This window comes from Podarcis erhardii (genome assembly GCF_964252035.2).
Source record: "Podarcis erhardii genome assembly, chromosome: 5".
Classification (NCBI taxonomy): Eukaryota; Metazoa; Chordata; class Lepidosauria; order Squamata; family Lacertidae; genus Podarcis; species Podarcis erhardii.
Genome location: NC_138509.1, coordinates 75,234,061 through 75,292,804, shown reverse-complemented (window position 1 = coordinate 75,292,804; position 58,744 = coordinate 75,234,061). Strand labels below are relative to the sequence as shown.

Genomic DNA, 58,744 nt, shown 5'->3' with positions numbered 1-58,744 from the left:
GGAGGCCCTGTGGTTTCTATAGTTATCCCTGCAGTACAGGGACGCGGGTGGTGCTGTGGGTTAAACCACAGAGCCTAGGACTTGCCGATCAGAAAGTCGGCGGTTTGAATCCCCGCGATGGGGTGAGCTCCCGTTGCTCGGTCCCTGCTCCTGCCAACCTAGCAGTTCGAAAGCACGTCAAAGTACAAGTAGATAAATAGGTACCACTCCAGCGGGAAGGTAAACGGCATTTCCGTGCACTGCTCTGGTTCGCCAGAAGCGGCTTAGTCATGCTGGCCACATGACGAGGAAGCTGTACACCGGCTCCCTCGGCCAATAAAGCGAGATGAGCGCCGCAACCCCAGATTTGGCCATGACTGGACCTAATGGTCAGGGGTCCCTTTTTACCTTACAGAAAAAAGTGTTTGAGCTGACCGGCCGGGGCTGGTTCGTAAAGGGAAATAAATGTCCAGTTGACCTGCTCACTGAGTATTCATCCTAATTTGTTTTCAGGGAGATTAGATCGTTTGGACTGTTTCATGCACATCCACTTTGAGAAGAGGGGAGTTAGATGACGTATCAAAGCATGTGTCACCCCACAATTTCCAGTCATCCCCCCCCCCCGTTACTTCCATTACCATGCAAAGCTCAGTCTTTTGGAAGGAAGTGGGTCTGCTGCACAAGGTCTCCCAATTCACTATAAATGTGGGACCTGAATTTGCTGGTATCTGACTGAACCCCACTCGAAAATGGTAAACAGTCTGGAACTGCCCAAGGCTGTGTTACAAAACATATCTAGGCTGCAATCCTAGGCATTCACTTACCTGGGAGTATGCATCATTTATCTCACTGGGTTATTTACCAACTGAGTAGACATGTGTAGTGGCCTTGGAGTAGACTGTAAGTGGCCTTGAATGAAAGCTTTGAAGTGCCAAATGAATGTAAAACATGAGAAATAGCTTAAAGGCACCACGAGGTGGCAGTGCGAGAGTATTAAACAGGAATACTTCCACACATTTCCAACAAACTGTGGATACCAGATCCACCCAGCAGTTGAAAACAGGATGGGGTGGGCTGTCATTGGGCTGGAAGATTTACATAATTTGTTGTGTATATTCTTGAAGTTTGAATAGGCTGTGGAAAAGACACAGTGTTTTAGCTCATTCTCCTGCTTCGCACCGAGCTTAAAATATAATGTTAAATTTAAGGAAACTCCCCCCCCCATAACTTTTCATACCTTTGCCTTCTATTCAAAAGGACCTTCACAGTGCTACTTTCGAGCCTCCTCGTTCATTTCCCCCCCAAAAAATATAGTCCGGCCCCCCACAAGGTCTGAGGGACAGTGGACTCGGCCCACAGCTGAAAAAAATTGCTGGCCCTGCTGCAAACAATTCTTTCTGCATATTTGTTTACTGAGGATGCGTCTCATGAAGCCAATTCCCATTATTGCAGTGTCCTCTAGGATTGCCAGATTAAAACTTGGAAAGGGGACTTATTATATACCCAGTAGTGGGTGGTATTATTTAAAGGAGGGAGCGCAACATAGATTTTATTGGACACCACTTCCTCTCACCCCAGGCAATGGTCTAGGATGACAGGAGTTGTAATCCAGCAACCTATGGGGAACCACATGTTTTTTTTCCCCCCATGCTCTAAGGGGAAGTGGTTTGTAGTGCAAACAGATGACTAATCATGGGAGCAAAGTCCCATGACTGGGGAGGGGGGGGAGAGAGAGACAGAGAAAAGAAGGGGAAACCCCCATCATCAGGTTAATAGCCAGTAAATGTGTGCTGATCCCGGGGGAAGGTACCGTGGGTGTAAGTAGAGTCCACACGAAGAGGGGCGAGGTCCAAGACGGGGAGCCGGGCGGGGAACAGGTACGCTGGAACAGGAGGCCGAGCTGGGAACTGGAACACCGGATAGTCAGGAACAGGAGGCCAAGCAGGGATCAGGAACACAGGAAGGTCCAAAGCCAACAACGACGTTGCTCCCGCAACCTGGGGCCAGGCTGACTGGGCTTTTATCCTCTTCTAAGGCCGGGGGCGGTCCCGGCCCCCAGGAGCCCCGCCTCCTCTGGCCTTAAGGCGAGCACTCCTCCTGGGGGCAACCAGTTCCCTTCGCCTCTCTGCCCTAAGCCTCTGCAGATCAGGAGAGGCCGAAGGGTTACTGGGCCCTGGAGGAGGCTCACCTGTGGCCACTGAGTCGTCAAGCCCCTCTGGGGCCAGAAGGGCTTCACCTGGGGCCAGCTCCTGATGCTCTGTCACAGGTGCAGGCTCTTCAGCATCTAGGCCTTGCCCCAGTTCAGCCGGCCCTGGAGGCGGGGACTCCTGTGCAGGCTGGGATTCCTCTGGTTCATCCTCTGAATCGGAATCCCAGGCCATCACAAAATGGAAGAACCTCTCCACTGGGAATGGCAGGGGCATGGCTCCAAAAATTTCCACCAGAGAAGCAGTTGAAATGCTATATGAGTGCATTTTGCAAGTTTTGTTTGCTTCCAACTGTAGCCACTCTCCATTCCTCCTTCCTATGTGTGCACTTTCCAGTCATTCCTTTCTTCATCTCTTCCCTTTCTAGTTCTCCTTTTCCTTCCCCGTCTCTCTCCCTCCCTCCTTCTCATTCCTCATACTCTCCCTGGAGTGAACCACCCAGCCTGGGTTGTGCTGGAGTCTTTCCTTGCAAGTGGGGCTCCTCTGCTGCTCAAATCCCACCCCCAAAAAGGTGTTTTGGGCAGTCATGGAGCATTTTGCAAAAGACTCTAGAGAAGACATAACTTTTGCCTTCTGTTTCATTGCTCTTTGTCAGAAGTGGCACGGGGGTGGGGGGGTGGGCAAATTTTAGTCTAGAGCAGGCATAGGCAAATTCCGGCCCTACAGATGTTTCAAACTACAGTTCCCATCATCCCTAGGTAACAGGACCAGTGGTCGGGGATGATGGGAACTGTAGTCCCAAACATCTGGAGGGCAGGAGTTTGCCTGTGCCTGGTCTAGAGGGCACTCTGTTTTTCTGTAATGGTTGTTTTTATTATAATACTGATACCGATGATAATTGATAGTTGATCCTTTTGGAATCTGCTGGTAATTTTCTTGGAACTTCCACTAGTTGCCGTGTACATGCTGTTTTTCTAACCTGATTTGCAGCATAAAGAACAGAAATAGGGCAGGTGGGGAAATTTATAGTCTGTGTACCTTTGCTGGCTTTGGATCCTGGCATTTTAATAGATGGGTCTCTGGCAAAGCCGAGTTGGCTATCTCTTCCCAGTCAGGCTTCCATGTGTGGTGGTGTGCTCCTGTCTCACCCTTAATCTGCCCAGCAGGGCATAAACTTCCCAGGCTAAAAAAAGGTGTGGACTAAACAATTGAACGGCAGGAAGTTGTACAACCTCTGCACAGGCAAATCCAGATGGATGCTCTTGGTTGTATCACATCCCCACAAACAGATCAGAATAAAGGCTCACTAAAGAATGGGGACCATACAGCTTTCACATAGGCTGTGGGCAAGCGAATCTGGATAAATGCTCAGATAAACATGTTGAATGGCTGTTACGGCTTGGTCTCTCCCACAAATGCGAGATGGCTCTGGCTGTTAATTATTTCAGATTTATTGCTAAAACAACAAACTAAGACGGAGCTTCTCAACTCATCGTCTCTGCCACTTTTGAAATCCTACAGGATTTGGCAGAGTGTATTTCCTGCATTCCAACATCTTGCCCACTAGTTCTCAACATCTGTCTGTCCCCTTCAACAGAGCTCAGATTACAGCTGCTCTCCCCCTCCTCTCTGCTTTCTGCTGTTAACTGTTCTCTCTCTGTGCTTGCTTCTTCTCCTCCTGTCAACATCTGAGCTTCACTGACAATGGCATAGGAGATAGAATAGACCTTTGTAGGACCCAACAACTTAAAAGCCACAGGGCCCAGCAACAATCTACTACTTTTTGATGACAACCCTCCCATTAGGAGTGGAACCACTGTAATAACATGCCTCCAGCTCCCATCCCTCTTGAGTTATTCCAGACATGATCAAGGGGGTCAAAAGCTTCTGAGAGACTGAGGATAATCTACTGGATCACACATCCTGTCTCTCTCCCAACAACCAGGGCTGTATATGATTCCCCCCACCTCTTTCTTTTTTCCTGTAAGTCCTGTTCTCTCTTTATAATTTAAAATTCAATAAAAACTATCTGGGTGAGAACCCCTCAAATGTCTGATTTTTGCAGGGGAAGTAGGTTTCTTGCACAAGAGCAGCAAGTCAACTTTAATTGTGCAGCCTGAATTTGCTGGTAAATAATTATTCATTAAAGGTATCCCACCCCAAACAGCGTTGGTCTGGAAGTGATGGCCGTCAGAGACCCAGCCATCTTTTGATTTCATTTTATGAGTTTTGGATTTGATATCCCGCTTTATCACTACCCGAAGGAGTCTCAAAGCGGCTAACAATCTCCTTTCCCTTCCTCCCCCACAACAAACACTCTGTGAGGTGAGTGGGGCTGAGAGACTCCAAAGAAGTCTGACTAGCCCAAGGTCACCCAGCAGCTGCATGTGGAGGAGCGGGGAATTGAACCCAGTTCACCAGATTACAAGTCCACTGCTCTTAACCACTACACCACATTGGCTCTCCTGGCAGGTCTTCTGTGATATTTCCCTCTGGTTTGCTGCACAAGTAATGGCCACTGTCCTTGGTCCCCATGGGACGGACAGTTTCCCTCCCACACACGGTTAAGAACTTTGAGGAAGAAAAGAATTTCATTGGTTTGGGCCTTCAAGAACCTGACTTCCCCTTGTGACTAAATGTTCTTTTATCAGTACACACCTACATGGAAGAGATTGTAAAGTTGTATAATGAGCTGTACTGGCTCGGACCAAAGGTCCATCTCAGGCCTGGTGCCAGCATGCAGTATACTAGGGCAACAGCTGAGCTGACTGCCACTGCCATAGGGCCCAACAACATCACTGTCCCTGCAGCTGGCCACCTCTAGAGGCTAGGACATGAAGTTACAAGAACAGAGATGCCGACTAAACACCAGGAAGAACTTTCTGACAGTAAGAGCTGTTCAACAGCGGAACAGACTCCCATGAGACTCTCCTTCCTTGGAGGTTTTTAAGAAGAGGTTGGATGGCCATCTGTCATGTATGATCTAATTGAGATCCCTGCATGGCAGGGGGGCTTGGACTAGATTCCTCTGGGTCGCTTCCAACTTTACAATTCTATGATTCTATGAAACATGAGTTGTGGTAGAAGAATAAATAATGCTCATTATGACTCAGAGTTGCATCAAGGTCACATTACTCTTAATAGGTTGATAGCCACTATAAAAGCTCAACGTGATGCTGCTGACGTTGCATTTCCCTCTCAGTTCTTTGCGTGTTTTTGTTCTACCTTGTAAGATAAGGGAGCTGTATGTTCCAGGGACAGCTGCAGGTGTGGTTCCATGCTGGAGCCCTTGAGCACAACTGATAAGCTGCTTTTCTGCAGCCAGGTTGAAATGGAAGAGGCCCATGCTGTCCTTGTCCACTCCAGATAGGGTGCATGGATGTCTGCACCCGATGTGCATTGCCTGCTTGGTTTCTGCAAGCCTGCAACTCCCCAAACTCCTATTCATGAAGCTGTTGTCTACACATTCACTATCTGCACACGTGCAATGGCTTTCTTAAATGTACATACCTCAGCTTAACTGCAAAGTGAATGTGGCTTACAATTTCAAATCAGATAGAAGCTGATTTGAGGGAACATGCATCAAACAGCAGTATTTCTCAAAAACCTACAGGATCCATATGGATTGTGGCTAACATCATGTGTACACAGCTGCAAACACGAGCAGTGGGAGCACACTAGAGCCACAGTAAATGGCAATGTGTACACAACCACAGACCCCCAGAGAGCTGAAGGCCCTTTGAAAGAAGCGTTGTTGCTTGCGGGTTGCATGTTCACCTCTCTTTGGCCTCTTGTGGTCTAGATAGGCTGTGGTCTAAACCACTGAGCCTAGGGCTTGCCAATCAGAAGATCGGCAGTTCGAATCCCCACAACGGGGTGAGCTCCCATTGCTCAGTCCCAGCTCCTGCCAACCTAGCTGTTCGAAAGCACATCAAAGTGCAAGTAGATAAATAGGTACCACTCCAGCAGGAAGGTAAACGGCGTTTCCGTGCACTGCTCTGGTTTCACCAGAAGCAGCATAGTCAGGCTGGTCACATGACCCCAAAAAATTGTCTGCAGACAAACGTTGGCTCCCTCGGCCAGTAAAGCGAGATAAGCACCGCAACCCCAGAGTTGTTCGTGACTGGACTTAACTGTCAGGGGTCCTTTACCTTTAATATGGTCTTACAGTCTCATTTCTATTGCTCACAAAGCTTGAGAAACTTGCTTGAATGGGGCAATGGTGGGAGCTGAACAAATAAGGTTCTCTTTATACTGACTGCAGAAAGGAAGTGAGACCTATGAAAGCAAGGTCAGAGGCGGTAATGCTTCTGAACAGCCGTGTCTGGAAACTACAGGAGGGGTGGCTTTGTGGTTTTGTGCTTGGGTTTCCCAAAGGCATCAGGTTGGCCTCTGTGAGAACAGGATACTGGAGGAGATGATCAGGGATGGTGGTAGGAGTTGGACTAATAAGGTACTGTGCACTGCAGAAGGAAAGTGAAACAGACTGAACACAATCCTTCTATAACAAGGCAGGTATAAATCTAGTTGTTGTTGTTGTTGTTTAGTCGTTTAGTCGTGTCCGACTCTTCGTGACCCCATGGACCAGAGCACGCCAGGCACTCCTGTCTTCCACTGCCTCCCGCAGTTTGGTCAGACTCATGTTTGTGGCTTCGATGACACTGTCCAACCATCTTGTCCTCTGTCGTCCCCTTCTCCTTGTGCCCTCTATCTTTCTCAACATCAGGGTCTTTTCCAGGGAGTCTTCTCTTCTCATGAGGTGGCCAAAGTATTGGAGCCTCAGCTTCAGGATCTGTCCTTCCAGTGACCACTCAGGGCTAATTTCCTCAAGAATGGATGCGTTTGATCTTCTTGCAGTCCATGGAACTCTCAAGAGTCTCCTCCAGCACCATAATTCAAAAGCATAAATTCTTCGGCGATCAGCCTTCTTTATGGTCCAGCTCTCACTTCCATACATCACTACTGGGAAAACCATGGCTTTAACTATATGGACCTTTGTTGGTAAGGTGATGTCTCTGCTTTTTAAGATGCTGTCTAGGTTTGCCATCACCTTTCTCCCAAGGAGCAGGCGTCTTTTAATTTCGTGACTGCTGTCACCATCTGCAGTGATCATGGAGCCCAAGAAAGTAAAATCTCTCACTGCCTCCATTTCTATAGCTCAGCCCTAAGTGCTGTTACTTGAATGCATGTCTCACCAAGTTGAAGAGCACATTTCCTGGTAAGAATGCAAACATGGCATTGCCTCACAGTGTCAAGGACACAGCTTTATCACTGCTGTCACATAATTTGTTGCTTCATTCTGGAGAGGCAAGCAGATTACAGAAGTGCATGAAAGAGGAAACTGTGACAAAAATGGAAAATACCAAAGCATATGAGTAATTATGCCTGTTCATTATTTGGGTTTACTCTGTATCTTCCCCTCACTAAAGGCCCAGTTTTGTTTCTGTGGTCTACTGTGCTTGTACTTAGAATGATCCTTTTCAGTTTGGAATTTACCTTCTGTGAGGTAATGGAATGTTGTCATTTTGGCTGGTCGAAAAGAAGAACCAATGTGAAATCAGAACAAAACCACATAGAGGGCTTAGAAAGGGAACACTGTGTACTATTCACAGGAATGATGCAGGCAGAGAAAGAGTGAAAACCAAGGTTGAAAGGGTTAGGTCTAATGCAGCTGCCTTCCCCAACCTGGTGCCCTCCATATTTGGCTAACATGGCCAAATATATATTTCTTGTCCATGAATTTTCCTAAAATCCATTGTTTAAGCCATCAGTACTTCTTGGGATAATGATTTCTACAGTTGAAAAAAAAGTGGCTTTAGAGGAGACAAGTCTGCTGGAAAACAGCAGCACAATGATTTAAATTTCATTTGATGAAGCACTTCAGTTCTGTCTAGGCATCTGAAACCATGGAGAATCACGAACTTCTCCCTTTGGCTTCTTCCAGTCTAGTTCATCATGACCCACTTCTGTGGCAAGGCACTCTCTAGCTTCCTGCAGTGTGTTCTCCTCCCCATCTTTTTAATAAAGCTGCTACCTATTCTTTTTCTTTCAAGAGTCTACCTGCCTTTAGTACTGCTTAATATATCAGGTGGTGTTTCTCCTACCCAAAGCCTGAATGAAAAACACCTATATGCATAATAGCTACACTGATTCAATGTCAGCCTTTCTTTTTTTAAAAAAAAAGACACAGAATACCTAGAGTGACTTTGGTAAGTTTTCAATTGCTCAATTTTAGCAATATCCTGTTTTTTATGAGGTTCTTGACTTCCAGTCACAACGATGCAAGTTAAGTTTCTTCTTTTATCTTCCTCCTTCTACAGGTGTGGGTATTTAACTAAGCACAAATGGGCACACTGCCATTACATCCTGTGAGTCAGCTTTATGGCATAACTAAGCATTTGTCCTTAGACGTAAGCCCCACAGCATTCAATGGGACTTACCCTCTAGTAGTTGTGATTAGGGATGCAGATTTAATGGACTAACTTGGATTTAAGAATGAATTCTTTACTAGATCTGGAGCTAAGGTGGCTGGGTGAAAGAGAGGACAGGGTTCCTGAATTTGTAGTGGTTGTGTAGTAGAAGTGGGAACTGTAGCAGGTTTCATTCACATGAAATGAACTGTTAACCAGTGCAGATCTCTTTGAACTTGAGAGACAATATCAAAATAGCATAGACTTATCAAAACTCTGGCCGCTGCTGTATCCTGTGTCTTATTTGAATGAGAATGTCCCTCTTTAGATGCTGCTGGATAGACAAGTTGCTAGAAATTGCAGGGAGGGAGAATCCTGTTGCACTAAGGTCTTTGCAGGATTCCCATGGGCACCTAGTTGTCCCTTGTGAGAACAGGATGGACTGATCCAGCAGGGCTATGCTTATGGTCTTATGATGTTAATGTGCGTTACTTCACTTCCTTCAAAATGTGGTAAGCCAAACTTGCTGCATTTTCAGGCCCTCTTACACATTCTGCTGAGTGGGGCTCTGGATCTCTGCCCTAAAATTCTGCCCTATTTCTGTATGGGGGGTGGTGTCTTCAGCGATCACTCGTAGCTGAGTAAGATTGCCTTCCATAATGACCGCTCCCCGCTTCAAACGGGGGGCACCCTTTGCGTGGACGCGTGCAGCCCTGGATCTGGAGTGGCCCCATCAGCATAGGCTTTGCCTTCCCTCAGGTGGGATACCTGGAGGTCCCCGCCTACCCCAGTGAGTTGTCCAATCCCACCTGGGGGAAGCGTTGCCAGGGAAACCAGGCCAGGTAGGGGGAGGGATTACCTGCCCACACAATAGAGGGTGGGTCTTACCTGGTAATCCTCACTTGGCTCCAGAGCTTCTCCCACCCTACCCACCCTCAGTTAATGTCTTCTTTTGCAGGTTAACTTTTCTTCATAGGTTTTGCAGGTTAACCTTTCTCCACAGGTATGCAGGCGCTGCTACGATAAGGTCGCTGTTAAAGGGCCGGAAAGGAATTTCCCTGCATTGGCAGGTTTCGCCTTTCCCGTAGCAAAACGTCACAACTTTGGCGGTATCAGGCCTTGGGCGGAATCCTTTAGTCCATCTTCCTCTTTGCGGCAGCGATACCAGGGTTCCCCGTTAAAAGGGTTTCTGAAGGGAGGCTTTGACCGTACGCCGAAAGGTCGTCATTGCTCTCCCCTGCGGCGGCGGCGTAACGGGGGAGGCTATCTCTGCTTGAACATATGTTCTCCAGAGCCAGCCCTTCCCCCCCACACACACACTGGATAACCCTGTAGCTCCCTAGGTCCCCGGCTGGGGACTGGGGAGGGAGAACGCCCAATGCCTGAGCCAAGGTCTACCCACATTTGAAATTTAATAAAGTTGTGGCCAATTTAATCCCATAGCACGTTGTCTAGAGTCGTTATTCCACATGACGGGGGGGGACCACTCGGGATCTGGGGACTCCGCCTGTCCACGCAAACACGGTTTTCACAGTTAGTCTGTAAGTGACTGTGGAGGCCAATTCCACATATCCATCCGCAGTGGGGACATTGGTTTCCAGGAGGGAGTTGATCACGGTGTGGATTTGCCAAGCTTGCCTTCCTCTTAGCATGTTTCTCCCTTGCGTCCTGAGTTCGAGTGTCTTCAAAGCCCATGACACCTTTGGTAAAGGCTGTTCTCCAATTGGAGCGCTCGCAGGCCAGTGTTTCCCAGTTGTCAGTGTTTATACTACATTTTTAAAGATTTGCCTTGAGACAGTCTTTAAACCTCTTTTGTTGACCACCAGCATTACGCTTTCCATTTTTAAGTTCGGAATAGAGTAGTTGCTTTGGAAGACGATCATTGGGCATCCGCACAACATGACCAGTCCAACGAAGTTGATGTTGAAGAATCATTGCTTCAATACTGGTGATCTTTGCTTCTTCCAGTACACTGATATTAGTTCGCCTGTCTTCCCAAGTGATGTGTAAAAATTTTCGGAAACACCATTGATGGAATCTTTCGAGAAGCTGGAGATGGCGTTTATAAGTGGTCCATGTTTCACAAGCATATAGTAAGGTTGTCAGTACAATAGCTTTGTAAGCAAGCATTTTGGTTTCCCTGCGAATGTCCTCAAACACTTTCCACTTCAATTGGGAGAAAGCCGCACTCGCAGAGCTCAGGCAGTGCTGGATTTTGGCATCAATGTTGGCCCTTGTGGAAAGTTAACTGCCTAGGTAGGAGAAGTGATCAACATTTTCCAACGTTACACCATTGAGTACACCATTACCTTGTGCAGCAGTTACCACCCTGACCTGAGTATCTAATGTAAGACCCCAATCTAACCACTCTTTAAGGGAGAATACAACCCAGTCTAGAGCAGGGTGTTGTTTACTGTCGCTGTTCTATTGAAACAGCTTTCAATAGCACTCCTGTTTGAATGTTAGTTTCTTCACCTTTACCCAGCTTCCTGGCACCTGTTCAGCACTTCCACTGCCGCACCTGGTTCAGACGTCAAGGTGAAACAGAGCTGAGTGTCAGCAGGTGCAATGCAAACAGGTGAAAACTTGATGAAAAGAAAGGGGGAGGATTCACTTTCTGAGAATATTGTTGTTGTGGTCCTGTTTTACAGGGACACTGATGCAAACAGAAGTTGGCAATAGCCTTGTGTTTTTCAGCCCAAGAGTTTGATCCAGCAACCAACATGAACAAAAATGGGGAAGGCGGGAGAGGGAAATGGCAGCTGACAGCAGAAATACAGACAGGTGGAACGTGCAGCAAAATGTTACCATGTGAAGTTCAGGAATCCAGCAACATTGTTTCATTCTCTCTTCCCAATTTGCAATTTTCCATGTCCAACCCCACACCACCACCCAGCAGATAGTATTCTTGCACCAAAGAACACACACAGTCTTTATTAGGCTATTTTTGGGGGTACTCGTGGGCTTTTAATGGTGGACTTCCTTCCCTCCCCCAAGCCCTGTTGATACCTCCCTCTTGTCTGTGAGTGGCTCTAGTGACAACAACCAATCGGAAGAACTGAGATAGCCATTTGAATATGAAAGTACTATTTGTTCAGGATTCCAGTGCTCCATTCCATTCACCATCTCCACCAACCACATGCACCACACAACAGCATTCTGTCCTCATCCACCTATTTTTGTCTTGTTTTGTTTTTACTTTTGAGTTTTGGGGAATGGGAAGGGGGATAAACTTGGGCTCAGCCACAGCTACATTAAATGCTTCAATGTCTCCAGTGATGTATATGGGCAGCTGTCTCTTCCATCTCTGAGTATACTGAAAGATACATACTCTGTAGCTCTTCAAACATGGATGCAAGTACAAGCTATCTCTACACAACTACAAGTGTTGGTGAAAAAGAATGTGGCACATGTTCATCTGTACAACTATTGTGCACAGATGCACACTTGTTGAACTTTACGTGTGAATAACTGTATGAATATACAGGTATATGGATGCACAGACTGTTAAATGCTATGTGTGAACACTCGTGTTGTGAAACCAGGAAGTGACCTATGGAGGCAATGAGATGCCTATTTCTCCACCTTTATAAGCATTTAGCTGTTGCTCTGCTACAACAAATATGTTCAATTCCTCTTTCCTACTGAGCTGTCAATATTCTTTCTCCTCTCCAGTACTCTTCAGGCATTCAATATTTGTGTGAACATAGCATGGGTGTGTGGAGGGGTGAGTCAGCTGTGTCCGTCATATCTATTCCGTCCGCCATCCAAATTCCTGAAGTAGGGCACTTCCTGTACTTATGGGACCTCTTAGCATTTATTTTTCCCCTTCAGATTTTGTGTACCCGAGTCAGCTGATCTCCCTCTCTCATGCATAGGTGGTGTGGTTTTCGCTATGTAAACATGGTAAAGGTAAAGGACCTCTGACCGTTAAGTCCAGTCGCGAACGACTCTGGGGTTGCGGCGCTCATCTTGCTTTACTGGCTGAAGGAGCTAACATTTGTCTGCAGACAGTTTTTCTGAGTCATGTGTCCAGCATGACTAAGCTGCTTCTGGTGAAGCCAGAGCAGCACATGGAAACGCTGTTTACCTATTTATCTACTTGCACTTGCTTTCGAACTGCTAGGTTGGCAGGAGCTGGGACCAAACAACGGAAGCTCACCCTGTCATGGGGATTCGAACCGCCTACCTTCCGATCAGCAAGCCCTAGGCTCAGTGGTTTAGACCACAGCGCCACCCACATCCCTTATGTAAACATGGGCATAGCCTCAAATCTGTACTGGTAGGTAGATCTCTATTGCAGATCACTCTTTTTTGTTGTTTTTAATGCTCCTCTTCCTGTGCTTTTAAACAGCAAATTATAATACTTTCTTTGTAGAAAATGATGCTTCCTATTTCCATGCATGCAAAGCCTCTCCTTACTGTTTTGGTTTATTTGTTTTGCATAGCACATTGTTAAAGCCAGAGGGGAAGGAGGGCAGGCTGGTTTTTTTGCATTTCTAGTCAGTTGACAACATCAGTGTGCAGTACCTGCCAGGTGAAAACATTTTACTTCAAGGTTACCTCATATCAGCCAAATTTTCCAGACATTAGTTACTAGAAACAACCTGGATAGCCTCTGACCTTTTTACATACTCTCATTGAGGAATTCAAATGATGTACACATCTTCCCTGAGCAGATAGCAGAACAAAGACAAAATCTCATTCCAATATTCCCCTCCATGAAGAGCAAACGTGTAGAGGCAGAAACAGGACTGCCCTGTCCCTGATATTCCTGTGCCCCACTGATGCAACTCCAAAATCCAAAAGTCTGAAAACGGGCATCTGCATTCATGTATCCATTCACTGAATGCTTTGCTCAATGAAGGTTCAAAATACTGCACATCTGTGCCTTTTCATTTTCATTCCATTCCATTCATCATCCTTCTTACTGCTAAGCTTGGCAATATCATTAAGGCCCTTCTTTACATGGTGTTCGGTGTTATGTTGTGTTCTGGAACAGTGAATGAGGTGTGTATTGTCCCTCTCGAGAGTAGCTGAGCCTTGAGATAGGATGACCGTATGTCCTATTTTACAAAGGAGAGTCCTCTGTTTGAAGGACTGCCTTGGTCCTATTCCACATTAAGGATGAAGCAGCCTAAGAAGGGAATTCGGAGGACCTGAAGATGCCCACCAGCAGTTTGCATTGGGGCAGCAAAGTGAGGGCAGCCTTCAACTAAAGTTACGCTAGTGCAACGCTTTAGCTGCACAGTGTTATTTTCCTGTTGTCTCCTCTCCCCACCTGTCCCTGAAACCTGCTCCATCTGTTCCCCCAACCCTCTAGAGCAGATTGGGGAGAGGAGAAGGTGGGAAAGTCAAATTGCACAACTTAAATTTGCTGAGCTAGCACAACTCCTTTAGTTGACTATTTCTCTGAGCAGCCCCACAAAGTCACTTGGTTATGGTCCTTCCTTGCTGTGGGGACAAAGAGAGAGAGAATGAGAGGGGAGAGAGGGGGTTATTGCAGTACTTGCTGATATGGAGTACTGACACCTCTTCTTTTGCCACCCACGGCAGCCACTTTGTGCTGACACCCATGCCATTTTTGTCAATATATGATTGCTGGCAATATTATCTATCCAATATACAGTACATTAGATATACATATAAAGTAGCACGTGTAATTTTTATGCAAAACAGTGTCATCTTTGCCCTATTTTTTTGTGATGTATTTCTTCTCTTTGTCCAGGCATAGGTAAACTTGGCCCTCCAGATGTTTTGGGACAACTCACATCATCCCTAGCTAACAGGACCAATGGTCAGGGGTGATGGGAATTGTAGTCTCAAAACATCTGGAGGGCTGAATTTGCCTATGCCTGTCTTTGTCAGTACATAACTGGACACCTTGTCTTTAGATTCCCTGCCTTCCTTTCTTCCCATAAATGAGAAGAAACCCTGCTGTAGGTCTGTGTGAAGAGTCCTTCCAGGAATCTGTAACTAACTATTTAATAAATGTATCCTATAACCCACACCTGTACGGGCATGAATGAATATTCAGGTTTCATCAGATTACACAGGTATAAGGAAATAAGCTGTATACTGATGGAACTTAACAGTTAGAGCTGAAGGTAACCAGCCGCATATTGAGCACTCTGGATAAAAATTGAGCCCACAATAGTACAGACTTTTTACGTCATTTCTGTATCTTGGCTGACCACTTAGATTGCTACATTCTTTCCCAATCTTCCTTTTCAGATTATTGCTTGTATTGGATGCCATAACACAAAAATGACGGGGGAGGGGGGAGAGAGAAACAGAGTTAAACATGAGAAAAATGATTTAACAAAGTAACAAAACGAAGTGTTCTTCCAAGAAGTATATTTAATCCTACATTGCATACATATATGAAACACATTACAAAGAATTTGGGGGTACCACTAAAAAATGGCAACCTCAGGTTAGCTTCCCTGAGCTGTAAAGAAACTCACTTATTACAGTCCTTGGGATACCATACGTTAGGAACAAATGAGGAGAACCATGTGTACCTTGTTGAGCTCCTTGGAGGAAAAGGTGGAATATAAATGTGACAAATAAAGCAAACAAACAACCCCTGTTGTAGGCTTGTTTTCACCCTGCCAGATGCAAGTAGCCCCACACATACTGTAAGTTACCCAAGTGTAAATTATGCTGGCAGCTTCCTACAGAAAATGAACACTGTGTTCATATGCGAACAAAAAGGAAAACATTGGCCAAAGTAATAAAAGCTGGCAGTAAGGTACACAAAACTCAATAGAACAGATGCATTATACAAATACTGTGGTTATGTCATCATCATATACACAGTACACCCTGCTTAAGCACTCAATATCTGAACTGCACTTATTTTGGCAATTGGCACACCCAATTACAAAGCTATAATACTACATCATACAAACAATATCAGGAAAGTATACATTTTTGAAAACAGTTTATTGTAATGGATGATCCAATCCTGTTTAAATTAACATCTGTACTGAGTATGTAGGGATGCGAGTGGTGCTGTGGGTTAAACCACAGAGTCTAGGGCTTGCCGATCAGAAGGTCGGCGGTTCGAATTCCCGCAGCGGGGTGAACACCCGTTGCTCAGTCCCTGCTCCTGCCAGCCTAGCAGTTCAAAAGCACATCAAAAGTGCAAGTAGATAAATAGGTACCACTCTGGTGGGAAGGTAAACGGCGTTTCTGTGTGCTGCTCTGGTTCGCCAGAAGTGGCTTAGTCATGCTGGCCACATGACCTGGAAGCTGTACGCCGGCTCCCTTGGCCAATAAAGCGAGATGAGTGCTGCAACCCCAGAGTCGTCTGCGACTGGACCTAATGGTCAGGGGTCCCTTTACCTTTACCGAGTATATATTAAGGTTGGATGCTACAGTATTTGTTTGTTGACGTCTGTGTTTCATTATGTCTTTGTACTGGTGTTGCAACTGTACAAGTATTTTTCTGGAAATAATTTTGCAGACGCTTTTCTGTTGAAAAATACTTTATTTTAGAAAAGAAACAACAGCCATCTCTCTAGCCAACTGTTTTGTTTTTGGTTTCTCTCTCCTTATGGTCCTCTCTTGTTCTATTCACTTCACTTTTCACTTACATACTGCTGCTCTTCATCTGAAGATCACATAAAAATACCCCACCCCCTCAAAAAGGTAGGAGCAAACTACGTATACAAATCACTCTTTATTTACAAACCTAGCGGCTGGGGAAAATCTCCATTCCGAAGGCGCGTATTTGGCATGGAAAATAAAAAGCCAAGCCCCCAGACCTCGTGGCACGTGGCTCCCTCTCCATAGCCACTGCAAGGCACAACCTAGTTTTCAGTTCCTTTACAAGTGAACCCCGCTTAGCCCCCGGAGGCGGGCGGGCAAGTGAAGGTGTTCGGAGCAGAGGCGCTCCCAGGTACCATTTCCCCCACTTGTGGGCGTCGGCCGGGGTTGCGGTGCCACTTCCTCCTCGCCAGAGGCTGCTCGCTTTGCTCTCGCCGCTGCTGACGTCGCCGCTCCCGGCCGACCCCCGCCCCTTCCCGGAGCCCCGCTCTCGCTTTTATCCCCACCCCCTGGTCCGCCCTGCCAGTCCAGAGCGGCTGGGAGGCGATTTGTTAAGCAACAGCGCGAGGCGATCAGCTGCGAAGGGACGCGTCCGGCACGCCAGGCTGCTCATCCAGGTAAGTCAGGCGCTTCCTGCGTTAGAGACGCGGGCTGAATAAAGAGAGAGAGGCAGAGAGAATTACGGCCGCTTAAGAAAAGACCCATCCTCGGGTGCTGTTGACTCGTGGGCGGCCAGCCCCACAGGTGTGCGGCTGCGGCTAAACCAGGGGAATTGTTCTAGGGGAAAACTGCGGGGAGACGAGAGCTGCGTAGCTTCCACTGTGGTTTCGCTTTCGTTTCCGACGGGCTTGCTCTCCGTGTTCTTGGCGGAGGTCGTTTTGGAGCTCTGGTCTCAATGGTCCTCTTTCTGTCGTCCTGGTTTCTTCCTGCTTCAAATGGGCCTCTCGTTCGACAGGGATGTGTATTTCTTCCCTTCCCTCTGTAAAGATGTTTGTTCCTGTGAGGCTAGGTAGTGCTGTTTTTGACGGGGGGGGGGGCGTTCTGCCCTGATAGCACCGCTATGAGGATTTTAATTTCAGGGTCGAGGGTTCGAGCCTCATATTGGACAAGGACAAAATAAAAAAATTCCTTCCAGTAGCACCTTAAAGACCAACTAAGCTGTTTAGGGATGCTTTTAATGTTTGATGTATCATAGTATTTTAATATTCTTTTGGAAGCCGCCCAGAGTGGCTGGGGAGGCCCAGCCAGATGGGCGGGGTATAAATAATAAATTATTATTATTATTATTATTATTATACCTAGAACTAACTTAGTTGGTCTTTAAGGTGCTACTGGAAGGAATTTTTTTATTTTGTTTTGACTATGGCAGACCAACACGGCTACCTATCTGTAATTGGACAAGGAGTTGGACTAGATGACTCGCGGGATCCCTTCCAACACTACAATGCTATGATTCTACATAACACTCCCCTTCCCGCTGCCATCTTTCATTTGGGCTGCCTTTGCAAGTCTCCACCTGTGACCTGTGTCCGTCTGAACTGCAGCTGTATTGATGTATTCCTTCGCCTTTCTTCCAAAGATCTCATGGTTCAAAATGTAAATGGTTCACCCTCCATTTTATCATCACAACAACCAGTGCTATTTTTCTAGAAAAAGAGGTGTCTGTACTCAGTATGAACGCCTCCTTTGCTCTCTTAAAATGGCAATGGCGCCCACCTGAGAGGTGCCGGAACCGAGTTCTGGCTAAAAGAAAGAAAGAAAACAACCTTGCAAGGTAGGCTAGGCTGAGAAGCAGTGATTGGCCCAAGGTAACCCAGAGAGCTTCGTGGCTGTGTGGATTTGAACCTAAGTCTGGAGTCTAGCCACCACCTTTGTGTTATCCCTCACCATTGGTCATGCTGGTTGGGGCTAATGGGAGTTGCAGTCTATCAACAGCTGGAGTCCTACAGGGTCCTCATCCCCGCTCTACACCTTCAAATGCATTGAAACCGCTTTCAGAACTTCTGTTGAAAATTGGCAAGATCAGGAGGGGGTGGGCAGTGAGTACGATCCTGCTCTGCCCTTGACCTGCTCACCCCAATAGTGGGTGGTGGCGACACATGTGGTGTACACCAATCCCACTCCTGCATGGGGGCTTTTTGGAGAAGCTTTGACACCTGTATGCAGATAGGAACAAATATCTTTCAGACATTGCGCTGAACATGAAGAAGTCGGGGTGGAAAATCTTGACAAGTCATAAGAGGTTGTGAGATGCCTTCCAAATTGGACAGTATTCATAATTTTTCTATACCACTTCATCAGTGCACATTCTCTGCTTATTAGCCCTGTCTTGTGCAGGAGGGGTCTCCTATCCTTTGAGCGCTTCACGAGGGCACAGGGAAGTTGGGAAAGTAGGAAACTTGTCTGCTATGGACTTGCAAAGTTAACTAACCTTAGGATCTAAGTCAACTACTTGCTGATTTCTGCCCAGACACTGAGGTCCAGCGCCGAGGGCCTTCTGGTGGTTCCCTCACTGCGAGAAGCTAAGCTACAGGGAACCAGGCAGAGGGCCTTCTCGGTAGTGGCGCCCGCCCTGTGGTACACCCTCCCAGCAGATGTCAAAGAGATAAACAACTACCTGACATTTAGAAGACCTCTGAAGGCAGCCCTGTTCAGGGAAGTTTTTAATATGTGACATTTTAATGTATTTTTAATCTTTGTTGGAAGCCTCCAAGAGTGGCTGGGGAAACCCAGCCAGATGGGCGGGGTACAAATAATAAATTACTATTACTATTACCACAGTTGTAGGGTTTTTCTAGTTGGTGAATATTGCAGATTTTGTAGCTGCAACAGCCCTACAGCAAAATCAGCATCATGATAGCTTGTGTTCATAGAATCAGGCTGATGTGGTCAGCCTTGTTGCTGTGCTTGAAATCTCCCTCCCTCCCTAAATGCAGTCTAGATAAGAGTTGCCTTAGTAGCACTGACATAATTGATGCCAGGAATTGATGCCAGCAAAGCGTGGGGAAGGCTGAAGAGTTCAAAAAAGAACTGGAAAAATACTCCCTTTCACCTTTTGACCTTTATCTTGCATCAGTGTTCCTTGGTTCATTGTACAATGTAGGAAATGCTTTCTGTCATTTAAGTAAAAGGAAGGAAAACTAGCAGAAAGTATTTCCTACATTGTACAAAGAAAAAGGTGACGCAATTTCTAAACTTCGTGTAATCTAGATCATGTTAGTCACACTTTTGTTCTGCTTTGGTTTTCTAGAGCAAAACAGAACAAATTAGGCAGATCCCCCCCCCCCTCACTGATATATAATCTTAGATTGCATGATCAATAATTGCCCAGTGTTTTGTAGCCTGGAGAAAAGTTGGAAATCAGTTTTAGGCATCCATGTGCAAGTGGGAACTTCTTTTTTCAAGAAAGCTCAAAACAAACACTGCATCCCAACACCCCTTTGGTGCCTCTGCCCAGCCCTGCCAGGAAAAAAAAAACAAACTCTTTTGGATATCAGATTGCAAAGTCCCATTAACTTCAGTGGTACTTACTCAGTAAGAGCAGGCTCAGGATAGCAGACTTACTTGTGTGTTTTCCAATGTTTTAAAAGATCATTATAATAAACTTACTTGGGATTGTGCTAAAAATCAGAGCGCACAAGGCAGCCAACAAATTTTTAAAAAAATGAGTTCATCATAGTAACAAAGAAATGAAGAATGTGGTAACAAACAAGAACTGATCGAGTCCTGGGTTTACAAGTCGATTCAGTACTAATTAATATTGCATCATTTAGATCTCCCGATGGACATTGGGTAACTGCAATCCTGCCAGCTGCTTCCCACAGTGTCTGGGCAGGACCCAAGAAAATGCAAGCACATTTCAAGTCCTAGGGAAACCAGTAGAAATGCCAAGCACATTCTTAACCCTTTCCCACTGGAATCCATGGAGCTTATTTTTTTTAAGGTGGATCCCGTTAGGATTTGTTTTGGCATTCTGTTGAATGAGGAAGCTGTTGTGGTTTGGGGGGGGGTCTACAAATTTGTGGCTTTTTCTTTTCAGCCTGTTTCTGTGAGTAGGTGACACCTCATTGCGGGATACTTTGCTGAAACTTGTTAGTCCTCAGCATTCTCAAATACCTCCTCCCCCGGCCAGGCTCTTCCAGCCACAGCATACAAGCATGCCTGTCTGCCGTTCTGGCTATGGGGGAGGAAAAGCTGGCAGGTGTGTTGGGCAGTGAAAGCTGGTCCATTAGGGCAAATGGGGGTACTGCCCCACCCACGTCAGTCTGCCTTCAAGCAAGCCTTCACCTGTCTACCATCTTACTTGCAACCAGTAAGGTTTGCCTGTCACTGACCCTGCCTCCGTTGATTGCTTGTCTCCTTGCCTTCTGCCCTACAGTCCTAATGGTACCAGCCACCATTTTTGTGTTGTGTGGGCTTTTTCTGGGAGGGGGTGCAGTTTATCCCTGTATTGCAAAGGCTCTCTGGGTACCTCGTTCATACACCTGCCAAATGACATCTATCCTTCCTCCCAGTTCAGAAGCATGTATCTCCATTTGTAACAAAAGATTTAAACATTGTATAAAGTAAATTCAGTTTGTAATTATTGTCTGAATAAACTGTACTTGAATATACTAAAAACGATAATTTCATGGCAGACCATTTGGTGAAACTACATGTTAAGTAAGGAGCACGAAAACTGCAATTCTACTTCTTTCAGAATTGCTGCTGAACATAATCTCATACATAAAAAGCAAAGGTAGTCATGTTTGTCCATAAGAAAACACTTCAAAGTTGGTCCAAACATTTATTAAAAGGTAAAGGGACCCCTGAGCATTAGGTCCAGTCGTGGCCGACTCTGGGGTTGCAATGCTCATCTCGCTTTATTGACCTTCCGGGTCATGTGGCCAGCATGACTAAGCCGCTTCTGGTGAGCCAGAGCAGTGCATGGAAATGCCTTTTACCTTCCCGCAGGAGTGGTACCTATTTATCTACTTGCACTTTGACATGCTTTCGAACTGCTAGGTTGGCAGGAGCAGGGACTGAGCAGTGGGAGCTCACCCCGTCACGGGGAATCGAACCACGACCTTCCGATCGGCAAGTCTGAGGCTCTGTGGTTTAACCCACAGCGCTACCCGTATCCCTAAGTATTTATTAGGGCCAATCAAAATGTAACAAAATTTGTGTTCTCCAGAACTATTTTGTGACATTAAAGGTATGACCCAATTGTGGATTTGGGAGTTCCAGGCAGGCTTTAAAACAGGAAATTTCTTTGTGGGCTAAGAGGAAAACCTTCCATACCATGAAATTCACTTGAAAGTCGGTTTTCATGAAACCACAGTAGATCTTGATGGAAAGTTTGCCAATATAGAACTTGGCCTTGAACAAACACAAAAGCAGGAAGATTAATGGTAATCTCTGGACTACAAAAGGGCCTCCCAAAGTAAATAAAAGTTTTTGTGTGCTTGTGGGCAGCTGTTGCACTGCAGCTTTTGATTAAGAGAAAAATGACCTGGTAGATTTGTGTTTGGTTGTAAACCTATATCATCTGATACAATGAGTAAAACCCATTGAACAAGATGGGACTCGCTTCTGTGTAGGCACTCATTGAGTTGCACGGTAAAAGAATCAGTGTAAATATTCAATAGAACTAATATTGTATATCACTTCCTAGGGTCCAAGTTCTCTCTGTTTCTCTCCTCCAGAGGGAGGAGCATTTTTGTTGTCACTGATTTTCATCTTTCCGCTTTGACATCTGAATCTGTTCTTTCTTGTACAGAAGTATTTTGTTTTCATTTGATTTCAGGCATTTGCACCTTCAACATTTTTTATGCCATGTACTGGAAAGACCTGGAGGAGTTGGGATATTGAAACTGGTGGGGTCCAGAATGATGAAGTGGCTGAGCTTATTTTAAAGTGCCTCTGCTTTAAAATAAAGAAATTGTAAAGATTCCTGTGGTGATTTCTTGGAGGGTTAAAGTGGATTTGTGTTTGTTTGTTTTTTTAAAGGTTGAAGTCAAATAGTGGACAGTATATGAAGTTCTAGGGCTGATCAACATATTTAAGTTTAATAAGCTACTAAGGTCCCTACATCTGTAGGTCTTTAAATACCTCAAATATCAAATGCAAAATATATAACTTATCGCTAAAATCAGCTTCATTAATGGAGACTTGAAAAAGCCAACATGATACAGTTTTTTTTTTAAAGGGGCTTGTACAATACTGTATTAGAACCCAGATAGCCCAGTATCTGTTCTGGATAGATTGGTGTAAAGCATTGTTAAAGACAGACTTACTAAGAACAAGGAAGTATCCATGTGATTTCTGCAAAGGGAAGTCCTTCCTTGCCAACCTTTTGGAGGTATTGAGAGTGTAATCAATCTTATTCATGTGCTTGGTTTTTTGCTTTATTTTATTTTTTTTAATCAGTTTGTATGCGGGTGGCGCTGTGGGTAAAAGCCTCAGTGCCTAGGGCTTGCCGATCGAAAGGTCGGCAGTTCGAATCCCCACGGCGGGGTGCGCTCCCGTTGCTCGGTCCCAGCGCCTGCCAACCTAGCAGTTTGAAAGCACCTCCGGGTACAAGTAGATAAATAGGGACCGCTTACTGGCGGGAAGGTAAACGGCGTTTACGTGTGCTGCGCTGGCTCGCCAGATGCAGCTTTGTCACGCTGGCCACGTGACCCGGAAGTGTCTCCGGACAGCGCTGGCCCCTGGCCTCTTGAGTGAGATGGGCGCACAACCCTAGAGTCTGTCAAGACTGGCCCGTACGGGCAGGGGTACATTTACCTTTTATGCAGCCCTTCATCTAAAAATCACAGGGCAGTTCACAACATAAAAACACAAAATACATAATAAAGCAAAAGCGAAACAACTCAATAAATCTCATCCAACAGAAACATTTAAAAGGCCATAGAATGTTAATCAGCCAAACACCTGGTTGAAGAGAAACATTTTCGCCTGGCACTTATATATATGTGTGTGTGTGTGTGTGTGTAATGATGACACCGGGCGAGCCTACTTGGGGAGAGTACTCCTCAAACTGAAAGCCTCCACAGAAAAGGTCTGTTTTTGTGTTGACACCCCCTAAATCTCTTGTGGGGTAGGTACCTGAAGAAGGGCCTCAGATTATGATTTTAGGGTCTGGGTCAGTTCCTATGAGGAGAGGAGTGGTATTGCGGTCCAAAGGCTTAGTAAATATTTGATTGGATCCCAACTTGCCCTTCCATTTGCAGAAGAACTCCTGCCATTCAAAAAAAGGACTGGAATATCTTCCCTGTTCTCTGGTAGCAGTTCCCAAAGAGTAGAGCTCTACCCACAGAAACTTTGGATCCAACCCATTATTTAACTGTTTCCAGAAAGGTTTTTGACAGGAGCCCCTTCATATGTTCAAAGAATGTGTAGAGGAAGAAGTACCACTTTTCTTTCCTCCTCCATTTCTGGGGAGGGGGGCAATCCCTGGTGCCTCCATCCTCCCCACCTCCAAGACAAAAGTCCTAAGGGGAAGCCTATTTTTGCTAGGTTGTGAGTAGCCAGAAAAGAGGCCATGATAAATAGCTGAAGGGACATGTCGACTTGATGTGCGGTAATGATGTAAAAGGCAAATTCCATGCTAGGAATTGTTAGGAAAGAACCAATTTGTTTTCAAAAAGTGTAATGCTTTTTGAATGTAATAAATATGGTATTGCCTTCATATAAATCTATGGCACAGCTACATTTTGAACATGATAGGTAGTCCTGTCTTTGCTGCTCAAAAAGCATTTTGTAATGCAGAAAAGAGCAACCAGATTGCTCTCAGGCCCTGCATTTGAGCTTCCTCAGACATCTTATGGGCCACTGTGAGAACAGGATACTGGACTAGATGGGCCACTGGTCTGATCCAGCAGGCCTATTCTGATATTCTTAATCAGTGAGGTTAGACCATCTTCCTACAGGACTGGTGAAATCATTTTGAGCCTTTTAGTTCAGGCAAAAAACGAAGTGGTTACTGTGACTGTTCTTACAAGTGGACACATTGAGGCAAACTCAGTACATTTATAATAATATATTTGCTAAGGAGCCAGGCTCCAATCATGAATGGGGAGGAGCTGGGATTTATAACTTTGGTAATGCCAAAGTGAATAATACAAAATTAGGAGGGAGAGAGGAGGATATGGCAATGTTGCTTTTTATTTGAAAACAACAGCAACCATCCTATTTTGTTTTCTCAGAAACAAGTATACAAAGATTCATGGAACCCCAGGGTGAGTAATATCTTTCTGCTTTAATTCTGCGAATGTTCATTTTTGAGACGGACCATCAATAAAGCGTTGTTTGCCTATTTGCCTACTGTGTACCTATTTTGGCTGCTCTTGTTGGACACCAGAGGTAGTAAAATAGGGTACCTGCAGAAGCAGGAATTTTGTGGCTGGTATGTTCTTGTGAGGTAGAAGTACAACTAGACTTCACTTTCATCTCCACAAGCCCTCAACATTTGCTGCAAAGGGTTGCAGATTGTGGGTGTGTCCTGGTGGCTGCAGGAAGCAGAAAACGAAGTCCACTCAGACATTGTCTGTTCAGCTCTTCAAACATGGGTTAACTATTCCATTGGGAGTTTAAATAATTTGGAATGAACATTACCAAGGTTTTCATCAAATGTTCTAGAAAAATGCCACAAAAATCAATTGAATATTCATTTATTTTCTTTTTGCTTTATTGCTCAAATATTTGCTTTATTCAGATATTGTTGTTTTGCTTTAGTATTTTTCCTAAACTGGGTTGCCTTCCCCAAATCATGTACAAAGTGAATCTTGCAACATAAAATATACGTGGAAAGTGGGGAACGAGAGTAGCAGCCCATTAAACAAACATTCAGGATAGCCCTATAGACCCACAAAAGAAAATGTAAATTCCAAATACATTTTAGGATTGTGTTGAAATTATGTTAGTTCTTGTTGAACAATAAGGTGTATGCAGGATTCCAAGCTTTTAAAGATATTTCCTGCCAGAGTTCCATGGCTGTAGAAACTGAAAGACAGGCAGAAATTCAAAAGGTGGACTGTTCCCCTCACTGCATCGCTGTGGTGGTAGAAGTTTTGCCTATTTAGTTTTCTTCTCCATGCATTTCAGTTGTTGAAGGGTGTGGAACCTGTGACTCTCCAGCTGCTTTTAGACTCTGGAGGCCAATGCTCAGGGATTATGGGAGTTACAGGTTCCCCGCCCCTGTGCCAAAAGCACATAACCTCTGGCAGGAGAAAAAAGCAGCATCCCTAGTAAGTGGAAATAGAACTCCAAAGGGTGTTACTTTTGGAAATTATACAGTTTATATGATTCAGACCTAGGAAGCTGCCTTATACCAATTTAGACCATTGGTCTACCTAAAGCATTGACTGCAGACTGATCTCCATGATTTCAGACAGGGGCCTTCCCTAGCCCAATCTGTTTGCACATATTTTATACAAGTAGATATTCTGGTCGCATTCTGCAAGTGCTATACTTTTCAAGAGATAAATCTCAGAATAGGGAATCTGGTAAACTATCCACTTGAGAATTCTTACCAAGAGAGTAAGGTTGTATTCATTGGGTTTATGGAAATGTTGGTGTAGGAATATTGCCACTTACCTAGCTGGTACATTGGCTTGATGCATTGATGCCATTTTTACCACCCAGCACAATGCAGCAACATCAGGAGGGTGGCTGCACCCCGATATGTTGGCTGCTATTGCAATCCATGTACCACCCTTGTGTAAAATGATCTGGTGGTTGCCCGTTTTGTTTTGTCTTTTAAATAGAATTTACCTAAAAGTAAAGCTGAATTAGCGGGACCTGGGTGGCGCTGTGGGTTAAACCAGAGAGCCTAGGACTTACCGATCAGAAGGTCGGCGGTTTGAATCCCCGCGACGGGGTGAGCTCCCGTTGCTCAGTCCCTGCTCCTGCCAACCTAGCAGTTCAAAAGCACGTCAAAGTGCAAGTAGATAAATAGGTACCGCTCCGGCGGGAAGGTAAACGGTGTTTCCGTGCGCTGCTCTGGTTCACCACAAGCAGCTTAGTCATGCTGGCTGTACGCCAGCTCCCTCAGCCAATGAAGTGAGATGAGCGCCGCAACCCCAGAGTCTGTCACGACTTGACCTAATGGTCAGAGGTCCCTTTACCTTTACCTAAAGCTGAATTAAGGGACAAATCCCATACACTAGAAACTGGAATATAGCAAGCCTGGCATAAATTAAGCTGGCATAAAGTTCACCAGATCCAAACTTCATTCAGGAGCAGGGCAACTGCTGGTTGAGTTGGTCTAAGCCTGGCAAGGGGGAAACAAGCCTTTGAAAAAGCTTTTGCCAGGTTTCCAGGTCATGTGGTCAAGCTGAATGGACTTGGGATCTGGCCTAAATCTCTCCCCCACTCCTGCTCTGGTCTTGCTCTCCACCACACTCCCAGAACACCCTTTTTTCAGGGCTTGCATGGGTGTAAGATCCAGGATGGGGAGATACATTGGCATATCTGGCTGAACTGCAGATAAAGCAGTTAAGCCATCTTAGCCTGGCAGGAACCTCCCATCTCAGCCAGAGTTCCTCTGAATCCTAACCCCACTAAATCCTGGAAGATCTTGCAAACAGGATTGATCCCTAAATAAGGAGTGAAACTCAAGCAGTATAATGTCATGTTTTGCCTTTATGTTTTCTGTTCTCTGCATAAATTTAAATGATATATATATTTGCGAGTGTTCAAGAAGTCAGGCTTTGAAATGTCTTTCCATTCTTCCAACAGATAAATCTGCACCTGTCCCACCAGCTCCTGGGTACCCTGGTTCTGCTCCTGGGTACCCTGGAGCACAGCCACCTTATGGATACCCTCAGTACCCCCCTGGGCCTGGTCAGTATGCCCCAGGGCCTGGCCAATATCCCCCTGGTTTTCCAGGTAAGCCGTTATTATGCCCGTAAACTTGTATTTTACATTGTTGCGACACTTCCCGACATCACTTGCACTGATGCGCTGTATGTAAATTCTGTACATTAAAAAAGCATCTATATATTTATTCTAATGAATAAATTTCTATACCACCCTTCATATGAGGACCACAGGGCAGTTCACAATCAAAAGTACATGACATAACAGGCAAAACAATACCCTCCAGTTTAAAAGGCCATAGATTTGTTTCATAAGCCAAAGGCCTGGGAGAAGAGGAATGTTTTTGCTGTGCTCCTAAAGATATATCACAAAGGTGTGAGGCAAGCCTCCCAGGCGAGCACTCCACAAATGGAAAGGCACCACACAAAAGGCCCATTCATGTGTTTCTACCCTCCAGACCTCTTGTGGAGGGGGGCACCTCAGATGTTGATCATAGGGTCCAGGTCCGGACGCAAGGGAGAAACATGCTAAGAGGAAGGCACGCTTGGCAAATCCACACCGTGATCAACTCCCACCCGGAAACCAGTGTCCCCACTGTGGAAGGACGTGTGGATCCAGAATTGGCCTCCACATTCACTTACGGACTCATTTTTAAAACCGTGTTTATGGAAGACAATCTTACTCGGCTACAAGTGATCGCCAAAGAAGAAGAAGATAAGGGAAGAGGCGATCTTTGAAATACAGCAGTCCTGAGCTGGCTTTATAGGTCAAACCTAGCACCTTGAATTGGTCCCAGAAACTGTTTGGCAGTCAGGCCAGGGTTAGTGTTATGCGCTCAAACCGTCTTGCCCCAGAGAGCAATTGGCTATTGAATGCTGCACCAGCTGAAGTTTCTGAACCATCTTCAGAGGCAGCCCCTTGTATAATGTATTGCAGAAATCGAACCTAGAGGTGACCACAATATAGACAGCAGGTGTTAGGCTATCCCTGTCCAGATAAGGGCCAAAGCTGATGGGAAGCACTCTGCAACATCAAGGTCACCTGAGTGTCAGGCGACAGCTATGGACCCAGAAGTACCTGCAAGCTATGGACCTGCTCTTTCAGAGGGAGTATAACCCTATCAAGAGCAGGCTACCTTCCATCCATTTGGTTAAGGGAACAGTGCCTCATGAGCCTCGCAGATCAGAAGGTTGGCAGTTCGAATCCCCGTGACAGTGTGAGCTCCCGTTGCTCTGTCCTAGCTCCTGCCAACCTAGCAGTTCGAAAGCACATCGAAGTGCAAGTAGATAAATAGGTACCACTGCGGCGGGAAGGTAAACAGCATTTCCATGCATTCTGGCTTTTGTCCCGTTGCTCCAGAAGCAGTTTAGTCATGCTAACATGATGTGGAAAGCTGTCTGTGGACAAACACCGGCTCCCTCAGCCTGAAAGCAAGATGAGCGCCACAACCCCATAGTCGCCTTTGACTGGACTTAACCATCCAGGGGACCTTTACCTTTTTACCTTTACCTCTCGGCAAGTCATTACTGAGGCAGAACAACGATCCAGCAGATCTACTGCCTCATCTGCAGATGTAACGGAGAAGCAAAGCTTGACCATAGAGATGTAGACCATTTGAAGAAAGATCCATATTCTGTTCAGCTTCATGTTTTGGTCTCAGTTCAGGATTTCTTTTGGTGGACCTGTTCTGGCTCTCCATACAGTGTTACTACATATGCATAAAATGAAACAAAAAGCATTTCTCCACCAGCAGAAAATATATCCTGCCCAAAGTCCTGTATTTGTAAGAAGCCTCCTCTCAGAAGCAAAATGTTCCTGTATTGAAATGAATCTAAATTATGGGCTCATTACGCTTTTGAATGGAAACTGGTGAGGGGTATGTTGGTTTGTGTTTGCCATGCATACAAAGCAACAGCAGGTGCTTTTTTTAAAAAAGGAAAGAGATTGTTCATCTATTTTTCCAGTTTGCATGTGCCCTGCAAATGCTCTGTGCAGGCTCTAGTAGTAGATCATTAGCTTCCTTGTGTTCAAGCTAATCCTAAAATCTGTAGACACACTTGATAACTATTCCCACTGAATTTACCTCTCTGGGGTAACCACAAGACATTTTGGTGGTTGAAGCTGAAAATACAAATTGCACTTATTAATATAGGACACAATCTGTATGGTTCTGTAGTTCTTTAACATCAGTCTTATCAAAGCAAGTGGGGTGGGGTGTTGCTGATTGTTCTAGATGTTCTATATTGTCAGAGAAGAGACTTTTGTTTTTAATTTTGAAACTATGATTGAATTAAAGGACATCTCTTTCAGTGCTGTAGCCTTTGTCCATTTCTTGCTTACAAAAATGCCCACAAAGGAGAATGCAAATGAATGGTAGAACCTCATGGCTTCTCAGATATTCTGCCAATACTGTACAGAGAGAGTGGAAAATCAGAAGCATCTAAGAACATCAGTTCTTGGGCATATAGAGTTGTAATGTTATCACCTGAAGTCTTTCAGTCTGTCCATACACCATGGCTGGCTATTTTTTAATTTATCTTCAGACTAATTTCCTCTTCTTCTTCTTCTTCTTCTTCTTCTTCTTCTTCTTCTTCTTCTTCTTCTTCTTCCCCTCAACTACATGGACTTTATGTTTGCTAACCTAATTTAATAAATCTAAAGCTGCTTTAATCCATTCAATGCTGTCTGAACATATTTCTTATTTGTTTGTTTGTGTGATTTGATTTACATACTACCCTCCATCAGAATATTTCAGGTGGGTTCACATGGCTAAGTTGCAAAGTTCAGGCTCTGTGCAGCAGTGCTATTTAAGTAAGAACAGCAATAATAGCAGTGGGAGAGGTACTCTTTTGCCTCTAACATAGCTCTTCCGAATCCCATTAATTCCGCTGGCACAGTGCGTAATGCAAGATGACGTTAATGTGAATGATGGTCCCTTCTGATGCAGGCCTTTAAATTAAAACAATGAAAGGGATGTGTTTATCCCTTGGAACATGCGTGCATCCAGCTTACGCATCCGTTAGATCATTTGAACTTGAGAAGCCATGCTGGGAAGGCAGTACACAATTGCTTCCCTGATTGCAGTTGCAGAAAGGTCACCTTTTGCAAACTGAAGGATGATGCTGGTGGTGTGTGGTGTGTTGGGCGTGGGATGGGGCAAAGACTGCTGATCAGGCAGGGTTGTAAGGGCCATAGTTCAGCCATCAATTGCATGTTTTGCTTGCACAAAGTCCATAGTCGAGGCACTTTTTGCTTTTAGATTGATTTTCATTATAAACTTTAAGAAAGGTTATGTGCCAGGGTAGATTTGATTTAAATCAAATCGATTTAAATCTCTAGTCAGTAAGACTTGATTTAAATCTTTATTTTTTTTTTACAGAAAGACCCATTTTTGCTGGTATAATCATAATATTTACAACCAGATGAAGATTTCATTTTTGGAATGATAAATTTTCAAAGCAGTTTTTACAGTTATATCAAAAATTACTGATTTGGTTATACTATTAGAAATACATAGACAGATAATTATTAAATTATTGTGAGGTTAATAAGTTTATATTTGGGCAACTTTTCTGCTGTACTTTATTGGAAGAAGAAAAATAGTCATTTCCTTAATAACAATTTAAACAATTTATTTAACTAAAGCAATAACATTATAGCATATATATCCATGTTTGCTAACTGATGTGGTTAAATCTCATGAAAAACTTAAAACAAATCCTTATTTCCTGATGAATAGCCTTTGGACTGTAATGTAACCTAAATAGAAAACTATCTTTAGAAAGATTTTTCCTCCAAAAGGATGTGTGTGTGTGTGTTTTTAAAAAATGCAATTTAAATCAAAACAATCTGATTTAAATAAAAAAAATCTGATTTAAATAAAAGAAATCGATTTTTTTAAAAAAAAAATCATTTATTTTTATCCACCCTGTTTTGCACTTTTATTTTATGGGGCTTATCTTTTAAATGTTGTAAACCATGTTGATGTAATAGTGGTACATTAATATTGTAATAATAAATATGCCTTGGTGTTTCCCATCCACACTAGTAGGGATGTATGGGAGGTATTTGCAGTCTGTGTTGCTGTCCCCTCCCTTCCATTAACACCTTCCTGCCCAGCATATGTTCCTGAAACCTGTGATCCATTTGGGGCATGCAAGAAGGCATCTGTTTACCCTCCCTCCCTCCCTCCCTCCCTCCCTCCCTCCCTCCCTCCCTCTGTGTGTGTATGAAATACAAGTTTCTTTTTATAGACCAGATTTGCAGAAAAGTGCAGGGCTTGGTTGTTTCTTAAAAAGCTGTATCACTCCAAGCCCAGCAAGGATTTGGAGCATGGGCAGGCAAACTAAGGCCTGGGGGCCAGATTTGGCCCATTCGCCTTCTCAATCCGGCCGTGGACAGTCTGGGAATCAGCGTGTTTTTACATGAGTAGAATGTGTCCTTTCATTTAAAATGCATCTCTGTGTTATTTGTGGGGCATAGGAATACGTTCTCCCCCCCAAAAAAAAAAAATATAGTCCCCACAAGGTCTGAGGGACAGTGGACCGGCCCCCTGCTGAAAAAGTTTGCTGACCCCTGATTTGGAGTAACTTTCATGAAAGACTGCTGCTTCCTTTCCTCTCTTTTGTTTTCTGTCCCACCTCCAGTACCAGCAAGGGCCAATTGTATTTAAATTTTTAAATAATAAAGCACAGATGGGACGCGGGTGGCGCTGTGGGTAAAACCTCAGCGCCTAGGACTTGCCGATCGCATGGTCGGCAGTTCGAATCCCCGCGGCGGGGTGCGCTCCCGTCGTTCGGTCCCAGCGCCTGCCAACCTAGCAGTTTGAAAGCACCCCCGGGTGCAAGTAGATAAATAGGGACCGCTTACCAGCGGGAAGGTAAACGGCGTTCCGTGTGCTGCGCTGGCTCGCCAGATGCAGCTTGTCACGCTGGCCACGTGACCCGGAAGTGTCTGTGGACAGCGCTGGCTCCCGGCCTCTAGAGTGAGATGAGCGCACAACCCTAGAGTCTGGCAAGACTGGCCCGCACGGGCAGGGGTACCTTTACCTTTACCTTTTAAAGCACAGCTGGCTTGTGTAAATGCGGTTCTGCGCAAAAGAGCTGTTGTAAAAATATAAGATACCACAAATGTGCCTTCAGCAACAAATGGCGGGGCCAGAGCATTGCAGGACTACCTGATCCCAGACTGCTTCTGAGTCTTGCTTCTGAGTAGACACCTACTCACAGAAGTGTGAGAGTCCAGTATGCCCCAACACGTGGCTCTTGCCAGGGGAAAAAACTTGCATTGCCAATGGTGCAATCGCATGCACACGTTTTCTAATTTCTGTGTAGTGCTGCAGAGGGAGAGTATTTTCTTTAACTTGTTTTCTTTAACTACGTTTTCGTTGAAAAAATGCCATAGTTGAAATTATATGTAAATTATTGCACCAAATCTGTTAGTTTTTTAAAAAGTTTTTTATAATACAAAAGGTAAAATTTGTTGTTTTGCATTCCCCTTTCAAGGTGCTCCTGGACAGCCACCCTACGGATTCCAGCCTGTTCAGCAAGCTTATGGCGCTCCCCCAGTTCCAGGCCAGCCCAATGGACCTCCTGGTGCTATGTGGATGCCAGCACCACCTTCAATTCCCAATTGCCCTCCTGGATTGGAATATTTAAGCCAGGTACTTCTCTTTATGTTCAGCTTCTTCAGGAAAGCAGACGACGCTTCAGTGACGCTACACGGTTTTTTCTCCCCCATAGATCCAATTGCATATAGGGAGATGCGAAAGCATTCGGGATCCATTTAATAACCATTGAAATTGCTCCTAAATGTTGAAATATATATTCAAAGAGGTACAAAGGGGCATTTTTTCCTAACTGGGAGTGGTATTTGCCACTGCCATCGCTCGTCACCCGAAGAATCAGCAGTTTGCAAAAATGAAACTTGAGACTCAAAAGGCACGTGTACTTCACATGTGTGCAGCCATGTGTACATCTCTCCCCCTCAACGTACACACCACATTTCTCTCTCACACAGACCACACACACATGTGCAAAACTCCCCACACTCTCGCTTGCACATGTGCCCTCTTCTTCTCTTCCCAAGTGTATCTCTCCCTCTGTCCCTCCCTCCTTGCCCATATTCTTTTTTCTCCATTGCACATGCATGGAGCATGCTCAAGCAGCTCCCACAGATACAGAAAAGCCCCTCCATGGGTGAAGGAAGTCCTTTCCAAACAAACAACAGCAAAACCCCACAAAAATCAGTTGTTCAGAAATTAAGTTCCCCAAAATAAAAGGGCCACCAGCCCTGATTTAGAGACTTTTCACCATACCTGACTACATGAAGGGGCTTATGAATTCCGTTTGCTGATTTGTGAAATTTCTTAGCAACATTATATTTGCTCTATATCTATAAGCAACTATAGTTACTTTCCAGATACAAATTTTGACACATTTACCAGGAAGCAAATTATATTGATTGGTTTTTGCTTTTCTTCATTAAAGAGGCTTCTAAATTTATGTGTTTCGAAATGCAAGGAATATCTAAAAGAGCAGTCCCTTGGGTTTTGTGAATAATGTAAACAGGTTGCAAGATAATTACTTGTGTAATTTTATTATTATTTGCCAGTTTTAACATGTTGGGTTTTTTTTAATCCCTGTCATAGATTGATCAGATATTAGTTCATCAGCAGATTGAGCTCCTGGAAGGTACGTATCTTATGCTACTTAATATTGTTCGTGCATTGAAAGATATTTCAGATAATTACGCCTCAACTGAAGTTGATGTTCAGTGTGTTTACTACAGGGTGAGGATTGGATGGTTGGACTTTATTTTACAGTGTTGCTGGAGAAACACCTGTTTTTAAAAGCATGTGACTTCTGAAATTCAATTTGTAATTAACCAAACATACATGTTGTCAGGGAACTGCCATCGGAGAGTCAGGTGGTGGAAGGGCTCAAGGAGGCTAGGAGACCTTCGGATGCTGAGGAAGGAACCAGTAGGGGGAGAGGGAGAGTTCCTGCAGAAACTCAGTCGGAGGAATGGCTCCAAGATGCTTCCAGTGAGAACAGCGGGGAGGGTTCAGGACCTCCGCTGGGGACGCCTACTCCGCACAGGAAACTGTCACGCAGAGAATCCAGAAGGAGAGTTTCCGTCAAGGAACTCTTATGTTGGCGTAAATTCCGGAAGCGCCCACTGACGGATTCTGCCAGCGATTGAGGTAGCCATGCACCCATGGCTCCGCGGACTGGGAGAGTTTAGGAACTGATGGCAAAGCTTTGAGGGCTTAAACGCTTACGCACGAGCAGCCCCCTTTTCCCATTACACATGTATATAAAAGAGAATGCAATTTATAGCCAATTAGGAGTCATAGAATTGTAGAGTTAAAAGGGATCCCAAGGGTCATCTAATCTAATGCAACAATAACAGCTAAAGAATCCCTGATTGCTTTGGTGGTTATATGTATCAAGGTATAGTTCTGACAGGGAACAGTTTACTGCAGGGGTGGCTAACCTGTGCCTTTCCTGCAAGATGTTGTTGGATTCCAATTCCCACCAGACCCAGCATGACCAGTAATAATAATAATTTATTTATACCCCACCCATCTGGCTAGGTTTCCCCAGCCACTCTGGGCGGCTTCCAACCGAATATTAAAAACAATACAGCGTCAGACATTAAAAACTTCCCTAAACAGGACTGCCTTCAGTTGTCTTTTAAAAGTAAAATAGTTGTTTATTGCCTTGACATCTGCTGAGAGGGCGTTCCACAGGACAGGTGCCACTACCGAGAAGGCCCTCTGCCTTGTTCCCTGTAGCCTCACTTCTCACAGCGAGGGGACCACCAGAAGGCCCTCAGCGCTGGAACTCAGTGTCTGGGCTGGATGATGGGGGTGGAGACGCTCCTTCAGGTATACAGGACCGAGACAGTTTAGGGCTTTAAAGGCACTTTGAATTGTGCTCAGAAACGTCAGTAAGTTATGGGACTTGCAGTCCAGCAACATCTGCAGAGCCCTAAGTTCCCCATCCCTGGCTTATGCTACACAGAAATAGCCACAGTGTGGTTTTGGGGGGGTAGGGTGGGAATAATTATTGCTTTAATGTCAGTCCCTTTCTGTTAAAGACTTAAGTCCACACCAATACACGTTTCACACTTGATTTGTTCAAATGGACAAAAATTTCATTGTTTTAAGATCTCCTCAGGCATTACAAGAATGAGGAAGTTACCACATAGGAGATTGAGCAGTGGGGAGTGCCCAGGAAACCTCTGTGGCTCTGGGTGGCATCCTGCTGCACTTAGAGAAGCTGTTTACACAGGTCTGGCTGACCATACTGTTTAGCCAGGGCCAGTGGATGCACCTCTGCTCCCTCTTCCCAGTACCGCATTCACTGAATCTGAATAAGTCTTGTAAACTGAGCTTTTGTGTCTTCAGGGGTGGGAAATTCACAGGATCTCCTTGAGGGCCAAAGTGGTGACATGCAGCTGTCATCACACAGGGCTGCTTTGCATCCAGTAGAACTGGTATCTTTGTTATCCTGGTAGAACTTGCCTAATGTTGTGACATTATGAAGTTCTTCAGGTTTTTCCTGCCCCACAACATGGGGCTGGAATTGGGAAGGGGGCCGTAGCTCAGTGGGGATTGCATTCGGATCAAAAGAACTGGACTTCTCTTCCTTCTCTTTCAGTACTCACAGGCTTTGAAACGGCCAACAAATATGAAATAAAAAATGCAATGGGGCAAAGGGTGTACTTTGCAGCCGAGGAAAATGACTGCTGTACGCTGAACTGCTGTGGACCATCCCGGCCATTTACAATGAAAATCCTTGACAACGTGGGTCAGGAAGTCATTGAGCTCAGGCGACCTCTCAGGTGCTCCAGTTGTTGCTGTCCTTGCTGTTTGCAAGAGGTAAATGGCTTCTTGCTCCTTGAGTCCTTTGGCTTGTCTCATTTTAAAACCACCAAGATGTGGATATTTACTTGGGGTGCTTTCTCATTTCTCTGACCGTGTGAGATGCCCCTCCTTAAATTCTTACACTGGCTTCCTGTCCAGCTCTAGTTTCCTCAGGTGAGAAGAAGATCCCTGCTGGTTCAGGTCAGTAGCCCATCCTGCTCTCACAGTGGCCAGCCAGGTGACCATGGAAAGCCCCAAATCCAAGACCTGAGTGCAACATTGAAATCCCCAGCAACTGGAATTCAGAGGCAAAGGGCGTCTAACAGCCATTGCCACTAGTAGCCGCTGGTAGCCCTTCTCCTCCATGAATTTGTCCAATCTTCTTTTAATGTCTTCAAAGTTTGTAGTTAGTGAGAAGGAAGTGCTTTCTTAAGTTCTCACCCTTATTATTAGTTGCATTTGTTAGTTGCTTTGTACAAAAAAACAACAACGTGTGGAAGTAATTCAACAAATATAAAATGAACAGATGAAATAACTTAAAACCCAGAAAATTTAAAAAGTCATGTACCTTTGAGGCTAACTTAACCACTAAAAACCTGGGTTAATAAAAAATGTCTTTGCCTGGCAGCAGGAAACTATGGAGCCAGACATATTGTCCTGGGGAAAGAATTCCATATATGACAGGGTTTGGGGGTGGGAGGGAGGAGACACTACTGAAAAAGGCCATGCTCCTATAGTCACCCTTGGATGACACAGAGAAAAGGGCCTCTAATGAAGGTTGCAGGGTTTGGGGTGGTTTTTATGGGGAGAGGGGTTCCTTGAGGTACTGGGGTTTCTGAGCAGCATAAGCCTTTGTACGTTAAAACCGGCTCTTTGAACGGAGCCCAGACATTAATTGGTAGCCAGTGCAGTTGCTTTGCTTGAACATGTCTTTTTCATAGATTTTGCGACTTGGCTTAAAAAAACTGAAGCACCTCCTTCTGACTCAGCTCTGTTTGTTCCTTGTTTTTTTTAGCTGGAAGTTCATGCCCCACCAGGCACACCAGTTGGTTATATTAAACAGCTCTGGGATCCCTGTCTACCTAAATTTGCTATCCAAAATGAAGCCCAAGAAGAAATACTGAGAGTCGTCGGGCCCTGCATAGTATGCAGCTGCTGTGAAGATATTAACTTTGAGGCAAGTTAACAATAGGACCATGTCCTGTGAAATTTTATCACATTGGCCAGGGGCCTGCATCATGGCACAAGCCATCCTGTCTACTTGTTGTTTAGCATTGGGAGAAATCTAGTAATCTGTAATCTGGTGTTGCCAGTTCATGGAGAAGCAAGTTAACCTGTAGTGTTAACTTGTTTTCTGTATTTTTTACCCTGAGGCTGTAGAGAAGTGGGGTCTGGCCTCCACCATTGGCTGGGAGACCAAAAAAACAAAAACACTGTGAGGCTGCACACTCTGTCTCCCTTCAACAAGTTATATAAAATGCTGACATCAGCCTCATGCCTTTTAAATACTTTGCAAATGTGAAGATTTAAAATGTTTTGAATTTCCAATTATAATGATCTCTTTTTTAAAAACAACAACTAGGTCAAGTCAAGAGATGAGAAAAACAACGTCGGAAGAATTTCCAAGCAGTGGACTGGCTTTGTGAGGGAGGCCTTTACAGATGCAGACAACTTTGGAATCCAGTTCCCACAAGACCTCGATGTTAAAATGAAAGCTGTCATGATTGGGGCTTGCTTCCTCATAGTGAGTCTGATAGTCTCAAATGTTGTGCCATTGGGAATTTTGGAGTCTAATGTAATGGACTTTATATACATATGTATGCTCCTTACAGGGCACTTTGAGCCCTGTAGGACTTTCTGATTCCTTTTGGCTGATAAGGACAGTCATGTAAACTTCCCAACTGCATTATGTTAATTAAAGAGCTGCAGAGATTTGCTGGCACTTCTTGGAATGATTATTGGCAATTTTAGCTTTGGCACAAGTCATTGCTTTCATTGCTGCAGCACTGAGTGGCATGCATCCAGGAGGTAGATGGAGGAAGGAAAGCCATGCTAAATCAAATTAAATATTTAAGGTGATGGAATCTACCAGATTGTTCAATCTACTCTGGTCACTTCCAGGTTGTTACTGTTTTCAGTGGGATTCAGTCACATACTGGCAGATTTGGGTTGTGCAATTAAAGTAGATTTGGAGTTATTGCACAACAAACCTGCTCCCCCCCCCCCAAAAAAAATTCCCTGTGAACAAATCAGGATGAATGCCAAACAGACAGGTTGTCTGGAAGCAACCAAAATTGCAGCTTAATGACACAGTGCCAATTTTTACAAACATGGAAGCAGGAACATGAACATAAAAAGAGCCCAATTGGATCAGACCAAAGGTCTAACTTATCCAGGTTTATGTTCTCACCTATGTGCAGCCCACAAGCAGCACATGAGTTCAACAGCATTATCTCTCACTTATATTCCCCAGTAGCTAGTATTTAAGATCTCTTTGATCTTGGAGCTAATAAAGGTCTATCTTGATTAGTAACCATTTCTTCTAATGACTTTCTCCATTAAAATGGCATTGATTTTCAAAAACTTCTGTAAAATGGAATAAGTAGAAAAGTGTCTAAATATTGGTTTGCAGTTGCCTAACTGCTGTCTGTTTTGTTTGGTCTCTGTCCCCTCCCCCCTCTCCTTTGTAGGATTTCATGTTTTTCGAACACTCTGGACAAAATCGGCAGCAGCGAGCTGGGGTCTGGTAGCAGAGCAGATTTCTGGATTATAAATACTTCTGACAAAGCCCTCATCCTCATGTCACTTCTAGTCTTGCCTCGCTATCCTTGTCAAGCCTGCTTTGAAGGATTCCCCCACCACACACACACACACACATTAAAACTACTTATTTTTGTATTGTGATTGCAGCTTTCACACCTATGTTGGAATAGTCCCATTTATTAGAGGCTGCTCAATTCTTGAAATATATACTGATTTTATTTTTTTAGTTTTTGATATATAAAAAATGTATACTTTTGGTGCGAGATCCTTCCTTGTGTATGTGCCAGTGCTCAGAGAATAAACTGCATTTTGTGTGAGGAAAGGGGCAGTATCTGTAAGTTGTGGCTATTAATTAACGCAGGGATTCGTATCTGTTCTTTGTATGTAGGGCTAATATACTGCTAAACCTTTGTTTTGTTTTGAGCCAAGAATTCTGGACTGCAACTCCCATCATCCCTGATCATTGGTCATGCTGACTGGTGTTCTTGGGAGTTGTGAATCCACAACATCTGAAGGGTTTTCATCTCTTCCCTAGTAACTAAGGAGCTGATGCCATACCTCCCAAGTGCCTGGGGTTTTCCCTGCTGTTGTTCGGTGCTCCCAGTGCAAATGCAAACATTTTATGTATTGCTTCTACAATCTCCAGTCCAACGTTGGGACTCATGAACCTGTATCTGGAAATTTAGATGCAGCACCCACGAACCAGTGCCTGGAACTTAAACGCATGCCTTGCTTCCACAACTTGTGTATTTGCTGCAGAAAACACCAGAGCATTTCCTCAGCGATCATAACAAATAGTGCTGCGAACATGAGTTGCTGAGGGAAATGGGGCCGTGAAGGAAAGATGGATTTACCAATCAGAGGGTGCTATTTAACCAAGTCACACTTGGAACAGACCCAGCAAAATCATTGACCTTACGTTATGACTGTTGTTGAATATCAATCAGAATGTGTGTAAGAAACCGTATTAAGTGGTCCAATGTTTTAGGGGTAGCAAATAGCTCCTTCCAAAAACAAACTTTTGATATGTTATGGTGCCTATATAGCCAAAGAGGGGCTACGAAAGGAGAAGAGAGGGAGATATTAAAGGTTTGCAGATATAGAAAAAATCATGAGGGGGGGGAAATACCCTAAGAGAACACCCCCCCCAAATTTGATTTCTTTTTTTAAAAAGCACTATGCTCCTTAGTCAGAAAATGCCAAGTGCCTGTATTGGGGTAGGGAGGGGAGTGAAAGAATTATCCTGACGGAAGGCAAAGCTATATGGCTGGAGCACTCAATACTGCAACAATTGGTTGCAGATTGTACCTCACACAGAAGTAGATGATGCTGTTGTACTTTTGCCTGAATTTCGAAAAGAAACGGGAGAAAAAATGTGTATGCCTTTATATGTATGTGTGAAAAATTAAATTATAAAGGCACATAAAAAGGAATCTGGCTCTTTGTACTTCTTTTTTAAGTAATCACTGTACACATCAAGCATTTCGGCAGGTCTTTTCTAGGCTTGAGCAGATGGACCAGAACTTTACTGCTGATCACTTTGGGCATCTTTACACATTAAGTGCAGACCTTTAAGGAAGAACCAATTGGCATCATCAAACCAACATTCCATCAAGTCTGGTACCCTGTTTCTGAGGAGTCGTGTCCTGTTTATGGGCTTCCCCTAGGCATTTGGCTGGCACTGTGAGAACAAGAGGCTGGACTAGGTGAGCCTTTGGCCGGATGCAGCAGGTCTTTCTTAAATTCTCTGGGGTTAACCACTGAGATCCTTCCAGGAAACCACCGAAAAAATGTGCAATAACTTCCGATAACTGTCATGGTCTGTGGTTGAAATGTAAGCAAATACTTGGGTGGGTGTGCAGAAGGGATTAATTTCTGCAGATGCTCAGGCAAGCGCTCTTGGCCATCAGCCCTGACAACATCGACGTGCCCTTGAGCAAGCAAGAGAGGTCGCTTCCCTCATCACTGAGCAACTGTCCACAGCCCACCCTGGGAAGAAGGGGCCTTAAAGCGGGCCCCAAATCCCCGGTGTCCTAATTTTAGACGCTTTGAAAGATGCGTCTGGAAATGGATTAAACTGGACGAGAGGCAAGGAGAGAAATCGAGCCAGCAGAGGGCGCAGGGGCGGCCCTTCCTTGCTTCGTCCGTGCTGCCCCGGGCTTGGCCGTGTTTTATCTCTGGCTGTTGTTTTCCATCCGGCTATTGTCCTTCTGGCTGTCGTCCTTGACGATCCGCTCCTTTCCTTTCCTCCCCTTCCCATGCCGTGCAGAGCAAGGGCGGCTCTCTACACAACTTCCCCCGATTGTCTTTCCAGCCTGCGAAACTCCAGCGGATTCCGCCCCCAAGAAGAGGAAACAGAGAGAAGTGGGCAAGACGGTGCGAAGGGGCTCTTCGTGTCTTTTAACTCGCTGGCGGGCATCTTTTCTGGCTGCCAGCTGCAAGTTCGCTCCTCCCAGAAAGTTGGGGAGGAGACGCTGGGTGCAAAGCAGAAACCTCTTAGTATTACACAGAGAGCGAATCGGCCCCCTTCCCACCCCCTTTGCAAGACTGGCAAGCAAAACGAGGAGAGCCGACTGACGAAGCTCTCCCGTTTCCTTGCATGGTGGGATGCTATTTTAGATAGATAGATAGATAGATAGATAGATAGATAGATAGATAGATAGATAGATAGATAGATAGATAGATGGTAGGTAGGTAGGTAGGTAGATGATAGATATAAAATTAAATTTTCATTTTTATCCTTTGTCACATTCATATCGAATCATATCCTCACATCATCATCATCATCATAATAATAATATAAATAAATAATTTATATCCTGCCCTCCCCAGCCAAGACGGGGCTCAGGGCAGCTGACACCAGGTAAAAACAATTGATTAAAATACAACTTAAAAACAAGATTAAGTAAAACATTAAAATGCAGCCTCATTTCAGTAGAAACTCAAATCAAAAGCTTTTGGGGGATGAAAACGTCAAATCTTCACCAAGGCCAACTATCCAGACTGGTCCTACCTGGGCCAGAAAAAAGCCAGGGAAGTCCCCAACTTTGCTCCTACCAAGCATCTTCTCCCCGCCCTCCCTGGCTTTCTTAAGTAACCACAACCATCTTAGCATTTCTATATCGCCCTATTTACCGTCTTTCTATATTTCGTAAAATTTACTGTAGTATTTGTAAACCAGTTTCCAAAATGAACATTGCAAAATATTTAAGTCAAACCTGCAAACGTTTTCAAATGTTTACAATGTTCTTTCATGTATCGTATAAATTTACTCCAGTCCTTCTCAAAACAGTTCTTCACACTGGTTTCTGAATCTCCCTGTCAGCTTTGCCAGTTCTGCATATTCAATCATTTTTGTCTGCCATTCTTCCTAAGTTGGAAGTTCCTGCTGCTTCTACTTCTGGGCTAAAAGTGTCCTTGCAGCTGTAGTGACATACATAAATATGTTTATATCTGCTTTTGAAATTTCCTCTCCTATAATAGCCAGTAAGAAAGCCTCCGGTTTTTAAAATAAATGTATTTTTGAAAATCCTTTTCAATTCATTGTATATCATATCCCAGTAGGCTTTGACTGTCCACCACATATGGAATAAATTCCCTTCCTTCTCCTTGCAGTTCCAACATGCCTTATCTTGAGTTCTATACATTTTAGCAAGTTTAGTCAGCGTCAAATACCATCTATACATCATCTTCATTAAATTTTCCTTAAGTGTCGTACATGCAGTAAATTTAATTGTTTTTGTCCATAATCTTTCCCATGTATCAGATTCAATATTATGACCAAGATCTTGAACCCATTTAACCATAACCGACTTAACTTCTTCATCCTTTGTATGCCATTCTAATAATAACTTATACACATTTGACAAAACATTACCAGATGGTATCAAGACATTCACTGTAAAGCGCGGCTCTCCCATCTCTAGGACAGGGTGGAAATGGCAGCTCAGAAGGACCACCATAGTTTCTTTCACAGGCAGATATTAATGGTAAAAAAACGACAACAACATTGACTTGGCTCCTGAGGTAAATTCACCTCAGGAAGCTTACAGAAGGAAAGTTCTCCTTTCCTCCTGCTGCCCTTCCTGTTTTCATATTTAGTTTCACATGCTTTTTGGAAGGTCTCTCTCCCCCCCCCCCTTCTCATTACTCTTTGAGACACTTTGATATAAATCATGACAAATAAATAGATATTAATAGTAATAAAATAACAATGACCCCCACCCTGGTGTCCTATCACAGTTGCTTAGGAGGGCCCCCAACCTGCCCCAGAGACTTCTAGGAGGCCCGAGAGAGACACTTTGGGGAGCGGAGGGGAAGCTTCCCCTCCATGAACTTCCTTGAGGTGAGTTATATCAGGATCCAAGCCAGTTTCTTTTCTTCAAGAGAGAGATATTGTATAGCAGGGACATCCAACAGGTAGATCGTGATTTACTGGTAGATCGTGGGGCGTATGTAGTAGATCGCGGTAGATCGTGGACCCCCCCCACCCCAATTTCTTTGGCTTCCTAAAAAAAAAGCTCAACAACTTTGGTAGATCACTACCAGTTATTTTATAGTGGGAGTCGATCTCAGTCTCTTGAAAGTTGGACACGCCTGCTGTATAGCAAAACAAAACAAGGCAGCCTGCTTTGTTTCCTCAGAGGGCATTGGCTTAGAACAGAAAAGCGAAGAAGGAAAGGATTAAACACACACAAATCCCTGAAATCTATGGCAGCTGTTGAGTCACAATAAAGCCTTTCCATGGGATGTGTTCAGACTGATCCTTCTTTCAGAGGAAGGGTAGGTAGAATGGAAATTGTATGTGTATGTGTGTGGAGAGAGTGAGAGAGAGTGCTGGAAGCAGCTCAGATGGATGGTGTGTAAGTAATAAAAATATTAAAATTATATTTTTTTTAATGTTAGCTCAGATGTAGGGCTCATTTGGGTGGCTCAAACCTTAGTACAGTGTGTGTGTGTGTGTGTGTAAGATCCACCTTCTCTATATGCTGCTGGACTACAATTCCTGGGATTTTTCCTGGTACAAAATGGAAAAATGTATAGCTGGTTGTAGAGAAATACAGGAACAATATAGTACAGTTGTACCTTGGTTGACGAACAGAATGCGTTCAGGAAACGACTCCCGGAACCGTTTGAAAACCAAGGCGCAGCTTCCGAGTGGCTGCAGGAGGTTCCTGCAGCCAATCAGAAGCTGTGTAAGCCTTGCCGGATGTTTAGCTTCCGAAAATCGTTCGAAAACTGGAACGCTCACTTCCAGTTTTCGATCGTTCGGGAGCCAAAACATTTGGCAACTAAGCCGTTCATCAACCAAGGTACGACTGTACTTAATATTGTTTTCTCAGAGGGCTGATAGCATTGTTGTGGGTAGGGGACCATTTTGGAATGGGAACATTTCTCTCCATGAGAGTTGGGATTGAACTGAACACAAAAGCTGCCTTGGTCCTTCCAGCTCAATAAGATCTGCATCAGGGATCCACATCCACCAAATGTTTCTGCACTACAGGACCCATCATCCCTGCCCATTGGTCATGCTGGCTGGGGCTGATCAGAGCTGGAAGCAACAACACATGGAGAACTACAGGTTTTTCCACCTTTACCCTGGACTTTGTCACCTGATCCCCCCCCCCCCGACCTACCCTATTCCTGTGGCTCTAACATGTTTTAAACTGATTTTAATATTGAGTTTTAAATTGCTGTAACTCTGGGACACTAAGGTGACAGGTGAGTATGTAAACAATTGAACTGATGATGATAAATCCTTAGTACAGGGTTGTTTGATGAGGACTGGGGCCCTTATGGTTTTCCCGCAGCTCTGGATGAGGACTTCAGTACTGATGTCTCAGAGCAGACCTATTAGCTAGCAAAGATATTTAAACCATTGGTCAATGAGACCTCTTAACATGGAGCAAGGTGGTACAAGTGTTGCTGCCTTTATATTAAACAGTGTATTTTAGATGGAGCAGCTTTCCATGCACACAAAGCCAGTGTGGTGTAGTGGTTAAGAGCGGAAGTCTCGTAATCTGGGGAACCGGGTTCGCGTCTCCGCTCCTCCACATGCAGCTGCTGGGTGACCTTGGGCCAGTCACACTTCTTTGAAGTCTCTCAGCCCCACTTACCTCACAGAGTGTTTGTTGTGGGGGAGGAAGGGAAAGGAGAATGTTAGCCGCTTTGAGACTCCTTAAAGGGAGTGAAAGGCGGGATATCAAATCCAAACTCTTCTTCTTCTTCTTCTACTAATAAGAACTGCTGCACTGTCTGAATCTTACAAACGCGTGGGTGCATTAGTGCTGTGGAGTGGGTTCACTTTTGGCACCCTTGAGCAGCTGCCATGGTAGGTAATGACTCACCTGATCCATCCTTTAGAAAAGCTTCCAGCCAAGCACTACAAGCACCACCTGGAAGCTGGGTTTATAGAATCATAGAATCATAGAATCATAGAATCATAGAATCATAGAGTTGGAAGAGACCACAAGGGCCATCGAGTCCAACCCCCTGCCAAGCAGGAAACACCATCAGAGTACTCCTGACATATGGTCGTCAAGCCTCTGCTTAAAGACCTCCAAAGAAGGAGACTCCACCACACTCCTTGGCAGCAAATTCCACTGTCGAACAGCTCTCACTGTCAGGAAGTTCTTCCTAATGTTTAGGTGGAATCTTTTTTCTTGTAGTTTGGAACCATTGCTCCGTGTCCGCTTCTCTGGAGCAGCAGAAAACAACCTTTCTCCCTCCTCTATGTGACATCCTTTTATATATTTGAACATGGCTATCATATCACCCCTTAACCTCCTCTTCTCCAGGCTAAACATGCCCAGCTCCCTTAGCCGTTCCTCATAAGGCATCATTTCCAGGCCTTTGACCATTTTGGTTGCCCTCCTCTGGACACGTTCCAGTTTGTCAGTGTCCTTCTTGAACTGTGGTGCCCAGAACTGGACACAGTACTCCAGGTGAGGTCTGACCAGAGCAGAATATAGTGGCACTATTACTTCCCTTGATCTAGATGCTATACTCCTATTGATGCAGCCCAGAATTGCATTGGCTTTTTTAGCTGCCGCATCACACTGTTGGCTCATGTCAAGTTTGTGGTCAACCAAGACTCCTAGATCCTTTTCACATGTACTGCTCTCAAGCCATGTACTGCTCTCATGTACTGCTCTCAAGCCAGGTGTCACCCATCTTGTATTTGTGCCTCTCATTTTTTTTGCCCAAGTGCAATACTTTACATTTCTCCCTGTTAAAATTCATCTTGTTTGTTTGGGCCCAGTTCTCTAATCTGTCAAGGTCGTTTTGAAGTGTGATCCTGTCCTCTGGGGTGTTAGCCACCCCTCCCAGTTTGGTTTCATCTGCAAATTTGATCAGGATTCCCTTGAGTCCATCATCCAAGTCGTTGATAAAGATGTTGAATAAGACCGGGCCCAAGACAGAACCCTGTGGCACCCCACTAGTCACTCTTCTCCAGGATGAAGAGGAACCATTGATGAGCACCCTTTGGGTTCGGTCAGTCAGCCAGTTACAAATCCACTGAGTGGTAGCATAGTCAAGTCCGCATTTTACCAGCTTCTTTACGAGAATATCATGGGGCACCTTGTCAAATGCCTTGCTGAAATCAAGGTAGACTACATCCACTGCGTTCCCTTCATCTACCAGGCTTGTAATTCTGTCAAAAAACGAGATCAGGTTAGTCTGACATGACTTATTTTTCAGAAATCCATGCTGACTATTGGTGATCACGGTATTCCTTTCTAGGTTTACCTGCCCATTAAATTCCCCACCCTGTTTGTGGTGTAAATGGGCATTGTTGTCTTGTAAGATGTTTAGTAGGGCCAATTCTGGGGTGATTTCTAATACTTGCTTAGATATTTTACATATTTCTCGAATGGCTGTTGTCCAGAATAGTTGGATTTGGGGGCACTCCCACCACATGTGGAGGTATGTGCCTGTGGAGGTGCACCCTCTCCAGCATTTGGATGAGGTTCCTGGGTGTATTAGCGCTAGTTTTCTTGGTGTTAGGTACATAACCCACCTACTTTCAGCAGCCAGAAACACCATAACCAGACACTGGAGAGACCTGTCAGGAGTAAGCATGGACCAATGGTACCAAATAGTACGGGAAACAGCCCTACTAGAAAAATTAACCAATAAACTGAAACTGACATGGGGACAAACAGAAGAGAAACCTTTACCCCGGTATGGCTCCCCTTTATCACATACACAGCCCAACAAGTCAAGGACAATAATCCACCTGGATTATTCAATATGGCTAACCTGATCCAAAACACACACCCACCCCACTCACACACAAAAACAAAGATCACCACAGCCAATCACAAACAACTACAACCTAGGCCAACCCCAACCTCTCTCACCACCACAGGAACACAAGTGAATAGCAAAGAACCTGCACAAGCAAAGCTGACACCAAACCCTACATACATTAAGCAAAATAGAAACATTGCCACCTGACCCCATCCCCACCCATCTTCCCCCCTCCCCCTCCCCCTTTTCTTCCTAATGTATCAACAAATGAAACTGATTTGTAAAAATGTTACATGGAAAAAATATGAGAGACATTACACATACTTCTGTAGATCAAGAAAATATTTAATAGAAAATACAAAAAAACCCCCACAACCCCCACCATCTCATATAGGAGACACTATTCCCTTTAGAGAGCTGTAATTCCTATAGTGATAGAAGGATCACTCCCTCTCTCTGGGAACTTTAGCTCTGTGAGGGGAATAGGGATTTCCCAACAACTCCTGCACTCTAAAAAACAAAAACAAGCAACTACAGTTCCCAGGATTCTGAATGAGAAGCCATGACAGTTAGAAGTGGTATGATACTGCTTTAAACGTATAGCGCAGATGGAACCATAGTCCTGGTTTCCTTCCAGATTTTCTGCCTAGCCACATAGAATGCAAGATAATTTGTCAGAAAAGCAAGGGTTGGTGAGAATCCCAAAGTAAGAAGAAAATGGACACTTGAGGCCTGAATGTAATCCATTGGTTTCTCCAAGAAGATCATTTGCACTCACTTGCAGGTATGGAAATGGACTGCATGGAGCTACTGAGAGCAGTTTCATATGAAAGCAATTTGACTTGATTTTTGCTATTCTGTCTAAAAACCTTTTTCACTGAGAATATGAGTTCATGCAGCAGCAGTGGCTGGCTTAGTATTGTAATGGATTTGTGGGTGCCCAGGTTTCAGGGTGCCCTGCCTCCTCTTCAATTCCTAGGTGTTGAGGTTCAAGCGGTGTTTAGACGATTAAGGTGAGCTTACTGACATTAAAATTAGCAGTGTAAAAATGCAATCTATGCTGGTTTATTATTATTATTCCTGTTCAGGAAATTGGCTGATAAAGGTGCCATTGATTAAGTACCAGGCCATTAAGAGCAATTGGCAATGCAAATACTGTCCCATCCCCCCCCCCCCCCCCCCGCTCTGAGCAATGGACAGAGACAGAATAATTGGGAAGGGGAGGTTGCTAGGGTTACAGCATGCATGCATGCATGCATGATAATAAAATAATAATAAATTATAAATAACAATAATAGTTTGCCCCAGTCACTACAGGAAAAAGTGTCCTTTTGCAGGAGAGCCTCTGCTTATTTATTGAAGAGCCAGCTAACACCTTTGTTTTCAGAATGTTTGCCCTTAAAGGCCTCTACATAAACTATACACAGGTCAATGGGAAATGGTTCCATTTAGCAAACATTTGTTCTTGGAGGTACCCTTTCTTCTATTTACTAAACAAACAGAACTTTGTCCCTTCAAAAAGGAAATGTACTCTGTATTTTCCTATACTGAGTGAAACACCATAAATTTACTCCAAATAATGAACCTAATAACCACATTTCTCTGGAAACACATATTTTGGAAACAGAACCGTTTCTATTGGGTATCATGCGGTTCAGGGAAAGAGCCTCTTTGGATGTAGGACATTTTGATCAAAGAAATCAGCGTGAATCCTCAAAATGCAAATCTCTTTAATGGCAACATATATACCATAATTGCAAAAAAGAAGTCATACCGAATCCATTTTATTTTGATACAAGTTTTCTGAAAATCCAGGGAAGGAGGAGTGAGGGAAGATCTACACCAGGAGCAGGGGAGGGCAGAAAGGTCAACATTGGGATCTGTTGTCCTATTGGATTCTGCCCCCTGAGGTGGTGGTCTCACTTTGCCTCATGTGTGGGCCGACCCTGTCTCTGAACATGCTTAGTTTCTCATTAGTATGTGTCTCAGTGGGTCATTTCATGATTTGATGAGGTTCCTTTTGAAAGCAAACAAGTATTTGCTGACTACATTCTTTTTACAAAAGCACTGTTCCAAGGTAACACTTTGGTTTTTGCCAGTGATTCCAGAGTACCTCAATGCTCTTTCTTTGGCTGTTACTGCCAGTGTAAAATAGGAAGGCACTAAACTTTACTCTTTTCAAGAAAGAAGGAAGCAACCCTCCAACAACATGCAGTGGGCTCAGCTAGCCTGAAGGACCAAGCCCAAGATGGGGGAACTGGGTTTCTCTGAAATGTGGATGGCAACCTGATGTAGATGGGAAATCTGGGCTTTGGTGCTTGTATATTGATTTAAGCACATCCAATATGAAATTAATCATAAATGCTCAACCATGCAAACAACCTTCTTTAATGTAGAAATATCTATTTCACCCTTCAAGCAAGCTCACAGCCTCAGGAACAAAAGAATGTATAAATACAGCTGAAATGTAAAAACAACATACAGTCAAACCTCAGTTCCCAAATGCCTCTGTTTTGGAACGTTTCGGCTCCCGAACATCGAAAACCCGGAAGTAAATGCTCTGGTTTTCAATCATTTTTCAGAAACTAAATGTCTGACATGGCTTCCACCTGAGTGCAGGAAGCTCCTGCAACCAATTGGAAACCGCGCCTCGGTTGTAAAACATTTCGGAAGCCGAACGGGCTTCCAGAATGGATTACGTTCGACAGCCAAGGTTTGACTGTACTAAAATCTGCAAAATTCTAAGAGTAGCATAAAACAATAAGCAGAGATTAGAAGATTGAACCAAGTGATTGAAGATCCTGGTTTCTTGTAAGACAGAAGTGTCAGAATAGGTGCCAGTTGAGCTTTATTGGGGAGAATATTCCTTGTAAGAACATAAAAAGAGCCCGTCTTGCCTAGCATCCTTCTCACTGTGTCCTGTGTGAAACCCACAAGCAGCATTTGTCCACAATAGCATTCTCCCCTTCCTGTGGTCTCTAAGACATTCAGAAGCATTGCTGCTTGTAGCTGTGAAGGAAGAACATGACCATCTTAACTAGTTGCCCTCAATAATAGCCCTCTCCTCCATGAATTTGCCTAATATTCTTTAAAAGCCATCCAGGTTGGTAGCCATCACTGCCTCCTCGGGGAGCAAGTTCCTTAGTTCTGCTATGCACTGAATGAAGAAGTTTTCTTTCTTTTTCTTTAATCTGTCTTGAATCTCCCAACATTCAGCTTCATTGGATGTAGTGCTATGCTAGAAAGAAAACCTTTTTCTCTATCCACTTTCTCCATGCTATGCATAGTTTTTTTAAAACCTTTATGAAGTTGCCTCTTACCTGCCTTTTCTCTAAACTAAATATTCTTAAACACTGCAACCTTTCTTCATAGGGGAGTTGTTCCACCCCCTTGATATCTGGTAGCTTGTCTGCTGGGCCTCCAATGGCAGGACACCTGGACAAGGAAGAGCCTCTGTTGAAATCTTGACATGTGGACCAGTACATTTAATTGAGCCCAGAAACAGACCAGTATCCCATGCAATTGACAAAACACTGGTGCAATATGATCAGTTGGTATTCTAGCAGCTGTATTCTTAATTTATGAACCATCTTCAGAAGAAGTCCAACATATAACATATTAGCATAGCTAATAAGGACAACTCAGGCTACATCTCTGTCCAAGCAGGGTCACAGCTACCACACTAACGTAAACTGGTAGGAAACAAAGATGGATTAAGGAGGACCCTGAGGTGGTATGCCTGTTCGATCAAGGGGACTGCAACCCAGTCCAATACAAAGTAAACACCACTAATCCAGACAGATGAGCCACCCACCAACATTTCTGTCTTGTCTGGATGTAGCTTCAGTTGATGGTCCCTCATCCATTTTGGTAATTGCCATCAATTAATTGAGCTTTAATTGAGACTCAAGTACATACACTCTCATTGTGGTTTGATAGTGGTAGAATAGGTATAGGCAAACTCGGCCCTCCACATGTTTTTGAGACTACAATTCCCATCATCCCTGACCACTGGTCCTGTTAGCTAGGGATGGTGGGAGTTGTAGTCCCAAAACATCTGGAGGGCCAAGTTTGCCTATGCCTGTGGTAGAAGGTAGCATGGCTGTACTTAGATGCATCATAGCAAGCAAGCAAATTAGCTGGCTAATAACTCTTATGTCCTGGAGCTGTAAGTAGCTCTTTCCTAGCAGAAGGAAATATGTAGTGTCTAGAGTTTGTGGGTCACTGTGCTTTGACCTCAGTTGCCAGCTGTATACTCAGTTTGCCTAAAGGAGTTCTGGTCTACCTTGCAGTAGCTATTTCTAAACTGCCCTTATTCTGCTCTCTGTTGCTTCTTGCTTCCTTCCATAAAGCAGATTATTGAAATTCTTTATTTCTTTAACCATCTTTTCATCTGTTGCTAAATGGAACGATAAACCTTTTATTAGAGACTTTTTAGATTGGCTTATTATTTCTCTTATGGAGCTTTTGAAAATCTGTGCACCATATATTATTTAGGATATTGTGAAATTGAAACAATTGGCTTACTTCCTAGCAAGCTGCAAGCATTTATCTGTTCTGTACCAATTTCATGTCATGTAAAATCACCAACTTCTTGATAAACTAGGCTGTCTATCCGTGATCCTGGGCAGCTCACTCTAAACAAAACCTATAACAGTATTACAATTAAAATGGTAAACAATGAATCAATCAAACAAACAAACAAACAAATATATTTGATACAAGTTCTTAAAGCTGTAATTTAAAAAATACTGCCTCTTAAAATTCCATGATAAAGGAATTTATCTACATCAAAAAATTCTTACTGCTTTGAATGTTTCAAAATCAAAGTGGTAGTTTGTTCCGTTGAACACTTTGTAAACGTATAAAGACAAACCTAATTTAACTGTAATAGAAAAAAGTTATCAATTAATTTCAGAATTCAGATGTAAAATTTCTCAGTACTGGATAACAATAAAGTTTTAATCCTAATAAAATAATCTGTAAGTTTTGCTGTTATGTTTGCAGTTTAATGTGGAAATCCATGTGGAAATCCTTCAATCACTGTCACTGACAGTACCAGGCATTAATTTGTACATGCCTCTCATGTGAGCTTGGGAAAAGGATATGGGTAATACAAGAGTAATATATCTAAATATCTCTCCATCCTTCTGGTGAACCAGTCTGTGCCCATACCACATCTTTCAGTGTATCATGGGCCAGGGTATCCAGTTTGTAAGATTTATTAATGTCTGTAAGTTCTTTACCTGCCCCAAACATACCTCCTTCCTTTTAAGCAGAGGTTTGATGACTGTCATGGATGCTTCAACTGAGATTCCTGCATTGCAGGAGGTTTGAACTACATGACCCTTGGGGTTTCTTCCAATTCTACAATTCTGTGGTTCTATTAAAACTAAGGGTATTTGGGTAATGTAGCCTATGGTTACATTGAGATGGCTATAGTTGGGAACCTATACTCTCCATACAGCATGCCAAAAACACTGTAGCCTTAGGCAGTGCTTTTTTCTGGGGGGATGCGGGGGTACGCATACCCCTAAACATTTTGTGAATCCAAGTTTGGCTTCATTGAGGGGCAGTATTTCAAAATGAGTAGGAAAATGAGAGTATCCCTAAGCATTTTTTTAAGAAAAAAAGCACTGGCCTTAGGAGAGGAAAGAACTGCACTCTTTGAGTGAATGATGCTCTTTATAAAAGTACATAAAAGGAAAAGGGTGGTAGTTGTGCATGGGAACAGCTGCTTTCCCGTCAATCTTTATTGCTGTTGTAGGCTTCAGCGGGGAGCATCTAGGCCTCTCAGAAAGCTAGCAGAGAGAACCGAAGAATATTTGAGAATGATGGACAGCAGTCACAACTGCAACAGATAATAGAACCCTAGACTTGTAGAATTGGAAGTGACCCACCTTCTGCAGTGGTGGGGCTCTTTTGCCCACTGTGGAACTTGAACCCATAGCTATGAGATTAAGAGACTCCTGCTCTACTGACTGAGCCGTCCCAGATGCCATATTGTAAAGACTTCTGAGAGTGGCTGAACAAGCAGTTCAGGAGAAAAAATAAATAAAGAGCAAGCAAGTAGGCTAGTGATCACTTTGGACATTATCACACACTGTTTATACCATTATGTTGCAACACTAAGAAGAGTTTTTCTGGACCAGGCCATCTACGTAATCCAACATCCGGTTTCTTCCCCCCTTTTTTTATTGACTTAAGAAAATTATACAGACAGCAAAACGAAGAAGCCTAAATTAACATAGCCTTCTACCGATAAGAAATAATAACTACTATTACAATAATGAAAATACTAAAAATACATTTACATCCCCTTTTGAACTTCTATTCTGGTTACTATTCTAGAAGAATCTATTATATCCTTCGCTGTCCCATATATTATTTTATTTCCCAAATTCAACCTAACCCTCCCCTCCTCCCCACTGCTTCCTTTCACTTGTGTGAGATCTTCCCATCATCATATTTTTTTCTAGTTGCTTTAATAAAATAGAATAACATGAAAACTGTTAAATTATAATTACTTCTTTTGTCCTGTTTCTTTAGGCAAGCCTAAGGGCATGAACCCAATATGCCTCTTCCACTTGGCTTTCTAGCAAATAATATTCATGCGCCGCTAGAGCTGGAGGTTCTGTCTAGCTGCCAGGATTTCAAACTCCGCATTCCAGCACCAGAATATACTGGGAAACCCAGTAAACTCAAGCGCCAAAATGCACTGGGGGTGACAACTGTTGACGCCCGCACAAAAAGTAGCAGTAGTACTGAATTTCAAAGTTCTGCATTCTGGGTTGTAGAAAAAAGTATTTGCTTCGCTTATTAGTATAAACACATTCGCTGTTCTGGAAGAAGCACACCCGTTTTCCTCTGCCGCTTGGCAGCGTGACTCTCTTCGCTTAGGGGCAAAGTTTGCAGGCGTACAGCTCCGAAATACTCTCTTTCGATCCTAAGGATCAGCCCTTGAACATGGTGAGGGGGTAATACAAATGGGCAGACTCCTGTGCACGCGCAGAGTTCCTTTCCCCCGACAGCCGCGACAGCCAGCTTTTGGACGTCCTGGCAAAGCTTATTTCCTGATCCTCTAATATGGAGACGGACTGGGCAGCTCCTACAACTGCATGTAAATGCGCTTTGTCGGGGGAGCGTTATCAAGAGGGCAGCCTCGGCCAGCGAGCGTCAGCCTTGGCTTCCGCTGGCTGCGTCCAGCTCCGCCTTCCGTCCACTCTTGTTTTGACTCTCACTCTCCCCTCCCTCTGCCGGCTCCATTTTATCTCCTTCCCAGCCCCTCCTTCGTCTCCCTTCGCTGCATTGCAAGGGCGGGTCTCTAAAGAGACGCCCCTCGTCGGTGACTATTCTGAGCCTGCGGCGCGTGGAGAAGCAACGAATAGAGACCCACCGGCAAGGTATTGGCTTTCACCTCGGGGTAGAAAGCAAATATGGGCATCGGAGGAGAGCGCGAGTGAAGACTGTTGCAAAGCAACCCCTAAGGGTGTTTACTTCGAATTAGTAGCTGCCTAGTGAGTTTGTTTCGAGTTTGCAACCTTCCAGACTAGGCGCGTTAAAAAGAGGTCTCCCGCTCGGGGCCCCGGTTAGGCAGCGCAGGGAGCGGGGCTCTTTCCTTCGACGCCCCGTTAAGTAAGTTACAGGTAGGTAGCTGTGTTGGTCTGCCGTAGAAACAAAATAAAAAAATTCCTTCCAGTAGCATCTTAGAGACCAACTAAGTTTGCTATTGATATGAGCTTTCGTGTGCATCTGAAGAAGTGTGCATGCACACGAAAGCTCATACCAATAACAAACTTAGCTGGTCTCTTTGGTGCCACTGGAAGGATTTTTTATTTATTTATTTTGCCGTTAAGTAAGGGCAGGCTGAGGGGAGCTAAACAGGAAACGTGAAATCAGGTTTCCATAGATGGCATTGCCCAACACGATGGGTGAAACTTTCCCTTTAGTACAGTGGTACCTCGCGTTAAGAAGGTCAGTCCTTAACCTGAAACTGTTCTTAACCGGAGGTCAGTCCTTAACCTGAAACTGTTCTTAACCTGAGGTACCACTTCAACTAACAGGGCCTCCCACTGCTGCCCTGCCGCCATCGTGAGATTTCTGTTCTGATCTTGAAGCAAAGTTATTCACCCGAGGTACTGTTTCTGGGTTAGCAGAGTCTGTAACCTGAAGCGTCTGTAACCCGAAGCATCTGTAACCGGAGGTACCACTGTATTGTATATCCATGCCAAGAAAAGCGAAACTGTTGAATTTTAGATGTTGATTCCTGCATTGAAGGGGGTTGGACTAGATGACCCGCTGGGTCCCAACTCCACGATTCTGTGCTTATCCAGCCTTCCTAGATATCAATCTTGGCTGTCTACAACAAGATGCCAAGTGGCGAATTCTGAATTATAACGCTGTGGTGGTGGTAGTGATGTTTTTGTTTTTTAAAAAATCATACATTTAATTAGAATGTTAAACCTTTACTACCTAATGTGAATTGGTGGATTACATAATCACAAACCACAGTCATTTAACCCTTGACTCTCCTGATGTTGTTGGACTACAACTCCCATCAGCCTCACCTACTTGGCTAATCATGATAGGAGTTGGATGTCAACAACCCCTTTCAGAGTCAAAGTTTCCAGACCCTGGAGTCCAGTTCCTGTTTTTCCATGGCATGCTGACAAGAGCAGCTCCTAAGTGGGAATCCAAGAATGCATCCAGATAATTGTTATTTCTGAATGGGATTCGATCCAGTTAGGGATTTCATTTGGGAGGGGCTGTTGCTCAGTTGCAGAACATCTGCACTGCATGCAGAAGGTCTCAGGTTCAATCTCCAGCATATCCAGATATGGCTGGGAGAGAACCCTGCCTGAAACCTTGGAGAGCCATCAGCAGTCAGTGTAGACTAAGGTAAAGGTAAAGGTAAAGGGACCCCTGACCATTAGGTCCAGTCGTGACCGACTCTGGGGTTGCAGCGCTCATCTCGCTTTATTGGCCGAGGGAGCCGGCGTACAGCTTCCGGGTCATGTGGCCAGCATGACTAAGTCGCTTCTGGCGAACCAGAGCAGTGCATGGAAACGCCGTTTACCTTCCTGCCGGAGCAGTACCTATTTATCTACTTGCACTTTGACGTGCTTTCAAACTGCTAGGTTGGCAGGAGCAGGGACTGAGCAATGGGAGCTCACCCCGTCGCGGGGATTTGAACTGCCAACCTTCTGATCGGCAAGTCCTAGGCTCTGTGGTTTAACACACAGCGCCACTAGTGGTGGTCAGACTCGGCCCTCCAGCTGTGTTGGGACTACAACTCCCATCGCCCCTAGCTAGCAGGACCAGTGGTCAGGGATGATGGGAAATGTAGTCCCAAAACAGCTGGAGGACCGACTTTGGCACCACTGGTGTAGACAGTACTGTGCTATATAGACTGACTCATTTCAAAGCAGCTTCTATGTTCTTGTAGCCATGCTAACAAATTAAGCTATGCAACCATTGCTGATTTGGAGCTCTTTTGTAAAAAAAGCACAAACTCTCTTAAAAGAATGTTTCATTTTGTTTGTGGTAAGTGATGGGGAAACACTCTGAAACACATCAACTTGGGGGAAGGCAGAGATTTCCTGAAACTATACCTATTGAAATTATACCCTGAAACTATACCCCTGGATGTGCTTTATCTGTGCTGCGATCAGATAAAGGCACTGGAAGTTGTAGCGAGGAGAGGCTGTTTAACCTTTTCATTCCCAGCTCTTTGCTCCAAAAGCCCCAGCTATTGCTTTTCTCCCAGGCGGTGTACACATGTCAATTTGAAGTGGATTTGATACATCCCATGTCTACATGGGGTTTTGGCGTATGTGCCAGCAATGTGACATTGTCCTCATCCAAATGTCAGCCTGCACTTTCCCCCACATTGGATCAAGACTTGCCCAATGCATGGTTAATGCATTAAGGGAGGAAAAAATGTATGTTACCCACCTGTGGACATACTGGAGCACATTGTGTGCCACTACCCCAACCCCCCTGTGTGGGCGATGACATTTCTCAGGGTGCCATCTGTTACCACACCCTCTGCTCTGCTTCCATTGGTGAGGTGCTCCTTAGTGGATGGTTGGTGGGCCTAGGTGCAGCACACACACACACACACACACACACACACACACACACACATATACACATGATTTTTGTTTTGTTTTGTATGCAGTTTTGTGGAAGTTGGTATATTGGAAAACTTGTATATCAACCTTTTTTTAAAAAAAAAAAAACTTGCAAAAAATCAAATGTTCCCAGCCATTTTGATCATTTTTTAAGGCATGTGTGCCCATGCTCAGAATGAAACAAGTGGGGTGGATGGGACAGGAGGAAATATATACTGCCTGAAAAGCACTGCTGACTGGGGGTGAATGACAGGTGGTCTATATTGCCCAACCTTGTAAGATTCCATCTTACAAAGTTGCAAAACCAGGTTGCCCGGTGTACTTCTGTACCACACCCATGCCATAGACTTTACCATCCTTGGCTGTGTGGGATTTCCAGCTGTGTCTTGTTTAAGCAGCATTTTTGTGTGTTTTTTTGTCTGGCTGCAAATTGTCCAAGCTGGGTGGGATTTTTTTTTTGCCCACTCCATACTGTATTCAGGGGATGTTGTGATTTAGGGGTGGAAATCACAGGTTGATTTGGTTGCCTGCTTTATTTGGGTCACATTATCGGCCGGAAGGTGTGGGAAAGGTTATGGTTAGATAAGGGAACAGACAGTGTTAGAAACTCAAATATTTAAGCTAGGCATCAAATGGCTCCATAAACCAAGGTTGCAGGTTGAACAGTGGGAACACCCTTAGGCTCCTTTGAAGGTGACAGGTGTTTCTGGAGGCCAGCCAATATAGGTTGTGGGGCCCTTAGCTTGGATCTGGAACATTCTTGAGCCTCACCTGCACACCTGCCTGGAATTGTGGGGCCCTGGCAGGATGTGGGGCCCAAGGCCTCCCTACTTACTATAAGGCCTAGGCTTTGTCATGCCACTTGAAATGGGGAAGGTTGAGCTTGCTCAAAGTTTTGGTTAATAATAAAATGTGGCCCTATTTCAACCCATTACTTGTGCCTCACCTCTTTATTTCTGGGTCTGGTCACAATAGCAGATAAATATGATTGGAAAACAAGGAGTGTGTAGATATTTGTATGCCCATTGCTCACAGCCAGGCATAGGCAAACCCAGCCCTCCAGATGTTTGGGGACTACAAATCCCATCATCCCTGACCACTGGTCCTGTTAGCTAGGGATGATGGGAGTTGTAGTCCCAAAATATCTGGAGGGCTGAGTTTGTCTATGCCTGGCTCACACTGGATCTCAATGACTTGTTTGTGAGAGAATGCTCCTGCCTGGAGGCACCCTCAGTGCCAGGTGAATTCCAAAATCATGGCACCACCACTGAAGAGGGCCTCGCTTCAGTCCTCACCCACCTAACTTTTGAAGGCAAAGGGATGTGAAGAAGGTTTTCCAGTACATAGCTCCATAACTGCACAGGCCCATGTGGAAGATGGTGGCCCTTATGTTAATCTGGCTCATTGTTCTGCCAGCAAATTGCATCTTATTAAACAGAAGCTGCAGTGTCTATTGATGAGGAGAACATTTGCCCAGAGACTAGGTCCCAATCTGTAATTATAATTGTCACCACCCTGTCCAGGTCAAGAACAGCGGTGATGGCATTGTTAGGTAGCTCTGCCCCACCACACATGCCACTGCTGATATAGGACAAATGCTATCAGTTGTGTGATGGGATTCACCCGATGAACCCCATCAGAGGAAGACCTTCATAAGGGCTTCCACTTGTGCCATGCAGCTTCTCCCATCTCCTTCCCCCATGCACCCCCCCCAAAAAAAAATGGCTCAGGGGAACCCACAGAGTAGCACCCAGGGAGAGGGGAAGGAGGTCATTCCACCTGGCAAGCTGATGGAACATTTGCTAATAACATGCCATAGAATTCCAACCATGG

The 58,744-nt window shown here is 44.4% G+C and overlaps 2 protein-coding genes across 4 annotated transcripts in view; both read left to right on the top strand.

The window, feature by feature from the left end:
• Positions 1 to 16,516: 16,516 nt before the first annotated feature.
• Positions 16,517 to 39,958, top strand: LOC309342359 (phospholipid scramblase 2-like). Its single transcript, XM_081862909.1, has 9 exons — positions 16,517 to 16,707; positions 24,277 to 24,309; positions 26,810 to 26,959; positions 32,395 to 32,552; positions 33,540 to 33,582; positions 35,557 to 35,777; positions 36,778 to 36,939; positions 37,345 to 37,506; positions 38,453 to 39,958. The coding sequence occupies exons 2-9, from the start codon at positions 24,297 to 24,299 to the stop codon at positions 38,510 to 38,512; spliced, it is 969 nt and encodes a 322-aa protein (XP_081719035.1). The 5' UTR covers positions 16,517 to 16,707; positions 24,277 to 24,296; the 3' UTR covers positions 38,513 to 39,958.
• A 14,090-nt stretch (positions 39,959 to 54,048) lies between these two features.
• LOC309342281 (phospholipid scramblase 1-like) overlaps positions 54,049 to 58,744 on the top strand; it is a 21,469-nt gene continuing 16,773 nt past the window's right edge. Inside the window, exon 1 of one of the 3 annotated variants that reach the window (XM_081862771.1) lies at positions 54,049 to 54,181. The gene's annotated coding sequence lies outside the window, so the exon portion shown is untranslated. The other 2 variants (XM_081862769.1, XM_081862768.1) reach the window with 2 other exon arrangements.

Bases quoted from the DNA above. Each gene is read 5' to 3' on its own strand.
- LOC309342359 (XM_081862909.1), top strand. The intron at 35,778-36,777 runs GTAAATGGCTTC...TGTTTTTTTTAG, and splicing joins GTCCTTGCTGTTTGCAAGAG to CTGGAAGTTCATGCCCCACC. The intron at 36,940-37,344 runs GCAAGTTAACAA...AACAACAACTAG, and splicing joins GTGAAGATATTAACTTTGAG to GTCAAGTCAAGAGATGAGAA.